Genomic DNA, 72,089 nt, shown 5'->3' with positions numbered 1-72,089 from the left:
AATTAGTGGGTCTCCCAGATTACATATCCTCCCTACTTTATAAATCACAAGGGCATTATGATTAGGAAAGTTTGCTAATTTTCCATATGTGGATTAGATAAAATTTGCTAAACTGATTGTGATCAGAATAGCTTTGTATTGCTAACCAAAATGAAGATGACTAAATCAGTTATTTGACACTGTAGGGTAGTAAGAACTTCATCAGTAAGTTAATTCAATGATGAAACATAGAGTCACAGCTATGATTTGTGGACTTCTCTCTCATCATTTTTTTTTAATCAAAATTATATTTGTATTCCATAAGGCCTTTGGCACCTCTTCTGTTCTTCATGATCTATTGAAAATCACTCATATATCATTTTTAAATATAAATCTAATAAATCACTCATATATAAAAAATCACCATAGGTTGGCCATAACATTTGCTGACTCTTTCCATGTCCTTGAGCATAGTTTGTCAAGGCCTGGCTATTACTGTATTCCCTACCTATTTTAGGTTTCAACTTCTTATTGCTAGTATTTTTCCTATCCTTTCCTTTTCTAAGATCATTTACCTTAGCTGAAAAAACAGAAGAAAAATAAGAATCATATGATTTGGTTTTCTCTCAGTTATCATTATGTATTATTATCATTTATTATTATCCCATCAATTCCAAGCAGTGATATTATACTTTTTTTTGGATTCTATTCTTTTCCAGAAATTTAGCTTTTAAAAAGGTTTTTTAGTTGACTTTAGTTTTCCTTTGCTTTATCTAACCCCTGGAACTATTTTATAGGATACCATCTATTTACGTTCACTCTCTCTTATCTGAGCTTCCTCTCATTCTCTACATATTTTTTTAATCCAAGTAGATAATGAATTCCCTAAATATCTACATTGGTCTCTTTAGATCACTTCCTCTTTTTCCTCCTCATCAAAATTGTTCATCTCTGTGTCTTCAGAATTTCATTCTTGATTGTTTCCAAGGCTTCCTTGATCAACTCTTTCAATAGAATTTTAGACCATGGTATCTTACCCATCTTTTCTCTGGAACATTTGAAATTGATTCTTCTGATCATTAAGTACATGTCTGGCAGTGCTCAATTTTTTCTTTCTCTACCTTAAATTCTGAAACAAAGTTGTCATTTTTGCCACAGAAACCAGGTCATCCTTGTTAGACAAATTTGAACTATGAATAACACTTTCCTTCATTGTTCTGCTCACATTTTGAAGGAAAAGATTATCATTAACATTTTGTTAAATTGAATTGAATCATTACCTATAAAATAATCAGCTAAACTGCTCTTCCTACTATATCATATCTTTCTGAATCAATAGTATAATGTTTCTCGAATTCCCTGACTTTTTTTCTAATTCCATTTCCCCTAATTTTCTAATTATCTGTGTGATACTTCAGTGCCAATATTACTTGTTTCTGTCTCCATTGAAAAATGGATTCAAGGTCCTTCATCAACCCAGTTCTAGCTTGGACCCTTCCTGATTTATCAATATCATTCTTAAACTCTAGCCCCAGAACTGGGCACAATACTCAATATGAATTCTGATGAGACCTTCCTTATTCCTAGAAGCTATACCCCCTCTTAATTCAGCCCGAGATCGCATTAGCTTTTTTTGGCATCTCAAGTGTATTTCTGACTCATTGAGTTTGCTATGCTCTTTTCTTTGGCAGAAAAACTATTATCTCATCATGTATTACCCATCTTCTATTTGTGAAATTGATTTTTTTTGTGTTCAAGCATAATTTTTTGTATTTATCTGTATTGGATTTCCTCTTATTAGTTTCATTCCAATTTTTTACCCCTTCAGGAGCCTCTTAGATCCTGATTTTGTCATCCAATATGTTAGCTAACCTCAGATTTATGTCATCTGCATGCCTTTGTTAAAATCATTGAGAGAAATTTTAATTTAGCACAGAGATAAGTATAGAACCCTGAGGTACACCATTGGAGAACTTCTGCCATGATGACATTACTGTAGTCCAGGGACTGGGAACCTCTGAAGCTGCCAAGAAATTGCAGACTAGATTCAAAATTCAATAAATTTAGGAAAATTTTAGGGGTGAATTAATTAAAAGCTTGACTAAATATAGCCCATGAATGTTGTTATAAATATTCAGATGGTCCTTGGCAGAATAAAGGTTTCCTACCCTTCAACCTCTCTTTTAGGAGAGGGATGAAGCATCACTTTGAGCTTAGGCAGTAATTATCTGCCCATTGCAGAAAGACACTCTACTGGAAGCAAGATTCTTAGTCCTTTGTTTTTTCTTGCTAATAGTTTTTGAATCCTAATATTTTGTAGGAATTACTTTTCCTTTCGTCAAGGGCACATTGGAGATAGTTTGCTTTCAAAGAGTACTTCCACTTCTGAATGAATAACAAATAAAAATTATCCTACAATATTAGTATTCCCTATTATACTTGCAAATTTGGGGGTCTAATCTTAAGTTATCTTTCTGAAAATTAAATGCTGTCTACTTTGTTCTTTGTGGATGCCCCACATTCCTTTTGGGGGAGAAAGGAGGATTCTGAATTTAGGAGAGAAGTTCAGTCATATATATGTATATATATATATATATATACATATATATGTATATATGTTAAAATGTAAATGTATGATCTTAGGTGACTTTAAAAGTACAATAGAATTTTATGGATGTTACCTTTAAAATGCAGGTGCATTTTTTTGAAATTATTAATGAGAAATATTGTAAATGAATATATCCCCAAAAGAAAAATATAACCCAGTTTTCCTAACTCCTAGTCCAGTTCCTTCAGCCTTGTTGAAATCCATCTTCTTTCCAGGGTAAGAGATTCCAAATACAAAGGCAGTAGTCCTTAGTCTCATGAGTCAAGACAAGCAGCTGTCAGATAAGTGTGGTTCTTTTTTTCTTCCAGAACCTCTTTGGCCCCAAGTTAATTTTCCTGCATACACTGTTCCCCTAGGAAGTTTAAACAATTTATTAGGAGAAACCTTAAGTAGGGAAAAAAGTCCTAGAGATGAAGGACCAACTCTGTCCCCACTTTAGTGCCTCTCCCCTAGACTACTCATCTCATGGGGGCAGATTGTATAGAAAGAAAGAACCCCTAACCTTAGGGGGATGCATTTCAGATGTCCCTGGGATAGTCAAGTGCCTTCTCCCTTCCCTGAACTGTCCTGCTCACTGACTTCATCACATGACCTCCCATATTTTCATCAGAGTCTTCATAAATAATTCCTGAGTTCTGGGTCTCAGGAAAGTATGAGAAGCCCTTGAGGGAAAAATTGGAGGGGGGGGGGAGAAAAGACTCTTGGGATCTATAAAGTAGAAGCATCAGTATGAAGATACTGAGCTCCAACAAGGAGAGAAGCACTGAGTCCCTTCCTTTACCTCTCCACACACTGACACCAAGCTGAGAAGGGAAAGACCCTTTCTAGTTCAATGCTAGGTCTCATCAGTGGAAGGAACCCTTAGGAATTTCTGCAGTCACTGATCCCTCAGTGATGGTGTTCCCATCCATATTCCCATTATCACCAGGTTCTTCTGCTTGACCAGCACTCTACCATCAAATCACCAGACATCCTACACCCTTTCTTCCTTAAAGGAGTATAAAAAGTGTCCTTTATATATGACCACCCTCTTCCTTAGTTATAGCTATACTTCTGTCAAAATCTGCCCTGTCCCCTACAGAAGCAATACTCGTTTCTTTGCCAAGATAAGAGAGAAGGTGAATTTTATTTGAAATGCTTCACCTGTAAATAACTAGTATCTCCCAAATCTCTTCTATAGTAAATGTTACTTGTGTTTAACTTGCCTTTGTGTAATGTACTTTAATATACAAGGAAAAGGAAAAATGGTTCTGAAAGACCAGAAACAGTGAGGGAAATCTGGTACCAAAAGGTCAAGCTATAGAGAGAAGAAATCTTTATTCTGCCAGTCAGAGTTTCAAGTTACCATCATTGAGGAGACAAGATGGGGTGTTGTGTTCCATTTTATTTGTATCCACCACACTTTCTTCTCCTGCCTTCCTTATGGGCACTTCATTTGCCTCACCCTGTTTGAAGTCATAATCCTCTTTGTTTTTTCCTCTTCATTGTCTTTGTTTCACTTTGACTCCATTAAAGCTACCATAAAGGAGAAAGATCTGGGGAAATCAGAGAAAATTACTCCTAACCACAGGCAAGAATATTTTCCTCTCTTGCGGTGACTGCTTGGATTATTTAGCAGGAAAGAAGTGATCTGAGGCTTAGTAGGAATGAGGTCATGCTTAGATAAATTTAATACAGATTATTATAATATTACAGTAACTTGTTTGTATAGTGCTCTCTGTTTTACAACATTCTTTTGTTACCATCCAGAAATCTTTAGTGGCTCCCTATAACCTCTATGCTAAAATACAAAGTAATCAATCTGACATTTAAAGCCTTCCTCAGTATGACTGTCACATACTTTTCAAATCTTATTTTATAACTGTCTTTCACAATCTTTCTACTTTAATCATGCCATTTTTACTAGATATTTTCTTTAAACAGTATTTTTAAATCACTTAACATCCCAGTTCTCAGTTTCCTTATCTGTTCAAATAAGGCAATAGGACTAGATGCCCTCTAAAATCCCTTCCAGCTCTTAAAATTGTTGTGATTCTGAAATATATGCTCTAGCACAATAATGATAAAATTGGTAGCTAATAGCCCTTCTCCTTAATGTTGTCTGGAAGAATATCTTTAATGGAATGTCTTTAATGAATCTTTCAGTGACCATTGAATAGGTATGAGTCAGATATCATCTACTTTGAAATTCAACTTCAAAGGAATGAACTAGATTTCTTTTTTAAAAAAAAATTCAGCAGTTACTGGTTATCTAGGAACATCTGGAGTCATTTTTTCCCACTGTTTAAAAGAAATAAGTTAGGTGTCACCTTACTACCATTCTTTAAAGCATCAGATATTGCTAACTCCCAGGAGGATGAGTTGATTCTTCTAGAACCAATTGCCTAACACAAGGTGATAAATCCCCTTCTGAATCAGCCCAATTTTCTTCATACTTACTTCCTTATCTTCAACTCAAGGTTCATGGCTTCATTTTACTACTCCAGAACTTTCTAATAGCTTTTCTACCATTGATTATACATGTTTGTAATAAAGAACAAAGACAAGGCACAAGACTCTATCCACACATTTACAGTCTCTTCCTAGTTAGCCCATGTTATCTAATAGCAAAGTCTAACAAAGCATGGTCAGAAACTGTGAAATGAAGGCTAAATGATAAACTATCAATAAAGACAGAATAAGATATTCAAAAGCTGCATGGTTTCATAGAGAGAACTCTGAACCTAGAAACAGGAGATGTGGGTTCCAATCTCAAACTCTCATACCTCCTACTTGTGTGATCTGAGACAAATTAATCCTCATGAACCTCAATTTCACATGTGTAAAATGGTGATAATAATATTTTCACTACCTATCTCACAAATGATATCGGAAAGGAAATTTATAGACCTTGACATATGACAAATTGGTACACTATTATCAGGATCATTTTATTTTGACTTTGCTTCTGTGTCCCCCAGGCATGGGGACATAGTCTTCATCTGCTAGACTTGTGAACTATGCAGCCTAGAGACTCAGTTAGCTGCCTACCTATCTTGCTCTTCTTACCTAAGGGTCACTGAATTGGGCTGAGAGCCATTGTTACCTCTCTGCCCCACTTTGAACAATGTGGCATTGATACCACACAGTAATTATCATTTGTGGTTTTAAAATTGGCTTCTTTTCCTGTATTTTCCAGGGCCAGGCAAAGAAGAATGTATCTATTGTGTCAACAATTTTAAAATCCAAGAGAAGAAATGTGTCCCAGGCTGCAACGAAGGCTTTTATTATGCCAAGGTGCCAGGTTTCCTGCAGAAAGTGTGTGCAAGGTACATAATCCTTTCTTGGAAGTTCTTGAGACCAAATAAGATTGTGGTTCGTTATGTGACAATGAAGCAACTTATATGAATCACCAAAATCTGTATAGTTGATGACTGTGTCCCCATAGGAGAGAGGTTTATATAATAAATAAGCTTTTTGTGTCCACTATCTTATTTCATCTCCATTACTAACCTTTCAAGGCAAAGATCATTCATTTAAGGACAAAGCCAAGATCTGAATCCATGTGTTCAGAATTCTTTATACTATATCACAGATAAATACAAGAATGGCTTCTTCAAAATTATATGATTTATATTGTTACTATCAGTGAAAATAATCACAAAAATGATCACAGGTAGTATTTGTATAGCACTTTGTGTTTGCAAAGCTCTTTACATGAGCTTTCACGTTAAATCTTAAAAAAGAAAAAAGACTCTGGTCCAGTAGGTACAATTACTGACCCCATTTTACAGATGAGAAAACTAAGAACAAAAGAGGTTAGGTTAGGTTAAGTGACTTGCCCAAGGGTTTTTCAACTAATAGGTACTGGAGGCACAATTTAAACTTCCTTACTCCAAGTCCATCATTCCATCCATTTTTCTGCTTTGCCCTTTCCATAAGGCATATTTGTCCCTACTCATATATGTTTTTCCAGTGCCAGTGAGAGAATGTTGCTGTATCCTTCAATTCTGAATCTGCACATAGGTTCCATGAGTAATCTGGCATAAACCTGCAGTCATAATCCAAGGACATGAGCACTCATTTTGAAATAAGATCAGGAGTATTGTCATGAGGAAAAGTGTTGAGTCCCAGGATGTAGCCATATTCCAAAGAAGCAACTAAGTTGTATAATTATATCCTTTCTTCCCCAATTCCCCATAGTCCATCCTTAAGGGTACGATTGGTTCACTTTCCTGCTTCCTTTGTAGCTATTATGTAAAGTTATGGGGGGAAATGGCTCATCATTCTGCAAACAGAGCTTCCTAGACCTGTGATATAAAATTCTGATAGAAATGAGGGAGCCATTAAATCAAAACATAAGGATCCCTATGGACCACATCTTAACTACATATTAATATGATTTATGTTTTATTGTATTTTTTATTTGCTTTGTTAAATATTTCCCAGTTACATTTTAACCTGATCCAGGCTGCAGTCTGGAGTGTTGTAAAAGCCTGGTTTGTGTATTTGACACCTCTGACCCAGACCATGTCTCTCAGTGTACTGACTGACCCTAATTGGTCAATCAAACTATCTTACTTTTGCATTTAGATCTCCATGACCTGACACAGTGCCTGGCACAACAAAGCTGCTTAATGAATGTTGAATTGATTGAACAATGCTTCTGGAAATTGACAGCTAGATTTATAAAAATACTACCTCTTCTTAAATTCTAGAAAATGCAACAAATTTTAGCTATTCTAAGCAATATATCTTACTGTGATTTAATAGTTATTATGGGCACCCTCTGTTGAACACAATATTGGTTTAATATCTTCAGTGGTCCTTTACCTCAGTTCAATTATAAAGGCATTCCTTTGACTTTTATAAACTTAGTGCTATGATAATCAAGAAATATTTTAGACTGATTTTTCTTTTCTTTTTTAGCATATTTTTTCTTTTTCTTTTTTTTTTCCTCAGTTAACATATAAAAACAGATTTTGATATTCATTTTTAAATTTAGAACTCCAAATTCTTTCCTTTTTCCCCATCACCCCCCACATTGAGACTGATTTGTTTTTCTAATAAGTATCTGTAGAATAAGACAGAAGTTTTTCCTTCCTTTCCCAGGAGACTTGTATTTTTTTCTAAAGTACAACTGGTTTCCCATTCTAGATAGATTTCATTGATGCTTATGTTAGCCTTCAAGGAAATCTAACTCTTGACAAACCCTGATCCATCATTATTACTGAGGATGTCCACAGAAGATTCCCCCCTCCACCACTGCTGGGGGGCTTGGTGTAGAAAGTTGTCTTTTGATAACTACTTCAATTCTTTTCCCCTTATGCTTTTTTAAATGTGATTTAACTAATGAGAGGAAAAATGAGTCATATACATTTCTATGATCTTATGAAAGACCCAATTTTGGTGGTGATCATTTTACAAATATACTGATGTGTGTGCCCCTGCATCTTGAGTTAGCTTGCAGGGCTAATTTACTCAGCTTCAGCTTTCCTTGCTAAGTCTTGATCTGGCCCCTGAACTCTTCTCTGAAGCAAACTCTACTTTTAACCAACCAGATGGCTCTTGTATAATTAAACTAAATATCCCTAACCCAGGGAAAGCTTGGAATTGAATGATAATAATCTCTTCTATTAATAATGCATCCTCAGTCCCAAAGGATGAAAGTCATTCTTGCTCTTTCTATAAGTTCAGCGACTTGGTGTGAACACTCTACAAAAGACAGTGAGAAGAGCCACTAGTTTAGAGTCCTAGCACCTTCAAGTTCTGCCTCTGTTACTGACTACATATGTGTCCATAGGCAAATCATTTCATTTCTATGAGCTTCATTTTCCTCCTCCATAAAATGGGAGAGTTGAATAAAAAGAGTTCTTTTCACTCTTTAAATGTATGATCCTATTAGTCACAAAAACACTTGGGATGGAAGGTAGCTGTTACTGAATCAGCTGTGAGAGGCAGTGTGATATAATGAATAAAGAAATGTCCTGGGAGATCAAAAAACCTGGGCTTAAGTTCTGTCTCTGAAACATATTGGTTTTGTGACCCTGGCTAAATAACTTGAGCTCTTAGCATCTTAGGCAACTTACTACTTTGTAAATAAGGTACACGCTTGCATCAGGAAAGAAAATCCTTAAAGCAGAACCCTTACAGCAATCAAATCACAAGTCCACCATCTGTGCCATCCTAATCTCAGCCATGATTCAATGTAGTAACTGCAGATAAAGATAACATACTCATATACTGGCCTGTCATGTTACTTTAGAAATTGTACTACTAATAAAATGTTGGAGTTAGTATGATGTTTCTTGGAATATAATATACATAACCTTACATATATTTTATATGTACATATTATATAAAATCTGCATAAAGTTTTAAGGTTTAGAAAGCACTTCCCTTACAATAACTCTGTGAGACAAATAATATAAGAAAGATCCCAAAATAAAAGCATTTTATTTTATTTTTTTATTTTAATTTTAATTTTTTAAAAATTTTTCAACATTCATCCAATTGCAAATTTATAAGTTACACATTTTTCTGCCACCCTCCCTTCCTTCTCCTCTCCCCTTGGCTGCAAACAATCTGGTAAAAGTATGTACATGTACATTTGTGTTTGACATATTTATATATTAGTCATCTTGTGTAAAAGGAATTAAGACTAAGGGGAAAGAAAGAAAACCCTAAATAGAAAGGAAAAACATAAGGGAAGTTTTAAAAAAAATGAACATCAGATACTTTAAGATTCTGTGGGGGTTTTTGCCCCTCTGTATATGGATGATCATAAAAGCATTTAAGAAAACTTTAATGGAACTTAATTTAGGAGACTATATTGGTGAGATATCTAAGTATAATGACAATATATTTTTATAGACTATTAATTGGCCATTTAGCATAGTGGTCCAATAAATACTTGCCCAAGGATCCTTTGTTCCTATATCATGAATAATTTGTATTATCTTACTGGGGAAAATTGCATTTTTGAAAACTAGGGATTTTGGTAAATGGAAAACTATAAAATCCGTGTACAATTTTAAATAAAAAGGATGATCCTATTTCATAGATGAGGAAACCGGGGTATCAGGAAGTTAACTGACTTATCCGTGGTCATACATAATATCCAAGAGTTGAAGACAGGATTCAAACCCAAGACTATTATTCTGTCTTGCCTTTTTCAAGCCCCTACTATCTGCCAGATATTGTAAGAAGCATTGGACACCAAGAAGTTTAATTATAGCTAATCTCATTAGTTTAAAAATGCTGCCAACTTTAAGGGTTCCCCTTGGCCATACACATAGATTAAGAGGCAACCATTTGAGATAGATCCCAAAGGACAAACAATGCCCAGGGAAGTAGATTTACCTCTTCTGTAGTTCTCTCTTCTCTACTTCCCAGAACTTTTCCTAATCCAACCCAGCATTTGTCATTGGTATTCCTTTAAAATGTATCAACTTACTATTGAAGTGGATTTTTCCAGGAACACAAGATACCAATATTATTCTACATATAGTAGGTTCTCAGAGAATACTTATTCTGAGCTGATGTGGAAAATTAAAGCCAAGATATGAATCCACTAGTAACAATATAAATTAACCATTCCTTACTTAAGTTACTATTCAGGAAACATGCTGATTTGTTGGACCCTTAAGACTTTTAAAACATTCCCTTCTGTCAATAAATAAATCTGGCACAGACAACTTATATCATTCAGCCTTCTCAACATCCTATATGAAATTCTACCACCATAGCCAATTGAGTCTTTGGCTAACATTAATAAGAAAAGTGATGCAGTGACTTGGAAAACTATGAAGGCCTGTTCCCTTAGGACTAGACTAAGAAAATCAATTCTATTGGTTCAAGCCATACAATTGCAGCTATTTAGTTTAAAATACACATATAACAAAACCATTAAAGCTCTTATGGGTGACTGTTCTCTTATCAGAACAGAGATTCTAACAGGAATATTTGTCAGTGAGGCATAACCAAGTGCTTGTAGAACTCTATTACAAGTCTTTGTCAAGTATCTTTATGTATGGGACAGACCAAGACAGGAGAAAACACAGAGAGGGGGGCCTTGCCATACCCTAAACATATTTACCCTTAAGCAGGAGAGCTCTACTTTGAGTATAATCAATAGCTTACCATTTTCCTGTTTCCTTGAATTAGCTCTTTTAGCTTGGAACCTCTGTATCTGTTGTTTATAATATTTGCCCTTCATTTTCAAAGAGGACCATGACATCAGAGAGATGATGCCATGGCAAGCACATGAATTGTATTTGAGTGGGGGGGTGCTGTGCTAAGTCACCAGCCTCAGTTTCTCCTCCAGAGCCATCGGGGTTCAGTGGTCAGATATGAAGGTGATTTGCCCAAGGTCATATAACTAGACAGTGTCAGAGGCTGGATTTGAACTACTGTCCTCCTGATTCCAAGGCCAGTGCTCTATCCACTGCACCATCTGGTCAGCTTCACCATGAGAGACCTGGAGCACTCAGCAGCAGTTGAGGGACTTGGAAGTATTTGAATACATTTCCCAAGTGAGTTAATGAGTTTGTTTACTCCAACAGGTGTGAAGAAAATTGCTTACATTGTGAAGGGTCCAGCAAGAATTGTGTCAAGTGTAAAACGGGTTTCATGCTGGTTGGAAACACGTGTATAGCAAATGATACCTGCAGCAATGGTCAGTAACCCTAATATAATGGAACTGAACGGCATCGTTTCCTACTGACTGTCCAAAGTTACAGAACAACAGAGGGAGGCATATTCAACATGAGAGTTGTATCCTTAAGGTTGCATATTATTAAATCTTGAGAAGGACTGTATCTATATTACATTATTTAAGAAAAAAAAAGAAAAAAGAAGAAAAATTCCCCTCTCCTGTCAATTTTCTTAATATTGAATTGACTTTGTTAGGAATTTTCCAGGTGATTCCTTAGAATTTGAAAACACATGAGAGAACCTTGAGATTACTCAACCTTTATTTTGCAGGTGAAGATGCCCTAGTATAAAAAAAAGTAAGAGGACTTACTCAAGGTCACATAGGTAGCAAAATGAGACTAGAATTTAGGTCTTCTGAGGACTGATTCCACTCTATACTTTGTCAAACCATTTGAAGACAACCTTGCTTTCTGCAGTATCATCTCACATACCAATCAGAATCACTGGCTTGACAGCAGAGGTCCAATATATTATTAGTGTTTTCATGGAATGTTTTTTTAATGTCTTGCACTGTTTCTATCATTCCAGAAATAAGATGACCATAGGCATAATTAGAATCAAAGTAATCCTTTTATTGCCATTGATGAAGGAAAACATGATCATGAGATTCAGAGTAAAAAGACAGGCACCTCAGCCCATGTTATACATAAGCAAATTGAAGCCCAAAGAGGCAGTTACTTACTTGAGATCATACAAGATAGTAAGTTGGCAGAACCAGTTTCAAACTCAGTATTCAATCTACTTAATAAGCTAGCTCTAAGTGATAAAGGGTGGCCTGAGACTGGGGGAAGGGAAGCACCTATCAATTTATTAAGTTTACAGTTAGCAAAAGGCAAAGAAATTTTTTAATTGGGAATCTAGAATTTTAACTCTTCTTTAAAGGGTAGAAAGATCCCTGTTAAATTATCTTCAAATTTAGTGATTTTTGGATAGTACCTAAAAATAATGAAAAATGCTATTCTTCATGATAGGGTTTGCTTTTCCACACATTCCTTTTGGCATGTTAATGCAAATTCCTCATGATAAATTTTCTCTTTATTTTTTTTCCATGAACATGGGAACATGAAACAGCTGCCGAAATGTTTTGTGAAATGGTGAAATCGAATAATCTCTGTGAGCGGAAGCTCTTCACACAGCTTTGCTGTCGGACATGTCTTCTGGCTGGATAGGGTGATTCAGTGCCTGCACCCAAGGAAGAGCACATCCTGCAAGTCCAGTTTGGCCCAACCTTTAGTACAAAGTATTTTTCAGTTTGGGGAGACTTTTCATTTAGTGCTGTTGAGGATGACTTTTTTTTAATGTTTGATAGTTTTAATCTCACCATGATCTTTTTTCTTCAGCATTGTCCCTTTTTTAACACAAGATGGAAATTTTTTATTGTTGTGGAAGTCTCAAAGGACAATTTTTGAAATGGTGATATTAATTCTTTTAAACACGGGGTCCCCTGAGCCATAATGGATATATAACTTGTGTACCTTGGCCATATTAGCCAGATCCTCTTAACAGACTCAAAATGGAAGCACTGCGAATTTAAAGATTCCAGGCTCAAGACTCTTAGCAGCATGTGGGAACAGGGGTTAAATGAATCTCCAAAACCAAAGCAGGAAGGGAAGAAAGCTAATATAAAAGGTGTTTCTCCCCTCCTGGTGCTATTGGATGGCATCACTGTAAATCTGTATAGGATAGTTAAAACAATAGAATACATTTGTGTTCTAGCCACAGTGAATAATTGGCTGAGTCACAAACGTGAATGTCAAGTAAAATAATCAAATTGGCCATTTACTGAGACTAAATATGTTGTACTTTTGGCCATGTGTTTTATGATCTCTGGAGATAGTGTCTATTTCTACTTACTAAAGATAATTCTGAAACTACTATTAATGGATTACTTATTCAAATCCAAAAGCCAAATCCGAACTCTACTACTGAGATCAGTTTACCACATTATTCATAGCTGCAGATCTTCTATCAATAGGGTTTATTTAAATTTTTAAATCTCAGTAAAGCCTGCTTATTTGTATTAATAAACTCTGATAAAATCTTCCAGAGGATGACAGCAAAAGTATCTTAGGCATTCCAACGAATAAGCCAAGAAAAACCCTAATTATACTGAACAATTTTTGTCAAGCAAATCAAAACCCATTCAGTGAATTTTTAAGAGAATCATTTATTGTTTTGTGGAATTGCTTTTAAAATATATTTGGTGACATTTATTTTAAGTAACTTATGCAATTGTGGGCTTTTTTCCCAGTAGATGTGTTTTTAAGGCAAATGGACACATTTCTGTGTGTACTGTGGCCTTTATGGACAAAGAATGACTTATTCTTCCGTGAAACATTTGTGGATATCATTTTTTAAGCTATGTGTTCTAATTTTTACCAATGTTAATTATTTTGAAAATTGTTTCATATTTTTGCAGTGAGATGCACAGATCTGCTTGATCATTTCATTTTAGTATGGAAATAACAGGATTTTGCCTTAAATTTTCCTTGAACATTTTTTTGCCATTGCCCTACTCTCTTCTTCCATCTCTAATGTCCTGGCCTTTTCCTCTATGAGCAAGAGAGAACCATAAGCTACATGGATCAGCAACCAAAAAAAAAAAAAAAACAACCCCAAAACAAGGAATAAAATTTTAAGCATTAAGTTAATAAAAAAAATTAATATCCCATAATAAAAGAGCCTGTATTTCTTTCTAATTCACCAAAGTAAAATTTTTAAAAGTTATTGACCACTGTGTGAAATGGAAATATATCATAAATTTTATGTGATGTCCTGTTTTATTTGTCTACATGCAAAGTTTGTATCTAAGAAATCCTGAATTGGGAAAGTTAAGAAGTCTAGTTCTAAAGTATCACTTATGAAAAAGGAAGGATAAAGATTAAGAGAGAAAGCAAACAAGAGATAGGAAGCTTAATAGTAATCTGTTTTTAACCTCTGTGAAAATAATCAGAGGCATGGGTTGAGTTATGACTCAGAATGAGAAAAACGTCAGAATATAGCACACTTCAGACTTGGGGGGTGAAAACCCAAAAGATCTTACAAGAAAGAAGTTCTTCTTCAAGTTTGAGGTAAAGAATGTTGAAGGAAAACTAATTTCACTTCCAGTGCCAACTATCTGATTTAGTTCATGTTTTGGAGATACTTTCTCAGCACTCACTTGCAATTGTTGGATCAGATCTCCCCTAGACCCTGAAGGGATATCTTTCTAATGCTATGGCTCATTAGCCCTCACTATTTTATTTTTCCATTTATTATCACTTGATATCCATTAGTCAGACAGTTTAGCTTTTAGGAAAAAAAAGATATTTACTAAGGTGGTATGGTAAGAACAGTTAGTACATATATCTCTCTGTGATCTACTCTCTAACAAATTAATGAGAATGCAAGAGAAAGAGGGTTTAACCTTAAAGAGCAACTTAAGAGGTAATTTACAACTAATACTAGAATTTCTTTTGTTGAAGTCTTCAAGATAACTTCCTTAGATATGGTGTAGTTATTTTGCCAGGCTCCTTGAAGAGCCTTGAATCTCCTTTCTTCATCAGATACAGATGCTACCATCAGTCATTACTGTCCCTGGTACATACTGTTAACATACTGATGAAAAAGTTCAAATCCTTCAGTCCTCCAAAGATCATAAAATTCTCCTCTCACCAAGGTTTGGGTAGTCAGGAGGTAGAAGGAAAAGCAATAGACACTAAGACTGAGGCTAAGACTTTCCTCTTCATACTCTTTTCAAGTAATTGCTTCTTAAAGTCTTGAATATAAGAATTTATTCCATCCTACCAGGCCTTCTAATCATCGAGTTCCAATATGGTCTGATATATATTATGGATGACACATACAGAGTAGCCAAGTTTCGTCAACCAGTCTCAACACATTTCCTGTGTAACATCACTCCTTTTTATTTAGTGGCTAAAATTTTTTCCATACTTAATCTAAAATCTATAATTGATTCCATAGACTTCTGTGACTTTATTCACACTTAATTCATAATGCTGACTAAATGATAACATTACTCAGTGACAGACATCAGAGTGTAGCATCTCATCACTTCGTGAGGGCTGAGAATTAATGGACTCAACCAATCTCCAACCTTAGACTGATGATTATTGTATCTGTGCTCCTTTAGTTGTCATCAGGCCACTTTGAAAATATGAGGTAATTCAATTACAGTTCAATCGCAAATCTGACAGTAGAGGAACATGAACATGATTTTTAATCCATTTATATAGTTCAGCATATATCATTAGCTTCTAAAAATCTTATAACTTAAGTGTGTGACGATGTATAGCCTAAGAATAACCAGTATTATTGAGGGAACAAATAACATCTTCACTGTCTTCATAGAGATCTATGAAGAGTTTCCAATTCAACAATTCAGTTCTATTTATTAAGTGCCAACTAAGTGAAAGTGATTAACACCCAGGATAAAAGAAGAAGAGAGAGAAATGGGCAAAGGGGAAGGAGGAGAAAAAGATTATCCTAGGGTTTTCCACTTGAATGAACATAGTGGTACTTTCAACAGAAATACAGTTTGTTGGGAGGTGGGTTTCAGAGGGCTAACCCACCTATCACTTGTGTGGGTCACTTATATAGCTCTATAAATATAGGAGAGTATAGACTGAAAAATCAGTTCATTATTGAGAAAATATTTCTTAGGAAGAATTTTAAAAGATATGTGTGTGTGTGTGTGTGTGTGTGTGTGTGTGTGTGTGTGTGTGTGTCTACTGTTTATATGTCCCAAATGCTGAGCTATGGGCCCTGTATTTCTGGTCAGCTTCACCCATAAAAATAATTTTGAACTCAGGTACTCCTGACTCCAGGGCCAGTGCTCTATCCACTGCGCCACCTAGCTGCTAGCTGTTTCGATTACATTAAATTAAAAAGCTTTTGCACAGATAAAAATAATTTTGAAAGAACCAAAGGACAATGGTGGAAATGATGTAAGTGATGACTAGGCAGAGAATCAATAAGTAAAGTAATTTTGTAGTAGCTGAAGGAGCCTTTCTCCATGCCTAGTCCTGGCCTCCCTCTTCACTAGAAAACAACAATCTGTGATAAATGATTATGGTTTCATAATCTAACAACTAAGCCATTCACACTGAGAATCATTCAAAAGGCAAGACAAAATGCTTTCTTCAGTGACAGAAAAGCAAGTTAAAAAACAGTGGCATCATGAGCTAACCCAAGTCCTGAGTTTCCCAACTATTGGACTTTGACTCTTCCAGAAGCCATGATTTGAAAAGCAAGTAACACTTGTTAGCTTTCAAACAGAACATTGAGTCTAAACATTGAACTACATCTAAGAACTTCTATTAGAAGTAGATTTTTCACTTGGTTTGGGGAAGGCAAGATTGGTGGATACATAGACTATTGTTTAAGTTTATTTGACTTTATTCATTTTATTTTTGGAATAAGTAAAGTATGATATACAGTCAAGTCATACTTTTACTCTACTCTATCCACTATGCTATGCTATGTGATTGAGGTCCATGGAAATGAAACAGGGAAAGGAAAAGGATAGATGTTTTCTGGTTGACATGGTAGATAAATCCACATTGACCCCACCCCTGAACTAATGAAAGAACCAGAAAGAAAACAAATAGAGGGAGTCAGGCTATGCAGCTCACCTGCCCTCTGAAAAATAAAGAGAGCTTGACCTTTCCTTCTGAACACCTTTTGATTTTGGGTGGAATACATAAACAACCATTAGACTAAGCACAAGCTTATCAGTGCCAGATTTTCATAAAAAGGGTCTTCTAACTGAGCAAGAGCACCCCCTCGTGGCTAAAAATACAAATACAGTGCATTCTGGTACTATAATTAAAATTAGCTATTTTTTTCTAGCTTTAAAACCAGAAGTCAGTAATTATGTATTGATTTGAAGTCAGAGGATAGGGGGTTTTAAAGGAATATGACAGCTCATTCAACAGGCATTTCACTTTCACTACAATTATCGATTATGTGCAAAATATATGTTAGTCAATGGAGGACAAAAACAAAAATGACAGTTTTTGTCCTTAAGGAGATTAACTACTTTAAGGGCATGATGTAGATAAAATGTGTTCACATATAAGTATAATGCAAGGTATAGAGTGATTGTAAAAAAGGAAACATCTAAACAAAGATTTTTTAAAAAAAATTTGAAGAGAGAATACTTAACCTTAAATAATCCATCTGAAAAAGTATTGACCCACTATTTGGACTTGTAAGATCAACAATGAAAGAGCTAGACCATAAATCCAAGTTAGTATACTGCTCTGATTTATCACCTCAGTCTTTATATTTATGTAGCATATATTTTTCATATGTACCTGTCTCTTCTAGACAGTGTAAGCTCCTTGCAAACAGAAATTGTTTCATGCTTCATTCTTTGTACTTAGATTTGTATCACATAGTCAGCATTTAATAAATGTTTGTAGGGAAGAGTTGCCCTATGTGTAGCAGAAATGGGTTCCACTTGTGCAGAGAGGACCACACCTGCTGCTGTGTGGCTGGAAGAGAAGCAAAACAGACATCTCTAGCTTCTTCTCCTCTCTGTCATACTTTAAGGGAGATTTTCATTACTGCTAAGAGGAAAAGGAGGTTAGGGTTAGAGCCCACTCTCTGCTCTTCTCAGGGAGAGAGGGGTACCGGTTTAGAATTCTATTTACTTTCTTAAATAATATTAGTTTAGGAGATATGACCCAGTTTGTGCTGGCAGCTAATCACTGTGCTTTTTCTAGGGAATAGGAGGACCCAAAGCTCTATATCCTAAACTTTACTCCACCTTCCCACTAAATATCAATTTCACAATGAACAGACATAGAGAATAGTCATAGGAAAACAGAAATCAGAGAGTTATATGTAGGAGAATAAATATCCATTAATACAGACTAAAGCTTTCCCATTGGGAGTGAGACAACTCATTTCAACTAAGAATGTCCTTGATCTCATCCAAAGGGAAACTCCCTGCATTCTCTAGAGTTGCAAGCTGGAAATAAGGTCATGACAGAAACTTCCAGCTACTCTCATGTTTTCCTCAAGTCTTTTTCTTCAGCACCTTGAAATGGGATTGGCCAAGGGTCCCAAAGCAATTCAAAGCTTTAAGAATTACAAAGAAAACTCGAAATTTGATGAGTTCTTGCACTGAAGAGTCCCAAAATGGACTCAAAAAGGGACTGGGATAGAACTGAAGCTTTCTCAGTTCTCATCAACTCCACCCAAGTCCTCACGCACAGCAAAGCATTCATCTCTAAAAATAAGGAGAAAGTTCCAAACCCATGGGCTTTAGAGCGAGGATTGCATACTAATTGACTGGAAAGGATTTCACCTCATACAGACAAAGCCTTAACGAGAGTATATATTATGTTTATGATTATGTTTGTCCTTTGCTCTTGAAGAAGATCTCTATATCAGGGAAGTGGTTCCATCACAAGAATTGAATCTGAGTGGGTGGGGGAGGTGCTAAGTCACCAGCCTCACTTTCTCCTCCAAAGTCATCTAGGTCCAGTGACTAGATATGAATGAGGATGACTGGAGATGGCCCTGGATGTGAGACAATCAGGACTAAGTGATTTGCCCAAGATTACACAGCTAGTATGTGTCTGAGGTTGAATTTAAACTCAGGTCTTTCTAACTTCAGGCCAGTGCTCTACCCACTGTGCCATCTAGCTACTTGTTCTTCAAATTTGACAAATATTTATTGAGCACCAAATTATATGCAGGGAAGGACAGAGATCAGGCTATGGAGATACAAGGACAGAAACAAAGAACAGTCTTTGCTCTGGTTGTCAGTAATATAGTTAGAAAAATAAATACTCTGTGGAACAATTTATTTCAAAAGAACAAAGGATCACAGTATCACAGAGCTAGAGAGTGGGAAGGCCATTTAATCCACATATCTTATTTTACAAATGAAGAAATGAACCTAGAGAAGTTGTAACTTGCTGAAGGCAATAAGAGTAATAAGCCTGAAAAATCAGATTGGGATCCATATCCTCTAATTTTGGCACCTGTTTCTCAAAAGGTGTGAGGAAGGGGTAAAGAATAAAGAAAAGATAGAGGATAAGCAAGCAAGGACACAAATGCATCAAATGTATTTTTTCAGTTTGTCTTCTCTTGAGTCTGAATCAAAAACTTTAAGTTTCTGCTTCCTATCTAATGTAGAGAGTTCAATACCACATTCCTTTATATATTTAGCACATATTCATATTTTTGTTATTTCATGTTTTCTCACACCTCACTAAAACCATCACAATACAAATCTTCATTGTTCACAGTAGAACACCACCACCAAACACCAAAGGAAGTTCACCTTTTTTTTTTTTTGCACAGGGTGCCTCTCAATTCACTGCCCCCACCATTGAAATTTAAACTGAAGTCACCCACTTATTCCAGCTTCATTCTGAAGTCACTTCACAAAGAAGTTTTTCACTTTGTTCAAAAAAATTCTATACGGGGACATTATCTTTGCCAGCAGAGTAGTTAAGAAATGGAAATCCAAAGAGGAAATTCTTTCCAAAGCTATTTTATTTTTGCCAAAGTTGAAGAAAACCATCTGTGAGGCAGTGTTCATTTGCCATGGAAGGAAAAAAGTGTACATATTTTTTATAAATAAATAACATACTGTTCAGCTTTTCTTTTCTTTTTTCTTTTCTTTTCTTTTTTTTTTTTAAAGAAATGAGAAGGCTATCTGATAGAGTAACCCCACCATCTGGTGTTCTCTGGAATTGTGTGTGCTTTTTTTTTTTAATTTCCTGGCTTTTTTTCTTTTTGTTTGTTTGTTTTTCCTTTTTTAAGGGTTTTTTTTGGTTTGATTCAGTACATCATACAAACCCTCTTTATTCTCTCATTTGAACCCCCCACTGTATACAATTTAAAAAACAGGTAAATAACATACTGGTGTTACTGATGTTACACATACAACTTTACTCTTTTATCAGTTTCCAGTTTGTTGGGGCAAATAAAGTAGGAGGTCATGTGAAAAGGGGCTAATCATACTGTCCTTTGTTCTCAAAGAAGACCATGACATCAGGGAAGTGATGCCATGACAAACACATGAATTGGATTCAAGTTGAGGGGGTGCTGTGCTAAGTCACCAGCCTCACTTTCTCCTCCAGAGCCATCTGCATCCAGTGACCAGATATGAATCAGGATGACTAGAAATGACTCTGGATTCGAGGCAATCAGGGTTAAGTGACTTGCCCAAGGTCACACAGCTAGTAAGTATCAAGTGTCTGAAGCTGAGTCAAGCTCCCATCCTCCTGACTCTAATCTCTATCCACTCTAATGCTCTTTCCACTTCACCACCTACCTGCCCAAGTCAAACTACCATCACCCTGACTTTCCAACCTTGATGGAGACAGTCCAGACCCTGAATATAAGACAGAAACATGATTGAATATAAGAATCATGGGAATAGAAGTATCCCCTAAGTGTTCCATTTGGGAAACGGGGATCATTTACCTCAATCAAATCACCATCAACTGCTGACCAACTGCCATTTATAGACAAACACCGGAGCCAGGACAGTAACAGCAGGCCCTAGACCACCAACCCTACTTCTAGGGTCAACACTTTGTTGTATTTATATTTGTTTGGATTAAGAACTTCATTCATTCAGATAAATGTTTTAAAAGGTATTATCCACAATTTAGTATTTTTATTTTTTAATCCCAAATGCCTTAGTGTTGAATGGACTTTGCAGTCAGAGGACCTGGGCTTTAGATATTAATGGCACCATTTAATAATGGGATCTTGGGCAAGCATTTAACCTGTTTCTTCATTTGTAAGGTGAGAAGGTTGGAGATGATCAGTGGTGTTGAACTACCTACCTCAGTGCTTGCTTACAATACCGGGCTCCTGGAATGGGGATGAGTTCTAAGAGAAATTTCCCAGTGGACACAGTGGTCCTGAGCCTGGTAGCACAAGGGACTCCCTAAGAAAATGCACAGAAGTCCAGCATGGAAATCTCAGCTAAGGTGGGGATAGGGACAGGGAATAAGATTAATCTTTCAGAAAGCTCCTTTGGACCACAAGTGTGCTTTTGGTGGGGGGGGGGGGGACAGAAGAGGAAGAAGAGCTAGAAACAGACAGCAAGAGACAGAGAATCAGAGGGAGAGTGACAAAGACATAAATATATAGATAAAGAGACAGAGAAAGTCAAAGAGAAGTAGGAAACAGGGGAGGGAAAAAAGAAGGAAAGAGATAAATAGAAACAGAGGGGTGATAGAGAGAGGAGAAAATGGAAGAGAAATAATATATTCATGGGGACATTCTAAGAAAGGTACTTTATAAATTTCAAAACACCATATAAATGTGAGTTGTTGTTTAATGATAGAGCACTCTGCTTTCTCATTGTACACAGACAGCTGACTCAGGGATAACTCACATCAAGAGCAAAGATTAAAATTAGTAAGAGTCAAGAAGAAAGAAGAATGAGAAAAAAGATATAGCACATATTTGAAACAGCTCAATCCTGAACTGTGTAAACAAGTAATCAGCAATGAGTAATGTAAAGTGGATATCAGAAATGACATCAACATCGATTACAATATTTTACATAGAAATTTAATTGCTATAAATCTATTGCCAAAACAAGAAGACCAAAATATCCTCAGTCAGCAAACATGTGACTTAGTTGTCCAGTAGAAGGATACAGCAAAGACTATACCAGTTTATAATATAAACTTGCTTATATCTGATGAAGAAAGATAATAAAGTATCATGAATAGTATTTTCTTACAAAACAGAGAAATAGTAGAGGGTAAGAGCAGTTTATTGAAACCTTAATCACCAAGAATAGTCACCCCAAGAATTTTTAAGAATGTAAACAGGTCAACAAATAGAATTAAAAAATGGAAAAGATAGTTATAACAAACTTTTAACTAAGGATGGAAAACCTTTTAACTTGAATCTTAATATTAAAGTCCAAATATGATTTTAGAAAAAGTAGAAATGGAACACACACAGACACAGACACACACAGACACAGACACACACACACACACACACACACACACACACACACACACACACAAACAGAATAAGATTTTCACCTGGCCCTGAAAGACTTAGACAATAAAAGAGGGTTGGTATTCTAGGCAGAAAGATTAGTGTGAGCAAAGCATACAGTATGTTCAAATTTAAGAAGAAATTCAACAAATATTTACTAAATGCTTGTTAGGACCAAGACCTCAGGCCTGGGAAACAGTAAGTAGTGATGCTTGTTTAAACAAAGATGTTTAAGTAAGGCAATAATGAAAGACAGCTGGTCATTAGCACTGACTGAGCATAATGTCTATGACTCAGGTCACAAGGGGTTAAACACATTTTATGTACTGGGATAAAAGGGAAGGCACCAAGGTACAGTTTGGGAGATTTATAGGCAAAAGGAAGTTTTGAGAAATGGTATTCTGTTACCAGATTCAAACTGTGAGAGCTATAATATGGGAGCAAGGGTGATAAAGATTAAGTGAGGAAGGTTATGTTTCTAGCAGTATTTCTCAGACATGCCCTGTGAAAATGAAAAACCTTTCAACATTACTGGATTGTCAACAAGACAGTTTGGGACAGTCCTTTTTGTTGATCCTGTCCTTTGGTAGCAAGAAAGTGTCACAAGAGGTGATCATAGGCAATTGTTATCAATAAAGGAATTTCAATGGTCTAAGGAGGTTTGTCCTCTATCATGGAAGAGTGGGTGTAACATATCATTTAGTTGGCCAGTTTAGACAACTGAAACTAATAGAGATCCCTTTGTTCACCTCATCTTTCTGTATTAAATCCTCCACAAATTGCCTATCACAAGTACAAAGCATTGTCTTAGAAAGATTAATTTGGCAATATGTGTAGGATTTACTGAAGGGAGGAATGACTAAAGACAGGGACAACTTTTAGGAGGTTGTTCTAATAGTACTGTCAAGATGTGACAAGGGTGCAGTACGGGCTTATAGTGCTAAAAATGAAAAGGACAAATGAAAGAAGTACCGGAGGAAGAAAGAATGAACAGATTTACTGTTTGGTTAGATTTGTCAAGAGAGGGAGCAGGTCATATAAGCTATAGTTCTCAAGTTCTAGGGATTCAGAGTTGATAGAATTGATGACACTGACAGACCTCTACTCTGATCATTTCTCAAGTGTGTGAGCAATGTCATTAAAATTCTTGTTCAGAGGAAATAGAAAATATTCAAAGTTTGTTTCCAAAATAATCAAAATTAATACATCATGTTTATTGTGGTGTATATTGTTTTCACTCCTGTGTCAAGTCAACAAATGTGTTTATTTTCATTGACATGAATACTCCCTGGAACTGCCTATAACCCCTCCATGTCTCATTCATGTTCCCCCATAAAGTTTCTGCTGGAGGTACGGCTAATATGATGGGGAACTCCTAGACTTCTTGACATTGGATGGACACCAAAATAGCTTATATCTATCAGTTGAACATCCTTCATTCTCCACATGATGGACCCATTTCTTTCATGATATACTTTTTATATCTTATTCCAATACAATTCTTCTTCGGTAATATGCTGCAACCTCCCACACTGACCATTGCCCTTTGAGTGACTTAACTTTAATTCTTTAGAAACTATAGTATTCCATGACCTTCTGCCTGAAATATTACTGGAAGAATCCTGTCAAAAAGATGTGTCTTTGTATATAGGAGAAGTTTGGATTCATTAAAAGCGCTGTGTAATTTCCCAAATGCTCCTTTCTTCCACTCAATTCTATGCTGTTGATCATCTGTATTATTTGTCCATACTATATGTTTTAACAAATTATCCCTTTTGATAATCATTAAACTTCATATCATGGTCTGGAAAATAAATATTTTTCATTCATGTGATTTTTTTCCCTGAAAAGATGGATAGAAAAACTTGAATTATCATGAGTCTCACTCAAAAGGCTCTTTAGTGTTCTGTGGGTTGATGCAATCAATACAATGTCCGCATAAACTAGAGTCACTGGGAAATTTCATCATCTTTAGGAAACATCTTTTTAATAAATGTTAGCTACATTGAATTGAATTTTGCTTTTGATCTTTATATTTTCATTAAAAATGTCAAAAATCAACAGCAGATACTTTGGCAAATAATGTCCCCATGTTATGCCTTACTTGTTATTAATAAATATAAAATTATCAAATAAACTTTGTTTTTATATCTTTCCAATAATGTTAAATAGCCTTGATCAAACTTAGAAAATGTCTTTTAAGAAAGTATTCTACTTAAAAAATAAAATTTTTCTTATAGTTATTAAACAGCACATTGGGGACTTTCATTTGACATCTTTTGGTCAATTGTGTAACTGTAAAGATATAATCTGCCTATTCCCTTCTCATACATTCATCAAGGATGCCCTAAACACATGTTTAGCTTATTCTCAAAAAGATTCTAAAGAGAGAAAAAAGTAGTTTTATGAATTGGAAGTTATGAATATATACTTAATTGCCTTCCTTGAAGTAACATAAGGTCTAGAATTTTTTTGCAAGCATTTTGTATCCTTCCATCTTTCAGATATCTTGAGAACTAATTCTTCAACAGCCTCAAACTACTTTTCTCCATCCATTGGCCTCTCCTGTATACTTCATCTAGAACATTAACATTCTATTACCTCAGGTAAATTTCTAATTGCAAGTTAATAAGGACAGGCTGTTTTTCAACTAGTTACAAGTGTTTAAGAAGGGATATGACCTTGGGGAAACTAAGTAGGAATATTATATTGATTAGGCCTCTTTTCTTGACTCTACCCTGAAGCATGATATCAAAAACTATAGGGGAAAAAGGTGACTTATTCTATCTTTAAATGTCCATGTACACACACACACACACACACACACACACACACACACACACACACACACATTCATATCCATTTATCTGATATATATGAACATTTGAATCACCACTCACTTAATTATGTATAAATCACCATATAAGAAGCTTAAAAAAAAGTTACCTTTCTAATGAATTCTTGTTTTTTGAAAATCAGCTCCTATCTGGTGTTCTTTAAGGTCATGTTTGATTTTTGACCTGTACCTTTGAATTTTACCAGGGAAGGGAACAACCCTTACCAATACAGATTAACAACTGTTCTATAATTTATAGTTGTAGAGCATGTCTCCTAGGACACTGAGAGGCTAAAGCTTGTCCAGGGTCCCAAAAACAATGTGTATCATAAGCAGAATTTGCCTTCCTTTAGGGACTATAATATTTTGCAGATTGAAATCCTAGGGAGTAGAAACTCTGGAGTTTTTATTTATACTAATCCTTACCATTTTTCCATCAACTGTGGACTTGGTTTATTTTGGATAAAGGAGAAAAGATTTTTTCCTCCTTCCTGGCTTTCCTGTGTTATTTGAAACATGTCAAACAAACCTCACAATGACAGAAATTTTAGAGCAAAAAATTTATTTTGCATTTCTTAAATTTAAGATTATTATCAGTGAAGAACTTCTGACTATATAGTACTTTAGACTCTGGTTTTCGATTTCTTAAAACTATTTACAATCTATTCACCCATTTCTTAACAGGTAAACATCATTGTAGTTTGTCCCACTCACCCACTTTCACCATCTTCCACAATTACTTTCCCCTCTTCTAATTTTCCAGACATTTCCTCTATTTTACCCATTCTCCTTTTCCCTTCTGCTTTCCCTTCTGTTCTTTTACCTTCCCTTCCCTGTTTTCTTCTCTTCCCTCTTCTCCCTCTCTCATACCCTTTATTCCTTTCTGCTCTCCTTCCTTCCCTTCCTTTAATTTTCTTTGCTTTCCCTTCTCTTCTTTTACTATCCTAGTTCCTATTTTTTATACCCTCAGCTACTTTATTGATCTTGTCATATTCCTTATAACTTCTTGTTTATTTCCCAGTATATAGGTACTACTCAATAAAAATTAAATAATCCCATTAAACAGGAATTATTTTCTGAAGCAGAAATCATTTGGCAAATTATAAAGATCTTTAAAGACTTTTACATTTTCTTTTTTTGTTTGTTTTTGCAAGGCAATGGGGTTAAGTGGCTTGCCAGAGGTCACACAGCTAGGTAATTAGTAAGTGTCTGAGTCTGGATTTGAACTAGATCCTCCTGACTCTAGAGCCAGTGCTCTATCCACTGCCCTACATTTTCTTTAAACACACAACTTTAGTCATTTAATCCAGCTTCAGATTGAGAGCATTCTGTGTGAAAGACATTGGGACACACAAATATTAAAATGGATCTGTGATCTCACCAATTTAGAAGTTCCCCTCCAAAAATGCAGAATGCAACCTATCCATATCTTCCTATCCTGTGAGATTCTTGTTCACATCTAAACAGAAAGTTCAAAATGAAAGATCTTGCCAATATGCTAGAGATCTTCCTCACCTTCTTCTAACATTGCAAGGATATCAGTGGAGTACTCAGACTGTCTATTTGTCATTCCTTGCCCTAGTCCATCTTCCCTTCCAATCATAGAAATGCTTAATATTACAGTTTACTCCTGTTTGTCTCCAAAGTTCCTCATTGGATTTTATGTTGCAGCCAGATCATAATGATTGCCCTCTGTTGGATATTCATTTTTAATATTTTTGAGACCACTATATTCCATATCTTAGTGACAAACAATAGCAAGAGAATATTGATGTTAAAAAAGACCTTTCCTCACATGGAAAACTTGGGTCATCAGTGTAATGTTACCATTTTCTAAGGCAATCTAGCCTTCTTTCATCCTCCTATTTAACTTTATCCATCTGTAATGCCATTCCAAATATACTACATTCTGATGAACAAATTATAATACATGTCATAATCTGCAATAAATATTCTTCTTCCACTTGATCTTTCATTTATGGATGACCAGGACAAATTCTTTTAAATGATACAGACTTCAGGGGGTTCTATCATGTTCTGAGGTTTAATGAAATCTTCATTGACACAATGTTATCTGCAAAGAGAAGCATGGAAGATTTCACTATCCATGAGAAATCCCTTTTCAGCTTGGGCTCTGTACTGAATCTCATAAATCATAATGGCAGATAAATTTAGGAATAACAATCCCTTTGCTCAGCTTCAGTTCCTGTAATTCCTTTCATGCTTCTCTAGAGCCCATGTAATGATGCCATATGCCAATTCATCCTTGCTCTATATTTGTATAGTGTCCCCAAAGCTTCAGTGCAGTTTTAAGTTTTTTAGAAAATGATTATGAGAAGATTGTGACATATGATAATATTTATCCTTCTTATGACATAATCAGTTAGGAACTTTAGAGAAGAATAGCAATACACGATATTAAGAAATTTTATAATTGGAAGGAAAATGGATGGAAAAATATGGTTAGGACAAGTATTAAACAATCTAAGTGCTCAACTGATACCCTTAAGATATTAATATTTAAAACCAGACTAAGTCTTTTGAGATTCTCTCCATAGCTTCTTTTTTATGCCTTCCCTAATGTTTATAATTGGTAAATCCTTGAATAAGAATTTTTTAAATTACACACTTCAAGGAATCTTAAATAACTTTTGTTTGTGTATGGGACATACTTTTTCAAAATAACCTGTAAGATGGTATTTTACTCTATTAAATATATTTTTTACTTTTTTATTTATTTTTTATTTTTTGCAAGGCAAATGGGGTTAAGTGGCTTGCTCAAGGCCACACAGCTAGGTAATTATTAAGTGTCTGAGGCCGGATTTGAGCTCAGGTACTACTGACTCCAGGGCTGGTACTCTATCCACTGCACCACCTAGCCACCCCAAATCAAATATATTTTTACTGATATTTTATTTCCCCAATTACATATTATGAAAGCCCTTCAATATTCATCAATTTGCATATTTATGTTACACAATTTTCCTCCACCCTCCCTTCTCCCCCCCCAGCAGCAAACAGTCTAGTAAATGTTGTACATACACAATTGTGTTTAACATATTTACATATTTCATTTTGTTTATGAGGAATTAGGATTAAGGGGAAAATAAAGAAAAACATGGGAAAGGAAGGAAAAACATATGAGAAATTTTTAAATGGTAAACATAGTGTTCATTCAGAATCTTTCATTTTTGGGGTTTGGTTTGGTTTTTCATCTAGATGTGGATGATGTTGTCCATAACAGGTCCTCTAGGGTTGTCCTAACTCTCTGAACTGTTGAGAGGAGCTGCATTCATCTTAGTTGATCAACTCACAATGTTATTTTTAAAGTGGAAAATGTTCTCTTGTTTCTTACTCTGCATAAATTTGTGTAATTCTTTTTAATTGATATTTTATTTTATTTTCCCAATTACATGATATGAAAGGTTTTTCAACATTTATCCATATGGATATGCATATTTTTAAGTTACGTAATTTCCTTCCACCTTCCCTTCCCACCCCCCTCTCTTCAATAGTGAACAATGCGATGAATATTGTACATAGACCTTTGTGTTTAACATGTTTATAGATTAGTTTTTTTTTTGTATGAGGAATTAGGATCAAGGGAAAAGAAAGAAAATCATGAGAAAGCACAAGATCATACAGCTTCAGACTCTATAGATTTTTTTGTTTTGCTTTGTTTTGTTTTTCTTCCTCTGGATGTGGATAGGATTGTCCCAGGTCCCTGAACTGCTGAGAGAAGCTGCATCTATCAAGGTTGGTCAACTCATAATGTTGTTGTTAATGTGTATATTGTACTCTTGGTTCAAATCCCTTTGCTCAGCATCAGTTCCTGTAATTCCTTTCATGCTTCTCTAGAGTCCGACCATTCATGGTTTCTTACGGAACAATGGTATATTATAACATTCAATACCATAACTTGTTCAGTCATTCCCCATTTGATGGGTATACCCTCAATTTCTAATTCTTTGACACCACAAAAAGAACTGCTACAAGTATTTTGGGCCATGTGGGACTTTTGCAATTTTTTATGATTTCTTCTGGATATAGGCCTATTATTGATTTTTCTGGGTCAAAGGGTATAATCAGTTTTAATGCTCTTTGGGTATAGTTCCATATTGGTAATAGAATACGGAATTGTAACAACAGTGTATCAGTGTCCCAAACCTCCCATAATCTCTATAACATTAGGTCATTTTCCCTTTTTGTCATCTTAGTCAGTCTGATAGAGGTGAGGTGATACCCCATAATTGTTTTTAATTTGCTCTTCTCTAATCAATAATGATTTAGAGCATTCTTTCTTATGATTATATATAGTTTTAATTTCTTCATTTGAAAACTGCTGGTTCATATCCTTTGACCATTTATCAACTGAGGAATGACTTATAACTTTATAAATCTGATTCAATTCTCTATTTATTTCAGAAAGAAGACTTTATCAGAACCCCTAGCTGTGAAAATTGTTTCTCAGCTTTCTATTCTAATCTTGGCAACATTGGTATTATAAGTGCAAAAACATTTTAATATAGTCAAAATTATCCTTTTGCAATTTATATTGTACTCTATTTCTTATTTGGGCATAAATGTCTCCCCTTTCCATAGATTGGATAGAGTATTTCTTGATGTTTATTGGTTTATGATATTGACCTTTATGTCTAAATCCTGTACCCATTTTGCCCTTATTTTGGTATGAAGTGTGAGATGTGGGTCCTTCCCTAGTTTTTGTCATACAATTTTCCAGTTTTCCCAATAGCTTTTGTCAAGTAGTAACATCCCAGAAGCTAATGTCTTTGAGTTTGTCAAACAATAGATTACTATAGTCATTTACCAATGTTTCTTTTGTTTCTATCCTAATCCATTGATCCATTTCTCTATATCTTAACCAGTATCAGGCAGCTTTGACGACTGATACTTTAGAGTATAATTTTAGATCTGGGAGAGCTAGGTCCCCTTCCTTTACATTTTTTTTATCAGTTCCCTTGATATTCTTGACCTTTTTGTCAAGCTTGTTAAAATAGCTATTTGGTAGTTTGAATGATACAGTTAATTTTACTTTTCAGTGAGTTGTATTCCCTTTTCAGTGAGTTAATTTGACATTTAGATGAGTTGCATTCCTTTTCCTGTTGGTTGATTTTTTTTTAATTCTTTTCCTGACTATTTTTACTTTTAAAGAAGGTGATTTCTTTGGTTGATTTTTCATAACTTTCCTGCATGGCTTTCATTTCTTTTGTCGATTTTTCATCTACCTCTCTTCTTTGGTTTTTAAAATCTTTTTTAAGCTCTTCTGTGAGGTGTGAATTTGCAGCCAATTCATAAAGTCTTTAGAGACTTCCCATGTAGATAATTTGTCACTTTTTGTTCTGAAAAGGTGTTTTTGTCAGCTCTATCTGAATAGTAGCTTCCAATGGTTAGCATTGGGGGAGGGCGTTGTTCATTTTGATTGTTGACCTCTGATCCTGGAGTATAGGGAGTGTGGTTCCAAGTTTTTTGTGCAGGGGCTGGGGTCTGATCCCTGGATTATCAATTGTCAAGATGTTGCCTCTGTAGCCCAGGCTTCCTTTATGTCTAGTCTCTGCCTATGCTGTGGTTTGTTCCCAGTCTAGTTCTGTTTGTTGCCCCAGTGTTCCCAGGGTTTAGACTCTGGGAATGGAACCCTCCCTGCTGGAATGCTGCTAACTACCAGAACCTGGACTGCACTGTTTCTAGAAGTCTCCTGCTGACTTTCCCACTCTCCTACCTAGCTGGGTTTTTATTTTCTCTTTTCCCTGAAAAGACATATCTTCACTGAAAATCCTCCACTATGGCTACAATTGAAAATTTGTTTCAGTTTTGGGGGGTGGATTTTCTGGATTTGAACACAGGTCCTTCTGATTTTAGGACTAGATCTCTATCCACCGTACCACTTAGATGCAAGGAAGAGGCTAGAAAAGATATCCTAAAAATTGTCTGCTTACCCAACCCTAGTGTGATTACTATGGCAGGCAGGGAATCCCACAATGAGGTCAAGATACAAAAAAATCTCAGTTCAAAAGAAATATGACATATGTAAATTTAGAGTACCCACCCCAAGTGTTCATATAGAGTATTTGTGCCCAACCTGTGGAAGAACATTCTGAGCTTATATTGGTCTGATCAGCCACAGTCAGACATTGTAATTTGTCTCAAACATAGTGATGTCATTTTGGTCTTCTTCAATAATGAAGGACAAGAACCAACCAACCTACCAACTATTAATCATACCTATGCTAAATGCTGGGAATATAAACAGAACTAGAGATATTACCAGACCTCAGGAATCTCACATTCTAATGGAGGAACACAACACAACACATAAAAGGGAACTGAGAAGCAGGAGGAGTGGGGAAAAAGACACCCAGAATTGGAACATGATAGAAAAAAAATTTTTTTAAGACACAATGACAATAAGTATTAAACTCCCTCTTTGCTGCCCCCAGGATAACTTTACATTGCAATAAATAGTGCATTTTTAGTAGTGGGCAACAAGGGGGGGAAGGAGAAAGGCTTTTCCCCTTCCCCCCATCATTTCACCCTCTGAGGCCCTTCTTCCCCCTCCCCCCAGATACTAATCTGACAGGCATACATGACAGGAAAGGCATATGCATGTTCTGGCAACCTCTGGCACTCCTTGAATGTTCCTCTTCCCTCTTCTCCAAGGGTAGACTCTTGAGGCTTCCAGAGGGGAGGTCTGGCCTTTGCTGAGACAAAATGCTATAAAAGGGATACAGCACAAACATGAAGCCAGGAGGAGGTCTCTGGTGGCCCTGTGAAGGCATCTCCAAGCAGTCTGGCCTTCCACCATCACCTACTAGGTTGCTACCACAGTTCAACTGCCATCCATAGCAAGACAGGAAGATGCAGCTACCCCAGTGGTGGGGGATGTTCAGAACTGCACACAACCCTCAGTCTTCCCTCTTCAGATTCCCTCTTGGTCAAGGTCAACTCCAGTGAGGTTCCCTTTGGACAGCCATGGGGCTCCTACATACCTGCATACCTGCATACTTTCCTCCTTCCCTTCCCAGAGGGAACAGTGACTCTGAAATGGAAGCATTCCCTTTTTGAATCCATCTGACTGGTCTTACCTTTCCCAGGCCAGATGAGGGAGGTGGTGAGGAGCAGGCCTACCTCTAACCCTGCAGAACCTGCCTGCCTCTTTCTGCCTCAGCAGCCAGGAACATGGTTTCAGGGCCAGAGCACCTGCCCCACAGACCCTCAATATCCACTCTTGCCATTCAGAATGCATTTCATAAATATTCACATGATAGAGAAAATATTAAAGAAATGAGTTATCAGTGCAACCTGGAAAGGGATGAAGACAAATTTGTCCTCTTTAAATCTGGAATGATCCAGCCAATCATAAAGTAAGGCCTCAAGGGCAGAGAGTACTTCTATTGTGAACCAATTATAAAATATTTAAGATGTGATCCAAAGTTCATTGTTACTTATGATTATTTTCTTATTCCCCAATAATATCCTCCTCAAAAATACTTTTGATTCATATATGATACCTCTCAAAGATTCTATGTGGTGGGAGAGTAGGCAGTCCAGGAAATAAAGACACTAGGAATGTGAATGTTAAAATTGATATAGATTCTGTCCTCGAGAAATTTATAGTAGGGATAGGAAGAGAGTGAGAGAGAGAGAGAGAGAGAGAGAGAGTCAGAGACAGAGCGACAGAGACCTAGAGTCAGAGAGATACATATATATGTATATCTGTGTATATGTGTAAAGATATATGTATATTCATGTATGTACATATGTATGTATATGTATATACTATAATTCAAGGTAGAAAATGATTAAGTTGATAGAGGAGATTTAACAGTGTGCATGGGAGATTTGAGGAAAGTGGAAGTATTTCTGGATTGCAGGAATTACAGAAAGCATCATGAATTAGAGAGCCTTTGAAGGAAGATTAGAAATGAAGGAGACCCTAAAAAAAAGTCTCCGGGTCCAGATGGGTTTACAAGTGAATTATACCAAACATTTAAAGAAAAATTAATTTCTATTCTACCTAAACTATTTTTAAAAATAGTTCTGCCAAATTCATTTTATGACACCAACATGGTGCTGATACCTAAATCAGGAAGAACCAAAACAGACAAAGAAAATTATAGTCCAATCTCCCTAATGAATATTAAAGCAAAAATAAAATTTTAGCAATGAGACTACAGCAAGTTATTCCTAGGATAATATACTATGATCAGACAGGATTTATACCAAGTAGGCAGGGATGGTTGAATATTGGAAAAACACTCAACATAACAGATATCAATAGCAAAACCAACATCTCAACAGATGCTGAAAAAGCCTTCAATTAAAAAATAACACCCATTCCTATTAGAAACACTAGAAAGTTTAAGAATAAAAGGAGTTTTCCTTAAAATAATAAATAGCATCTATTTAAAACAACAAATGTTATATTTAATGGGAATAAACTTGAAGCATTTCCAATAAAACCAGGGGTGAAACAAGGATGCCCATTATTACCATTACTATTCAACACAGTATTAGAAATGCAAGTTTTAGCAATAAGAGAAGAAAAAGAAATTGAAGGAATAAGAATTATCAATGAGGAAGCAAAACTTTCACTTTTTTGCAGATGGTATAATGGTATATTTAGAGAATCTGAGAAAATCATATTAAAAAACTCCTTGAAACAATTAGCAAATTCAGCAAAGTAGCAGGATATAAAATAACCCCACATAAATCATCAGCATTTCTATATATGAACAACAAAGCCCAAGAGCAAGAGATAGAAAGAGAAATTCCATTTAAAGTAACTATAGACAACATTAAATACTTGGGAATCTACCTCCCAAGACAAACCCAGAAACTTATGAACACAATTATAAAGCACTTCACACCCAATAAAGTCAGATCTAAATAATTGGGAAAATGTCAATTGCTCATGGTTAGGTAGAGCTAATATAAAAAAATGGCAACTCTACTCAAATTAAATTATTTGTTCAGTGCCATACCAATTAAACTACCAAATAACTATTTTACCAAGCTAGAAAAAAATGATAAACAAAATTTATCTGGAGCAGCAAAAGGTCAAGAATAGTAAGGGAACTGATGGAAAAAATAAAAAACCCTGTACTATAAAGTGGCAGTCATCAAAACTGCCTGGTTAAAAACAAAACCACCTGGTACTGCATAAGAAAAAGAGTAATGGGTCAGTGGATTAGGTTAGGTTAAAAAAAAATCACTTGACAAACCCAAAGACATCAGTTTCTGGGATAAGAACTCACTTTTTGACAAAAATTGTTGGGAAAATTGAAAAATAGTATGGTAAAATCTAGGCAGAGACCCACATATCTCACACGTTATACCAACATAAGGTTAAAATGGGTACAGGATTAGGAGCAACACCATAGATAAATTAATAGATCAAGATCTATCAGATCTATGGAAAGGGGATAAATTATGACCAAACACAAAATAGAGTACATTATAAACTGTAAAATTAATAATTTTGACTATATTAAATTAAAAAGGTTTTGCACTAATAAAATCAATGCCGCCAGATTTAGAAGGAAAGCAGAAAGCTGGGAAACAGTCTTCACAAGTAGGAGTTCTGATAAAGGTCTCATTTCTAAAATATACAGAGAATTGAATCAAATTTATAAGGTTTCAAGTTATTCCACAATTGATAAATGGTCAAAGGATAGGGATAGCTAGTTTTAAAAGGAAGAAATTGAAGTTATATATAATCATATGAAAAAAAAATGTTCCAGATCATTCTTAATTAGAGAAAAGCATCACCTCATACCTATCAGATTGGCTAAAATGAGAAAAAGGGGAAATGGTCCATGTTGGAGAGTGGGAGGATTGGGACATTGATACATTGCTGGTGGAGTTGTGAACTCCTCCAAATATTATGAAGAGCAATATGTAACTATGCTCAAAGAGCAATAAAACTGTTCATTCCCAGGGGTGGCTAGGTGGCGTAGTGGATAAAGCACTGGCCTTGGAGTCAGGAGTACCTGGGTTCAAATCCAGTCTCAGACATTTAATAATTACCTAGCTGTGTGGCCTTGGGCAAGCCACTTAACCCCATTTGCCTTGCAAAAACCTAAAAGAAACAACTGTTCATTCCCTTTGACCCAGCTATTCCAATTCTAGGTCTATATCCAGAAGAAATCATAAAAAATGGGAAAAGTCCCACATATTCCAAAATATTCATAGCAGCTTTTTTTGTAGTGGCAAAGAATTGGAAATTGAGGGGATGACCATCAAATGGAGAATGGCTAAACAAGTTATGGTACATGGATACTATGGATATTAATTGTTCTATAAGAAACCATAAATGGTCAGATTCCAGAGAAGCAAGGAATGAATTACAGGATCTGATGCTGAGCAAAGGGAGTAGGACCAACAGAACAATGTACACATCAATAACATTGTGAGATGACCAGCCTTGACAGAAACAACTCTTAGGAATTCAGAAAGCTAGGATAACCATATTAGACCAGCTATGGACAATGCTATCCCCATCCAGAGGAAGAAAAACAAAACAAAACAAAATACTCAAAAAACCTTCAGAATCTGATGATTACTTTATAAAAATTATCTCTCATCTACCTCTTTCCCTTAAACCTAATTCCTCATACTGAAAATGGCTAATCTATAATCATGTTTATCAAAAATATATATATATATATATATATATATATATATATATATATATATATGTGCAATATTATCCTGACTGCTGCTGAGGAGAGAAGGGTGGGAAGGAAATTTTTAACTTAAAAATATACATATACATATAGATGAATGTAGAAAAACTTTGGAAAAATAAAATACCAATAAAAAAAGAAGTGAAGGAGAATCTGCATTGGGAATAGTGTATGAAAAGGCACAGGAAGATCATGCAAGCAAAATGAAATTAATAAAGATCTCTTCTTGCTCAATGCTGAGTAATAATAGCTAAAACATTGGCTAGAAGAATCAATGATAATCTAAAATGATGGATCTAGTAGGAGGAAATTTAGAAGGGATAGAGCACTGGAGAGAATATTTGGCTTGTAGAGGAAGATCAGAGTTCAAATCTAGTTTCAGACACTTACTAACTTCCCTCAAGTTAGAATAGAGATAATAATGACATTCACCTACCAAGGTTGTGAGGATCAAATGATATTGTAATGCACTTAGTGGTATCTGACCTATAGAAGGTATGATATAAATGCTATCTATTACTAATATACCATGTGAATCCAAAAAATTAGTAACACTTGGGAGATAGTATAGCTAGACAACATATAAAAAGGCACAAAAGTTATAGTGGCTTACATAATCAACATAAGCTAACAGTGTAATATGACAGCCAAAAAAGTAAATGTGTTTTTCCCATAAGCTTAAAACATTCCAGTCTGATTTCATATTGTCTTTGAAAATGGGCTTTGGAACAATCTATTTGTTTATCATCTGAGCAATGGTCTTGTCAAATTCAGAGATGCAGCACTAGATGTTGAGAAAACAGGTAGTTTTTTTTGTGGCCAGTGTAACCTTATGGCTACATTAATAGAAATATAATGTTCAGAATAAATTGGGCAATAGTCTCTCACCATACTCTGCTCTGGACAGATTATATTTCTAAAATATTATTCTTCGTAGTAGGTAAAATATTTTTGCAAGAACATTGACAATTTGAAGTGTATCCAAAGGAAGGTGGTCTGGATGGTGAAGGAACTGGAAAATCTGCCTGCTTTAACTTAGATAAGCTGAAGGAACTAGGGTGTTTAGCTTGCCAAAGAGAAGTGTTGTAGAATCAGAGGGAAAATCATCACTGTTTTCAAGTTTTAGATGAACTGATGTGTGGAAGAAAGATTGTATTTGTTTTTCTTGGCTCTAGAATGAAGAATAATGAAATGGAATTTGAAGAGATTTGATTTTTTGACTTGCTTAAAAGGAAAGTTTTCCTAACAATTAGAGTTATCCAAAAGTGAAATAAAATACATTAGAAAGTAATGAATTCCCTGTGATTGAGGGCCTTTAATCAACTGATACATTAACAAGTATTCATTAAGTGCAAACTATGTACCAAATAATGAACTAAGTGCTGGAGATACTAAGGGGGAAAAAAAAGAAACTTTTTCTGACATCAAGGAGATGGCAATATATTATGGAAATCAAAATTTTCACAAATTATTATAATATGTATATCCATGTGGGTTATCTAGAAATGGCTCACAGGTTGGTATTAATAGATATCTCTAGACTCTCTTCTGTCCTCTTTCAAGGGAGTCTTTGATTCTTGCCAGGAGGAAAGAGACTGGGGCCATCAGATTGACCATTCTGCTTTCCTCTGAGAGGGGTTCCCAGGTTAGAATTGTAACTGCTCCTCTAAATATTGTTTGCCTAGGGGAAATAAATTGAACCTAGGTTCAAGCTGAGCTCTTGATCTCTATCTCTTAATGCGGAAGAATTGCCCCAAGCTAATAGTGCAAGACTTGACTCCCTCCCCACCAAATGTCAATTTTACAATGAGCACACATAAAAGAGCAAATAAATCTATTTGTACAAGCCAAGAGCAGACAAAAATCAGAAAAATTATACAAATGAGAATTCACTAGAAAATACACAAAGTAAATGAGTTCTCTCAATGGAAATAAGTCATCTCATCTCAATTAGTACAACCCCCAGAACTTATCAAAGGGGAATTCCCCAAAGTCTCTAGTGTGAAAAGCTGGGAATGGGGAATGATTGAAACACAAACTTCTCTACATGTTACAATCTTTTTCTCCCTCCATGAACTTCTCCCTGAAGAAAATATGGAGCTGTGTATCTTCTTTCTTGAATCCATAAGACTAAGGATTCCTCTCCTCTCAAGAGGGTTAGCGGGTTTGCTAGGATACTAATGGTTCTTAAAGAATGAAAAATGCCATATTTCCCCATGTATAAAATGCACTCTTTTTCAAATAATTCGGGATCTGAAAACTGGGAGTATCTTATACAATGGTTGTAGAGTTTGTTTTTTTTTTACTTTCATTTCCTGCCTTTTTGTGCTTGTTGTCTTTGCACTCATTGTTTCACAATTGTTACTGGTATATTAGGTTACGTTTCACTGCATTCTGCCCAGAAATAGCTCAGAAAAGATTTTCATAGATGTCTGAATTGAAGTTTTCAAAGTGATCCAGTTTGATAAAGTGAATGCAATTGTACCGCTGAACGTCAGTTTGGTCCTCCTCCAACTGCAATTCAACAGGGGCTATGGGAAGAAGAAACCCTAGTGAAACTACCATGGCAGAAGAAGGCCATGAGAGGCAAGGCAGCAAAATGGCCTGATTTAGAGAGGGAATTGAAGTTATGGACTGAAGAGCAAAGGGCAATTGGAATTCCTGGGTCCACAAAGATGGTAAAAGAAGTGACTGATTTCAAAGGAGGACAAAATTTGTGCTTCATATTCATGAAATGGAATGAACTAGCCTGTGTCCACATGCACCAGACTTGCCCAAAAGTTGCCTGAAAACTATGAGCAGAAAGTCCTTGAATTTAATGATAAATAAAACTTGAATTCAACAACTTTATGTAATATAATTTTTTTCAAATTTTGGGCCCCTAAATGAAGATGCGTCTTGTACATGGGAGTGTCTTATACATAGGGAAATATGGTAGTACTTGCACTAGAGTTTTAAAATTTTAAAAAGAAACAACATAATATATTTCATATCTAAACATCATGAGAATAACTGATAGAATTTTTAAAAAATTGGATCTGGAGGCTCTTTGGTCCCACCATTATATATGGACTCATTACTTTTTATTGTAAATCCTGGAATTTGTATAGTAAAGGCACCTGTATGGCACCATTTGACTCATAATCTGACGTGTCAAAAAGTTCTGGCCCAAAATAAAGGACATAAGTATGTAGTGTATACACTGGGACAGTGGGTGGGGAATCTTTTCCACAATGGAGTTTGAAGATGTTTCTCTGAGCTAAAGGGGGGGGAAAGGGATCACAGAAGCAAGAAATTAAAGCCTCAAATTGTAATTAAACTATAATTAAAATAGAAATTAAAGACTTGGAGCTATAATCTAAGCTAATGGTAAGAAATCAAAGTTAAAACCACAGATTAAGCTTAATTGCTATATGCTAGCAAGAGGTAAAAATAGTGGTTAAAATGAACTAAATGCTGCTCTAAGAATGTAACAAGAAAATTAAAACTATCTTTAGAGATTCTTAAAGTGTTAAGATATCATGGGTCCTTGAGATTTTATATGCTATATCCTGTTTTACATTACAAATGGACGTTTGGGTTGCTTTTCTACCTTCTTGAGATGAACCTTTTTTCCTCATTTGTAACTCAGTCTGTTAGTGCTAAATCAAAGATACATACTTAGATTGTTCTTGAACATAAAAGAGTCATTCCCTGATAGATACATGCCAAATGACAAATGCTGGATGAGCTATGGGCAAGCAGGCACAGCACTTCATTGCTGGGCTGTGAATTGATTTAAGTATTTTGGAAAGCAATCTGTGGTTAGGCCTCAGAGTTATTAAATTGTCATACACTTTGATCCAACTAAATCACTGCTGGACCTATGTTCTGAAAGAAATCAAAGAAGTAGGAAAGTATATATATGGACAAAAATATTTTTCACAAAAATTTTTATAGTAGCCCAAATCTGAAACTAAAGGTATGTTTGTCTATTGGGGAATGGCTAAAAATATCGTTACATACAAGTAATGGAATTAATATTACATTAACATTATAATGTGCCATAAGAAAAAACAAAATAGACTTCTGGGAAAAATTCTATGAATTTACGTCAATGAGCAGAATTATAAAATTTGTACAATGTTACAGCAATACTTTAAGGAAAAATAACTGAAAGACTTTAAAAATCTGATCAGTAGAATGACACACCATGATTCTAGATAAAGCATTTACTTCCCTCCACTGAAGTTAATAATGAAGAGATGACCAATGTGAAATTTGTTTTGCTGGACTATACCTGTTCAAGATTCAAGTTTCTTTTTTCATTGTTGTTCAGTGAAGGGTGGGACACTGAGAGAGACAAATTAGAAATGCATGTACAATTTTTAAAAAAGAAAATAAATAGGGACAGCTTAGTGGTTCAGGGGTTAGAGCATCAGCCCTGGAGTCAGGACTCCAGGAGTTCAAATCTGGCCTCAGATACTTAATAATTACCTAATTGTGTGACCTTGGGCAAGTCAACAAACCCCACTGCCTTGCCAAAAAACAAAAAAGAAAAAATAAACAAAAACCTCCAGATTATGTCTGATGCTGTCATATTGTCAATATAGAATACTTTCCTTGCAATTGCATAAGTTAATAAAACATTGATTCTAATTCATAGGACTATAAACAATATAGAGATTTTTTTCTCCCTTAACATCCTTCATGACTTAGTAGATGATTTAAATGAAATGTTGTAGCACCCAAATCTATTACCTGATGGCCAAATTTATGGTAATAACAAAAAAAATGGTCTTTGGACAGTGGACTGGATATCTTTTCCATTGTATTGTTCAATGATCTCATTACCATTGAAGAGCCATTTCACAGCCATCCAACATTTTTCTTTAGTTTTTTTTTTTTTTGCAAGGCAAATGGGGTTAAGTGGCTTGCCCAAGGCCACACAGCTAGGTAATTATTAAGTGTCTGAGACCGGATTTGATCCCAGGTACTCCTGACTCCAAGGTCGGTGCTTTATCCACTATGCCACCTAGCCGCCCCATCCAACATTTTTCTAGCACAAAAGATTTTAGAATAGGAAGGAGCATTAAATATAATTTAATTCAACTATGGTGCTCTATTTTTTCTGATATGGTTTGAATTATTACCACCCAAATATAGATTAACAGGTGTCATCCAAAATAAAGGACTAGAAATAATATTCCTAGTGTATTTACTAGGAGCAAAGTTATATATCTAGCAATAGATTTTAAATATATAAACATCTATACATATATAGATATAGATACTTTCTTTTTTAATACATTCTTTCATACAACACTTTTTTTTCAACACTCAAATGTCTCTTCAAAGTTCATACTACCCCCACCCCCACAATGATCAATGGCTGGTTATAACTTCCTACTTTTGAATTATTCAGAAAGAACGTATGCTTTAACTTTGATAGAAGATATCAACATTACTGTTGCATATATTTAACTACCAATTTTGTGGCAGCTTGGAGTTATCTTTATTTACATTGTTGCTACTTTGATAGTATGATACCAACTTTGGTAAAGTGTCTGTCAGAAATAAGCATTCAAGCAATACTTACAGAGAGCACAACTACAATGGGATGGCCACGCTGACTGAATGTCAAAAATATGCATGCCAAAAAAGATTGTTTTATGGAGAACTCATACAAGGCAAGAGCTCACAGTGGGGCCAGAAGAAGCAATAGAGGGACACTGAAGGTCTCTTGAAAACTTTGGAATTGATTGTTCAGAATGGGAAACATTGGCACAGCAATAGTGTGCCTCTAAGAGCAAGGTAGAATGGAAACAGCTCAAAGGAAATGTGAGATGCATAAGTTTACAATACCCCACATGGACTATTTGTGCCCAGCCAGTGGGTAGAACGTCCTGATCTCTACTGTTCAGATCAGTCACAATTTTGATCTTCCGTAAGGAAGGACAAAAATCAATCAATGATACCAACATTGTTCTGTTGCATATTTTTGACTATCAGTTTTGTTACCTTTTGGACTTATATTGATTTACATTGTTTCTTTCAAAGTCTGATTGAAACATCCTTCTTTTGGAATATACTGAAAGGATGTGTGCTTCAATTTGATTGTATGATACTACTAACCTTGTCTTGTTTCTTGTACTTGGCCCCCAGTTTTGTTACCTCGAGACTATTTGTATTTCTATTGTGACTCTACAGTTCTTTTGTCTTTCTTAATTCTGCATTATCACTTCTAAGAAATCCCATATTCCTGTAAAGTTTTCATATTCATCATTCCTTTTGATGTAATGAATTCCATTACATTTACATCTCAATTAATTGAGTCATTCCCCGATCCTTGGTGCAGTTTTACGAAAAACAAATATTTCTATTAATATTTTGTATACAAATAAATATCAATAAATATTTTGTATGAGTCTTTTCTTATTATCAACAAATTAATTGGAGTAGCAGAATCTTTTCTTACTGTGTGTGATAAAAATACACTAGGGAAAAACTTCAGAAACTAATCTGAGCAAAAGAAAGTTTTTATTTGCTTTTCTCGGGAGAAGGGCAGACTCATGATCTTCACCCAAAGGACAGTCAAACAAGATCTTATAGGTCCTAACATAGGTCCCCTCCCTAACCAACTTCTCCTTTAACCCATTGGCTGAGTCTCCACAGGTACAATCTTATTTGTGGAAAAGCTACCCCAAGGACAGATACAGAGAAAAGAATGTAATGTGTTTGTAATACTTTCCCCACCAGATGGTGAGGTAACTTGGAACCTTCATCACTATCTTAATGAAGTAATGTCTGCGGTTAGACTGTCCTCCCGGTTTGCAAAAATAATCTTATAAAGCAGGTAACTCATGAGCTTCTCTTTTGGAATGCAAGGTCTGTCTAGGAATAGCCTAATAATATTAATAATAAATTATAATAATTTGTTTTTTCTTAATATTTCCCAACTCTGAGAGGACTTCATAAGAATATTAACTAGTCATATTCCTCGCATTACTTCAACGCTTTCCATAATCAGAAGCATCAGCTCTCTATAAAAGAAACAATCTGTCCTCCCTTAAAAAGCAAATATTTAGCTCAACTTTTTTGAGTCAATGGGATCAAGTGGCTTGGCCAAGGCCACACAGCTAGGCAATTATTAAATATCTGCGGTCGCATCTGAACTTAGGTCCTCCTGACTCCAGGGCCGGTGCTCTGTCCGCTGAACCACCTCGCCACCGCTTAACTCCGCTTTTGCAGAGTTCCTTCAGGCAAGTCTCTAAGACCCAAGCTAGAGGCCTACAACTGAGTAAAGCAGGGGCTTTAAAGCCGGAGCTCCGGGAGCCGGACGGAGCTTCCGGCGGAAGTTGCGGCGGAAGGCAGACTGGAGTTCCGGTCCCGTCAGTCGGCGCTGGTTGGCTTTGGTCTGTGCAGGTCACGGCCCGGCGAGGGCCCTGGTTGGCGCTCCTTGGCCGCGAGGGCTGCTGGGTGACCCTTTGAGGCCGGAAGGAGCCGCCTCCGGAGTGCCTTGTGCCTTGTGGCGACAAGATGGTGAAGCTCACGGCGGAGCTGATCGAGCAGGCGGCTCAGTACACCAACGCCGTGCGGGACCGGGAGCTGGACCTTCGAGGTGAGGCTGGGGCCCGGCGCGGAAGGGAGCTGCGCCCCCTCGGGCCCGGGGCCCGGAGCGCGTGGCGGCCTCTCCAGACCCTGGCGGCTCTGCTGTTCAGGCTCCGCGCTCCGAGCAGGCCGGCGCGGGGAGGCGAGGCCGCGTGCTCGAGGGTCCGTCCGCTCGGCCCTCCCTCGGGCAGGATGGGCGCGCAGAGAAGGGGAACTGGAAAAAGCGCCCTCCGCCGCCGCGCGTCTCTAGCGACCTCCCGCCAACCCTCCCCCCGCGTCATCTCTCGGTGACCCCGTGCCGAGGGCCCCCGCTGCGTTGTTTCCCGCCCGTTTTCATTTTGTGACTCTTGATCCACTTCCACCCCGACCCCCTCCCTCAATGAGACTCAGATGGGTTTCCTTCTTCGGACCAGCCGCTGCCTTCATGCTTCATCCTTCCGTTCTGGGGATGCTCGGATGTTTCCATTCTTAGCCTCCCCGCCCACAAGCTCTCTGTTCAGATGATGTCTAGAAGTTTTTCATTTCGGTATATCTCTCCTTTATTACCCTTCATTACAAAATCAAAAGGGCAGACTTCACTTAGTTCTGATGTTAAAGCTGATTTCCACATAAGAACCACCTTCTGTCTTTGGTGGGATCCCTACTGTATCTTAGTTGAACTAAATTTAACTAAAGTGTCGAACTAGGACCATTGCGTTTCCATGCTTGCTACCTCTGTAATCTTGAGCACATCACTTCGTCTCTCAGCATCTCAGTTTTCTCATTTGTAAAATGAAAGGGTTGGACTAGATTACTTCAACACGAAGGGATTTTAAGGTTAGAATGAAATTCTATCATGGTGTGAAAGTACATGAAATATGAGAGAGCTTTCACAGAAGGAAAGCATCACTTTGGAACATGTTATTGACACTAGGATGGGGAAGGTAACACCTTTCATCTTTCGCATATTTATTTAGCCTTTGGAAATCCAAGCGTCTTAATTTGATAATTTTATGTTGAATCGGTGAGCAGTTTAAAAAAAATTCCTTTTTATAGTCAAATCAAATGTAGATCCAGACACACTTGAAGTTTCATTTTTTCAAAGAAAACTCCCTGACAAGCTAACTCTTTTGTTTTCGAATATCATTTCTATTTAGTTTAGTGATACTTTTTTTGTATACTTCTTAGCAAACCCACAATCACTCCTAACAAAGTATCATTTCCCCAAAACTAGATTAACAGAACAGAGAATTGTGCGTTTTAATTTAGTTGGTTTTGGAGCTGCTTCTATTCAGTGACCAAATTTTACTTCCTTTTAGTACTTGTTTTCTTTATTTACATTGATGTCTGTCTGCCTTCTTCACTTATCACCTGTTATAAATCAAATCATTTTTCTCTGAAATCTTCCTAATTGTCATTCCTTATAGCACAAATGAACACACTGTTATTCAAATACACTGTAAATTATTCATTCCCCAGTGGTTGGGACACTTTGGTTTGAATTTTTTATTGTCATGATTTATGCTACAAACAGTTTTGTATATTTGAGTCCTTTTCTCATATCTTTGATATTTAGTGTTAGTTTCAAAATATTTTATTAAAGTAAGCACAATTCAGTAATTTTTTTTGACAATTCCAAAGCCTGCTCATAACTCCACCAGCATTATTAGCAAATATAGCACTATTTTATGTTGTTATTTAAATGTTCCCTGATATATGTCATCTTTAAAAATAGGTTAATATTCTAATATGAATGGAAATTAGATTTCTTTTGTGTCTTCAAAACTTCGTAAATACTCATCACTTAACAACTACCTATTGGATGAAGAATTTCTGGTGTTCTCATGGTATAAATTTACTTCTAAAATAGATAAACATCACCTAATTTAATATACTGACACTGTTAACTTAAGCTATGGTACCCATTGACTGCCTCACCATTTTCTAATTTCTTTACCATTTCCAGGATACAAAATTCCTGTAATTGAAAACTTGGGGGCCACCCTGGATCAGTTTGATGCTATTGATTTTTCTGATAATGAGATCAGAAAGTTGGATGGTTTTCCCTTATTGAAGCGACTGAAAACATTATTGGTGAATAACAATAGAATATGGTAAGTGTTATTTTTTCTCTGAGTTAAATGTTTACTATAATGTATGGTAAACAATTCCATATATAGAATTTCAAGTATGCTGAAATTTTTTAAAGCTGAAAAGTTAGCTTTTATTCTTTCACGGAAATTCAGATAATTCACAACAATGCTTTAATTCTAATTTCTATTTCATTTATCTAAAATGCACATTACAAAGGATCTATATCCAAATGAGGAAATTTACTTCTGACAGAGTTTAGTTAGTAACTTTTTATTGCCCCCTCTGAGGTTTATTGTTGGGTATTTTCTCAATATATGCAGGTTTTAATTCTGAAATGGGAGTCATTAACCTGTACAGTATAATTTACTACCTCACTCAATTGTCTCTTTATTGATTAAATCTGGTACTGAAAAGTACCAGATTATATCTTGAATTTATAGTTCAGTCTACTGTTTTGAAACAAAATGGTAGCCAAAAGAAATTGTTAAATGATCATATTTGCATGAAATTTGGTATGTGCAAAGTTTATGGAGCTAAGACTTAAAGACTTTTCTGCCTTTAAAATATTGATTCATGGGTTAATTATTCTGGAGTAGGGAGATCCCGAGTTCAAATGTCACCTCAGATACTTGATACTTACTAGTTGTGAGACCTTGGGCAAGTCATTTAACCCCATTGCCCCACAAAAATAAAATAAACTAGTACTTCATCTCAAGTGAGTTCTACAGTTTTTGACTTTCTTATATTTGAACAGAAACAGCTGTTGTAGAAAGGGCTGCCTCAGAGAATTGAGTTCTTTATCACTATTGATTGAATGATAACTACTCAGTTTCTGTTGAGGATATTCCTAATCAGTGTATGAGATGGTCTATCCAGATGATGTTTAAGGTATCCTTCAATTCTGAGTTTCTGTGATTCTGTGAATTGATAGCATAAGAAAAATAAATCTTGCTCATTTTTAGGTTTCTTTAGGGCTTTAGTAAAAAAGGTTTTCCTTACTTGATTCAATTATTGATTTTATTGTAATAATTTTTATTCTTTTTATTCTCTTCTAGCCGAATAGGTGAGGGTCTTGACCAGGCCCTACCTAGCCTGAGAGAACTTATTCTTACCAACAACAGTATTGTGGAATTGGTAAGTTAAACCTTTATTTTTAGATTATTTTGGAGACTTGCTTTTCTTTCTACCCCAGTACTTAATTACACCTAGGGAATACAAAACCAAGTATAAAACATTGTATCTGTCATCTAATAGTTTATCGTTAACTTAAAATAGATCATCTGCTTATTAATAACCCCTGGTAGTAAGTTGGGAATGAAGGATAAACAGGAAAAATGGAGAGAAAGTACTCTCTTTTTTAAAAAGAACCAGGAATTAGGGGGGCAAGAGCCACTCTTCTCCATTGTTCTCGTTCTCAACTCTAATCAAGTATCACCTTTCATTATAGTTTAATTACCATGTATAACTGTGTTAAACATTTTTCCATATTAGTCCTTTGAAAGAAGAATCTGAACAAAAGGGTAAAGGACTATGAGAGGGGGGAAAATAAAGCATAAAATAAATTTTAAAAATGCAAAATATACATTGATCTGCCTTTAGATTTCATAATTCTTTTTCTGAATGTGGAGATTTTCCATCACAAGGAGGAACAGCTCTCTTTTTCATTGCCACTGCTCATATAGTGTCATTTGCTAAATAACATTGATAACAGGATCAAGAAAATGGCTGTGATATGCCTCATCATAAGAAACTGGTTGCCAGCCAGTTGGCAACCCTACTTGGAATTGTGTGGAGAATATGAGGCAATTAATTTAAAGAACAACTCTCTGTGGTGGTGGTTGTAAGGCTATGTGACCCTTTACTTTTTGCACATGCATAAGAGCATCTAGCTTATAGTTGAAACTAAAACTTTTTGATGAACTGTGTTTCCAGCTTTTAATGCAAGTCTTCTGAAGTTGAGTACAGTTTGATATAGAAGCAGCACTGGATTATTGCAAGGCTCAAATGAGATCATGTAAATTATAGTGTACTATATGATACCATTTGTATAACGTTAAAATTTGCAAAGCATTTTGAATAAGTTTCCTCATTTGATCTTGACAATACCTTTGTGTCCATATTATATCTCAGGTAGAATGTAAACTTGAGAAAAGAAACTGCTTTGTCTTCACATTCTTTGCACATAGCAAATTTTATGAATGTTTATTGAATTGAACTTTGTGGGGTTCAGGGACTTTAAAATCTCCCATTTTAAAGAGAAGAAACCTGGAACTCAACTAAGTTACTGACTCTTGTGTATCTAGTACCTATCAGAGCCTGTGATTCACTCTATAGTCAGTACTAAAGCCACATCAGCCTGCTTTATGTAGAATGGAACTTAGTACTGCTTTTATTGAAAATGAACCATTAGCATCAACTCTTTAGACTCCCAGTGCAATGATGAAGTGAAATCTATATAGGTAAATCTTAGATGTACTCTAAATCAGTTTTGAATTATGAATTACAGATCTTTCATTTTTATAGCCCATATTTTCCCTTACTGAACTTTATTTTCTATTCTGTGAATTGTTCTCACACTAATATAGACTTAGTAGCTTTTTTAAAGGAGGGTTGCTAAAGAAAAACATTGTGAATTTGTCATTGAAGCAATAGCTCAAATTACTGAGATAAGTCATAACAAATGACTTTTATTGTTTTTCAGGGTGACCTGGATCCTTTGGCAACTCTCAAATCACTGACTTATCTGAGGTACAGAATCATTTCTGTTTTAATGGTTTAGTTTAGTGCAGCCCTACAAAAATAACAAACCTAATACTTATCCAACCTACCAGGACCTAGAATCATCTAATTGAAGATCATCTAATTCTGACTTCCTCCTTCCCAAACCCCTAGTTTTACAGTTTTACAGTACAAAAGAGACTGAATGAATTGACTTAAGATCATATCAGCTAACTGTTGGTTGTTAATTATGGGCTTTCTAGTTGTGCCAAGTTCAGCTTTGCCTTCAAAACCCTTGAAATTCAATACTGGGAAATAAAGAATTTTGATTCAAATTTGTTCAATGAACCTAGTATTGGTCCCTATTTATGGAGTTGGTTTTTCTCTGCCATCAGGTAATATGATTCTATTACATTGAACTATTATGTGAAGAATGACTTTGGAAATTGTTCATTTTAAAAATTCATTCAATAGACTTTCTTAATATAGTCTTCCCTTGAATGCTATTGCTTTGGATATTAGAGAAAATACTGTTTTCCTTTTGCTTGTAGTATTTTGAGAAATCCTGTAACAAATAAGAAACATTATCGACTGTATGTAATCCATAAAGTCCCACAAGTCAGAGTATTGGATTTCCAGAAAGTAAAACTAAAAGTAAGTATTTGTATTTTTTCAGTTCAAAATGCAAAGAAGAGTCCTTTTGGGTTTTAGTGGATGTTGTACTTGTATTTGCTATTTTAGTGAATTTTTTATTTGAATCAGAACCATGGGAGATTAGCCTAATAACTAAGCAAACACATTTTATACATTTTCATTTGTAGCAAAGTTTGCTATTTATTTCTGTGCATCTGTTAAAACCAGATATAAAACTAAGTTTTATATCTGGTGAAATTATCTGTCATCCTTTTTATGAAGGAATTACCATGGGTAAACAATGACCATCACAAAAGATAAATATTTCATTAGGGAATATCCTTCCCAGTAAGGGGGGAGATGGCCACTCCTTCAAGGACGAGCACCAATGAAAGCAAATAAGAGTATCTCCTTTTGATTTCAAACTTGAGATGGCCACTCCTTCAAGGACAAGCACCAATGAAAGCAAATAGAGTGTCTCCTTTTGATTTCAAACTTGATTTGCAAAATTTGGTTTTTTTTACATTGAATCTTTTTACCACTCTAAAATTTTTTCAGGGAGATTTTCTTCCATATTTTCTGAGGAATACATCAAAATGCATGTGGTGTTCCTGTTTACATTAACTCTATATGTGGTATCGCTGTAGGAGCGTCAGGAGGCAGAGAAAATGTTCAAGGGCAAACGGGGTGCACAGCTTGCAAAGGATATTGCCAGGAGAACCAAAACGTAAGACACGGATACACAACTTAAATGGAATTCTCCTTCAGAAACACAACCTGTTAAGCAGTTTGCAGCCTACAAAACAAAAATGAAATAACAGTTAACAGTGATCTTTGTGGTGTTCTATAAGTGCTCTTGGTTCATGATTTGACTGGTTGACTCCTTGCAATATGACAAATTTTTTTCCAAATTAGTAAAGCAGACATAATAGCATTTCATCTGCTTTCTCTATAGGAAAGTAAACTGTACAGGTGTTACTGAAGGAGAGAATTCTTGTATCAGTTTGTTAACAAAGATAAGATACTACACTGGTTGAATTACTTTCAAAACTTTGAAAGTAAAAGAGAAGCACTTTCTTTTGTTCTGGATTTAACTCTTCCCTCCTTTTTCTTTTTAAGTTTTAATCCAGGTGCTGGTTTGCCAACTGATAAAAAGAAAGGTGGACCATCTCCAGGAGATGTTGAAGCAATTAAGGTAATATATTTTAGGGGAACATTATTGCAAGATTTCCAAGATAGACCTGCAGTAGATTAGATAGGAGGTTTTATAAGGTTTATTAACTCTTTGATGTTCCAAGTTGAGGACATTATCAAATCTTCCATAATTGTTAGACTTGGTTCTATTTTTACAAGGAGAAGCTAAGCTAGCCATGAAATTACTTTTATTACCCCCATAGTCCATTTTTTGACTTGAAAGCCTTATCTTGACTTTGTACAGGCTAGGATTTGCCATTTTCTAGCCTGTTGGCTACCTTTTTTATGGAGGGTCTTTTTTTGCAGTTAACAGCTTTAATCTGTTCCTTAAGAAAACAACTGATTGCTTTGGCCTGAAAAGCCTTTTTTTTTTAATTTCAGAACTTTATTCCAATGATATCAAACTCTAGGTCTGCAAATTTCAGAATGCAGCTTAGACCAAATTAAAATGTAATGAAGAATGTTTAACAAAATAAAAATACAATAGAATATAGATGTTAATTTGAGGTTTTCTAAGTCAATGTGTGACTTGTAGGGATGTATCTAATAGCCATATGTATGATTAATAAATGACAAGATTAATTTACTCTGATACATTGTTTCTTCATAAATTGGCCACAGTGTACATCAGTTTTGAGTAACATACTTTTTGAACAAAATACCACCTTTCCTTTTCTCATTTAAGTACCTGTAAAGTACTCTTGTTTAAAACACTTGATTTTAACTTCCAACTTAGAAAATTACAATCATATCAAAGGGGGTAGGGACATGGCTATCTGAAAAATCTGCATAAAATTTTTTGGCCCTCCTTTAGTACCAGAGAAGAGGTTTAAAGAATTTTGATATCAAAATATTTATTTAGCAGTTGCTGTGATTTGCTGTAGAACTATGTATTTTCAAGATTTTAAAGAAAATTTAAATTTTTTTTTTTCCAGAATGCCATTGCTAATGCATCTACTCTGGCTGAAGTAGAGCGACTGAAGGGATTGTTACAGTCTGGTCAGATACCTGGCAGAGAACGTAAATCAGGTTATTAAAGTCCATTTTCTCATAAAGATTAATTGATAAAAGAAAATTATAAACAGTATGATACAATGTTAATATCTGTTTAAAACTTAAAATTCTATTGCTCAAGTAGAAAAAGAAAGGACTGGTATGAAGGGATTCTAGAGATAACTTTAAGATTATAGGAAAGTGTGATTCAGTTAATCATTTAATGATTATTAAGCAAGTTTTGTGACTTTGAATTCTCTTGAAATCTTATACTTGATCAAAAGGCACATAAAGGAACAGTGAGGTAGGGATAATGATGAATTTCAGAGGCATCATTCTCCACTATTTGCTTTTTTTAGAATTGTACATTGGCTAGCTATCTTAACTTTTTCCCTTCATGTGCTGGGTTCCAAAAGAGCTAGTACCCTGATTCCACTACAGTAGTAGTACAAACAAGACCACCATGAAAAAATTACCAACGTAGTTCTCTAGTTTAGCTAGACAGAGAGTTAATTTGTTTAAAGACAATGCCCCCAAATCTGTTGTGGGTTGCTGGACAGACTCAAGTTTTCATTTGGTCTCAATATTTTGGATTAGCTTGAGCTTATGGTGTACTAATACTAATTACTAATAAGTATGGCCACTTTGTTAAAAAGTTTGTTTGAAACATTCCAAATCGCTGCCTCTACAAAGTGATTATTATACATGCCATTTTTTCATACTGTTATATAGGAATGTGACATATATAAGAAAATGGGATGCTTTCACTGGCAAAAGAATCTGCTAAAATTGATAATGACTTATTCCTTCTAGGACCCACAGATGATGGTGAAGAAGAGATGGAAGAAGACACAGTTGCTAATGGATCTTGAATTTTGTGTTTAGTTTTGGAGTATATATATATAGGATGTCACCTCCTTAAAACCAAGAGGTTTTTGTTTGTTTGAGGGCTTTGGGGCGGGGGGGATTGTCATGGAATAGATTCCTTGCAGCAAAAATAGAATTCAGAAGCATTACTGAAATGCTTGAAAAATGCCAATGTAAATTTTTAATGTACATTTTTGAAGTTGAATAAACTTTTTTCTATGGTTATAAAAATAAATAATCCCTTTATTGTGCCACTTTCAAGCTCTCATTTTTATGGTACTATATTTCATGCAAAGAAGTATTGCTACCCATAAATAGATTAAGGTGTTGGGTTTTTGTTTTGGTTTCTCAAGTGGTGGACAGGTTCATAAAGCATAAAGCTGAAATTGGGTTTTTCAAAATTTGAAAATGCTAAGTTAAAGTCCAGAAACATTACTCAGTTGTAATTCTATTAAGTTTTCATTTTAGATAATTTTGTTAGTGAACAGAGGTGACAGAACCTGCATTAAGCACCCTTAATTATATTCTAAATTTGCCCATTGTTTATAAGGAATAAAATATAGTTTTTATATTTATAATTTATAGGATTTCTGATTACAAACAAGACAAAAAAAGATTCCTTCTTTCATGGCATCACCTCACCTGATATAAGTGAAGCCTAGCTACCACAGAACTCTCACTAAAATAGCAAATCAAAATATGTTGTCTGTTGTTTCAATAAAAAGGTTGAACAACCTTTTTAAAATTTATTTATTTTTGAATTTTACAATTTTTCCCCAAAACTCACTTCCTTCACCCCACCCCACAGAAGGCAGTCTGTTAATTTTTTTCTCTTTAGCAATTTGTTTTTTCTTTATTTAATATTTATTTTCATTTTGTTCAAATATTGTTTTTATAGATTAATAAAATATTCTTGTTTAAGAGTAAACAAAATACCCCTTCCCCAAAAAAATTATAGACTCAATTCAATTGTGCAATAAAGGGGCAAGAAAACAATTAAAATTAAAAAATAATAGAAATAATTGTAGGTATGGGCAGGTGGCGCAGTGGACGGAGCACCAGCCCTGGAGCCAGGAGCACCCAAGCTCATATCTGGCCCCATACACCCAACAATCACCCAGCTGTGTGACATGCAAGCCACCCCAACCCCACTGCCATGCAAAAACCAAAAGAAAAAAAAGACCCAAAATAAAATCAATCTGTTAATTTTTAGTACAATATTACTTTTAAATGTTTTTATTGAAACAACAGACTATATTTTGATTTACCTTTTTAGTGAGAGCTCTGTCTGCTAGTGGCATTTTAAACAGCCCTGTTCTGGAGTAAAGGACAAAGCAACAGCAGTCCTAACCTATGACAGTAACCTAGATTGAAGGGATCATTCTGCTAATACATAGTTTTCATGTTAGCTCTGCCTCAGGGATTGGAGAATACCAAGTTAGGGCATGGTAAGGAGACAGAAAGGGATGTGAAGGCCTAGACCCCATCCCCAATTTAAGAAAATCTTAACCTTTGAGACCTAGAAGCCTAGTACAAGTTTTTGGTGGAGAAGGATAGAGAATAGAATTATGATGAGGATACATCTGGGAAGTGGAAGCTGTAGACTTGGTATTATTGTTTATGTTGAACTGGGTGGAGGTCTTTTGCTTTATACCTCCTGAAATCATGAATCATCTTCCCCAATCCCACTCTAAGGCAATCATCAGAAACTATACCTAGGATGAGACTGATCAGGAAGATATTTTAGCATGAAAAATTACGGGGATAGTGAATGTGGTCCAAGTAGAGTAGATTGACATTTCCTTTCCAGTGCAATGGCAGTGTTAGTTTGATTTTTCACATCTTGTTTCCAAATTAGTAATAAACTCCGCACTACCCCGGCCTTTTCCTTTGTCAATGGACTGCTCATTTGTACCACTCACTATCTTAGTGTTTTTTCCCTGGCCACCACTGTTCCATATTTGTCTTCCCTTTTCCAACCTGGTTAGCAAGAATCTTACTTTTGTTTATATCCCCAGCAGTTAGCACAAGATTGGTCATACATAATCTCATGTTCATTCTTTCTCTACCTGGAGGTAAGCCGAGTTTCCAGCTCCTGGGGTTAGATGGAATCGAACGCAATTAATATTTTGCAATTAACAATAATTGAATCAGATTTCAGGCTTTTTCCCAATTAATTTATTCAGGGACCGGTTCCTGTGGGTCTATCAGGCCAGTATCTGAAGGACTTGGCTGATATAGTTAATTCTCCGCGTTGTTGAGGTTCGACACGTTTGATTCAATTCATGGCTTGAGCTGCGGTTCTCGGGCTCGAGTGCCTGCCCCTTCCGACCCGATGGAGCCTCGCGTCCATTACCAAGAACTTGAACTCTTCTCCCTTTTCCCGGCTCCGCCCTCCCCCCCTTGTCAGCCCCGCCCTCTCCTCCCCCATTCATTTGCATGTATTTCTCCAGTCCTCGGAGCCCTCCCTCTGTCCTCCGATTGGCTGCCCTCGGTTGACGCTTCGGCGCCGTATTGGTCAGGGGGCGGGGACTCCGGCTCCGGCCGGCGAATGGCGTGTTTGCACGAGCCGGTCTGCGCCCCGGATCCTCCGACCTCCAAAGGAGCAGCGGCGGCCTGGGACATGGAGCCGGACGAGGAGCAGCGGCTGCTGGCCAAGCCGGCCTTGGAGCAGGAGGGCCTGCGCCTGCTGCAGAACACGGGTGAGCCCGCCGGGGCCGGGCCGAGAGCGAGCGAGCCGGCGGAGCGGCCTGCGCCTCTGCGCTCTGCCCGCCGGCGCGCGAGGCCCGCCCCACCCCGAGCCCCGGACCGTTGGGCCGGGCCGCGGCCCGGGCGCCCCCTCCCCGCCGGGGCCCCACGCCGCCCCCTTGAGCGCCCGGGCCCCGAGGGGCGGCTCCGCGGAGAGCTCGGCCCCGTGGCCCGGCGGTCGGGTCGGAGGGGGCGGCGCGGCCCCGCGCCCGGAGGTGAGCTCGGGGAAAGGCGCCGCCGGCCCCGACCCCCGGGAAGCCGAGGGGCTGAACCTCGAGGGGCTGCAGTGGTGGGGCGCCCCGCCCCAAAGTCTGAAAGTTTGGGAAGCTTGGGGCCGCCCCCCGATCCCCAGGCGCTTGGCGGCGAGCGCCCCGAGGACCCCGTTTGGTCCCCTTGACCCACACTTGCACCGCGGCCGGGACTCCGGGTTGTTTGCCTGAGTCACGGCCTCCCGCCCCCGGGCTCCCTCCCCAGGCCATCTGGGACAGGCCCCACTCGCAATGTGGCTAATAACTTTTTTCCCCCTTTTTCTAGTGGGCTGGCTGCTCTCCAACTACGGCTGGTACCTTCTTTTCACCTTGGTTGTTCTCTACCTGATCTTCCAAAAGCTCTTCGGAAACTTCAGAGCCTTGGGGCAGCGAAGCGAGGATGCGTCTGTCGTGTCTAGTGTAGGTCTGTAGAAGTGACGCCCCGAACGCCTAGTTTTTGCACTTAACTAACACTTAAATATCATCTAATCGACGATATTAAGATGGTGGTAGCTTTCAAAAGAATGACTTTTAGATACATTTTGCTGAATAGACTGTTTATCCTTCATAATTGAATGACCCTTCCTTGAGATTGCACTGTGGTAGTATGTTTTACATAGGTTACAGCTTTTCATGGTTTTGAATTTTTTATAATCAGCATTTTATAGGACTGATTAAAAATGAAGTTTCTAAAATTTCTCAAAAGGGTGGTTCTCAACTGTCACCCTGATCAAGTCACTTAAATTCATTCAGTCTCAGTTTCCTCATTTGGAAAATGGTGATAATAGTGGCACCTACTTCATAATGTTGTGAGGATCAAATGAGATAAAACATGAATTTGCAACTTTTTTAAGTATTATATAAATGTTACTTGTTTAATAAATAATAAGTGTTTTGTAACTGTTTCTTTAAAGTATTTCACTAAAAAGGGTGGTTCTATGTCCTCTAAATCTATTTATAGATGTATCAAAATTTAACAAATTTTGCTTTTTAAGTCTGTAAGTCAGCTTCCAAATTTAGAAGCCCTACGAATTTTCTTGGCTCTTAAGGAAGGGAAAAAAACAAAAGCAACCAGTTGGCATTGGTGTCAGCATCAGCATCCAATTTCCAGTCAAAAGCCCAAACGATAGTCTCCAGAAGAATCTAGGAAGATTGAATTCAAATGACATTTTATCAAGCACCTGCTGGGTCTTTAAAAAGTCTCAGATGGAAGCAAAGACTGTCTTTAGATGTTGGCTGAAGTCTAGACGTTCAGTAGGGATTCCTTATCTCCACCTTCTAAATCTGCCAAAATTTAGATCAAGAGCCGGGGCATTTTAGGTGGCATAGTGGGTAAAGCACCAGCCCTGGAGTCAGGAGTACCTGGGTTCAAATCCGGTCTCAGACACTTAATAATTACCTAGCTGTGTGGCCTTGGGCAAGCCACTTAACCCCGTTTGCCTTGCAAAAAAAACCTAAAAAAAAAAGAGCCCTAGGTTAATTCTTATCTATTGTAGGTTTGCATTACTGGCTCATTGCTACAAACTACCATTTTTCAAATTGTCATGCTTATGAATTAAATTAATTTGTATTCAATCTCAAAAGAAATTATAACTAGGTTTATTAGATATTTTTGTTTATCTCGGGATATATGCAGTACTAGGATCTAATTCTGAGCTGTCAATTTGTGAACCATAGAGGATCAGTTTGGTTATTTTAAAGTCACAGCCTTGTTTGTTTGTTTTTTATTAAAGCTAATATTAAGCGGCTTTATTCACCTAACTTGGCACTGAGTAAATTTTGACTGCTTTCCCCAAAATAAAGAACTAAATATGTCATTTAAAAAATAAAATTTTAATGTTTTTTTGCTTTCCCTTTTGATGATGAATTTAAAAAAAATATGTAAGGCTATGGGGTTGAGTGACTTGTCCAAGACACACAGTTTTGCAATTATTAAGTGTCTGAGGCCGGCTTTGAACTCAGGTTCTCCTGCCTCCAGGGCTGGTACCCTATCCTTGTACAACCTAGCTGCCCCAATTATGAATTTTTTTAAAAGGCAGACTTTCATAGATTACCAGAGGAGTCTATTACTTAAAAACAGAAATTCCTGCTCTATAACAATCTTTACATAATTCCTGACTTGAATGTCTCTTGTAGGTCTAAAATCCACACCCTCCTCTTAAGAGTCCTTCAATTTTATTCAGATGACATGTCCAGGAAGTTTTCCTGAGTGACCTGTCTCCCATCTCCATACCTCTGTGTTACAGTTGAAAAAACTGAGGTCCAGAAAGTGACTTATCCAAGGTCCCCACAGGTGAAAGTAGAATTGAATAAGAATTAAGATAAGAACCAGCACTCCAACTCTTAGCTCCAAATCAAGAACTTTTTTTCATTGAATCACAGTGCTTCACCATTGAGCTGCTAAATATTAACACTAAAATATCTTTTAAAATATAAATATTAATAAAACTAAATACAAACTAGAACTATGTGGATAGGGAGTGGGAAGTGCTTTTTTATTTTTACATTTTCTTGCTATTCAAGGCAGTTTTTTGTAATTCTTTTGCTGTCTTGATTTTCTAGAACCTGATGTTGTTGTTAAACAACAGGAAGCTTTAGCAGCTGCTCGTTTGAGAATGCAAGAAGAATTAAATACACAAGCTGAAAAGTATAAAGAAAAATTAAAACAGGTATGAAAAGTTGAAACTAATAGGTTTTTTAAAAACTTATTTCATATTTATGTGTATATTGGCAGTTACATGGGAGAAGTAATTTTTCATATTTTTTATTTGTTCCTGGAATCTGGAATATTTTCATATAATACTTATCCTTTTTCAAAACATATTTCCACCTTAAAGAAGTAGATGCTCATTCTGGGTAGTGGGAATCATGTAGCAGGCCACATAACCAAATGATCATTGCATGTTTCTTATTATTTTAAAATGTTTGGATGCTGTTTCAAGAATGTGAACTTTTTACACATTGACTTTACCTTTGATAAGTAAATTCCTTTAGACTGTTTTCAGCAATATACCTTGATTGGGTTGAGAGTCGAGCACTACAGTTTGTCTTGCCTAATATCACTTGTTACCCATTCTTCATATGGTGGGTAGTTTAGCAGCAAAGAATATTTCTATTATATGTTAGACTATGTAAGCTTCAAAGGGCTAACTGAACGCAAATACCACATGAATAGCAAAAACTTTGTAGAAGAGTTGTTCTTTCATTGAACAACTGTTTTTTTTTAAAAAACTATTTTGTTTTTATATTATCCACTTTTACTATCATTTCCTTTTTCCCATCCCTTCCAAAAAAACCATCCTTTACAACAAAAGGAAAAAAAAAGGTTAACAACACTAGCATTTTGCAAAAGTCTGTAGTGTCTTCAAAGAAGACCCTCACTTTAAAGAAGATTAGGAACAGAAGTGTCTTTTTTTCATCTTTTCTTTAGGGCCAATCCTCTTAGCAAAATTCTCAGCTTCCAGTTTTCTTTTTGTTGTTCTTTCCTTTTATATTGTTATGGTCATGGATTCTGCTCAGTGAAATTTGTATCAGATCATGAAAACCTTTTCATGCTTCTCTGTTTATTATATTCATCATTTCTAAGATCACAGTGAATGATATTTCATTATTCTCATGTACCACAATTCATTTGACTATTAGTCAACAAGCATCTGTTTTATTTCAAGTTCTTTGCTACTACAGAAAATGCTACTGTGAATATTTTGTATTTTGGGTCCTTTGTTCTTAGTGATGCAAACTCTGGGACAACTGGTATGGAAATTTTGTTCTCTGTTTTCAAGTAATCCCAATACTGCATTATTATGCTTAACTTTTCAAAATCTCTGCAACATAGAATTTCTATCTTTGTCATTTTTGCCAATTTTCTGGGTGTGAGATGAAACCTCAGAGTTGAATTATCAAGGGATATACTGGAATAAAATAAAGTTGATAAAGGTTATTTAATACTTTCCGATGTTAAAATATATTAAAAAGTAATATTATAAAAACTAACATTCATAAAAAAGACAGATGCATCAGTGGAGTAGAACAGATATCCAATTAATTTAATATAAAAGATTAATATTTGATAAATTCATAGAAATTAAAAATTCAGACATAGTGATCTCTCGAGTATGTGTGGAGATGAGGATCAAAGGTCTGTCATAGGTACAAGACAATTCAAACTTGAATGCTGTAATAACCAAAAAATTACCCCAAACTTGAAAACAAAGTACCAAGCAAAAGAATCCACAGATTACCTCCAGATATTTAAAAAAAAATTACTTATCCTGTAAACTCCAAAATGTATAATTAAATTCTAACAGTTTAATGATGCACAATAACTTAAAAGAGCCAGGAGAAAGTTCTTAAAACATAAGGAAAGGAAATTTGAATGATAAAAGACTCATATATATATATATATATATATATATATATATATATATATATATATATATATATATATATGTATGTATATCAGAAACAAAAGAAAGGAATGAAATAACCTAAAAAAGCAAAGGAGTTCAAGAGGTAGTAGTGAAATAGGTAGTAGTGAGGTTCAAGAGGTAGGTAGTGAAATAACTCTAAAACCTGAATCTAATTATCACTGAAAAAATTTCAGTGAAAGAGAAGTATTAACCATTTCTATGAAAACTAAAATACAAGAAAGGTAAATAAATCCAAATATCCAGGAAAGTAATGAAATAAAATACCCCATCTTTAAAGACTATTAAAGGGAAAAAACTGAACCAAAAAAGCAAATGCAGGAATTTAAATTTTTTTTTTTAAGGCAGTGAGGTTAAGTGCCTTGCCTAAGATCACACAACTAGGTAATTATTAATTATCTTAGGCCGGATTTGTACTCAGGTACCCCTGACTCCAGGGTAGGGTACTACTGCTCCACCTAGCTGCCCCCAAATATGGGGATTTTAAAAAAATGTAAAAAATTCATTATTTAACAGTTGTCCTTTAAAAACTATTTAAAAATATGGAATAAAAATACACATTTTTCTTAAATGTATGGAAATAACTTTTTCTGTTTAACAGTTATTAGGGACAATGTAGACATTTCTGTTTACTGTCTGCTGTACTATTCAGCTACCCTACAGCAGAGACAAGAGTGAAAGGAGAGAGAAAATATAGTATATGGTAGTGGAGAAATATGAATGGAAGGAGTTGCGATCAGCAATGGCAATGGTGAAACAATATGGAAGTAGCTTTTGTGATGGACTTATCATAAAGAATGTGATCCACCCATGACAGAGCTGGAGATGTTGGAAAACAGACTGAAGCACATTTTATTATTATTATTATTATTATTATTATTATTATTATTATTATTATCATCATCATTGGGGGTTGCAGGGAAAATGGGGCTGGGTGGCTTGCCTGGGGCCACACAGCTGGATGATTGTTGGGTGTCTGAGGCCGGATTTGGACCCTACTATTATTATTGTTGTTGTTGTTGTTATTACTATTATTACTATTATTATTATTACTATTTTATTTTATTTTGGGTATTTTTTTTGTTTTGGGGGGTTTTTGCAGAGCAATGGGGTTGGGGTGGCTTGCCTGGGGTCATACAGCTGGGTGATTGTTGGGTGTCTGGGGCCGGATTTGGGCTCGGGTGCTTTTGATTTTAATTTTTTTTTCCTCTTAAGTTATAAAATGCAAAATGAATTATTGTATTAAAAATTCAATGTAGCATGGTTGGCAAATATGAAAGGAGGATTTTCAACAGAGGAAAAAATTGTTAATAGCCTAAAATTACTCAACTCCATTAAGTCAAAGAGATACAAATTAAAACTACTTGGACCTATCACCATACAAACATCATACTGGTAAAAATTATTAAAAGCAAATGATGTTAACCACACTTTAAAGAAAAAAGTTAATTCTGAGTTGGTAGAATTACAAATTTGTGGATTCTTTTTAGAGGGTAGTTTCACAGTAAAAATCAGCAAAAATAATCATATCCCAATAGTAGGGTATTGGTTAAATAACTTGTGATTAGCAAATGTGAGGAATATTAATATAGAAAGAGATCCATGATAAAATGCAAAGAGAAAAACAAACTAGAAGAAAAGACAACATACTCTGATCATATTAAAAGAAAAGGGAACTGATAACATTTCTACTTAGTGTTTGAAAAATTATACTAATAAAATTGTGAATAATATTTCTCTTTGCTAATGTTTAATATTTCATAATAAGACACTTTATAAAACAAAAGCTGTTAGAAGAAATAAGTATCAAATTCGGCACTTAGATTAAAAAAATTAGCGACAAGTACTGTATCTGCTTGAAAATAGTTTATTAAAAAAACACTTTTAATATGTAGCAAGTTCAATATGAGTTCAGAGTATGATATAGCAGCCACAACTGCTGATATGATCTTTATTAGAATAGTAGAACCAGAATGAGGGCGGCAGTAGTTTGACTGTATACTTCTCAGTTAATATATGACGTATTGATCACACTCTGTCTGGGTACTTCATTTCAGAAGGGAAAGTGACATGAATTCATACAAGTAAGGATACTTGAAATGTTAAAGAAATTTGAAATCTTGGTTAGTTGGAAATGGTTAAAGGAGCTAAGTATACTTGAAGAGAAATTTAGTGGGAGCTAAAGGTTTTAAAGATTTTCATGTGGAAGAGCCTGTTAATTTGTTTTGTATGACCCCAGAAGGGTGGAGGACAGGGATCAGTACCTCGAAATTGTAGGACATAGTGTGGTACGGTGAAAATGAATGGTGTGTGTAAGTTGGGACCAAGGTTCAAATTCTGACTTTGTAATTTATTTCCCTTTGATCATGTAATTTCTGTAGTTAGTTTTCTCATCTAAAAAATGGAGTAGATTAAAATTAGACTCTGAGATCTTTATCATTTCTCTATCCGTGATCCTATGAGGTAGACTTGAAACCCAGCAGAAGAAGAATAGTTCCTAAAATATCAATTTAGATCTATCCAGAAATGGATCAAAAGTGGTGGTTTCTTTGTCACTGAAAATGTTCAAAAGAAACAGGGTAGTAGTTTTGGAAATTCATACTTTGGGTAGAAGTTGGTCTAGGTTACTTATTCAGAATCCCAGCAGTACCCTTCAAAAAAGTTAAAATATGAACTACTTGCCACCTATGACTAATTGGGCCTTTTTCAAAAGGAAAATGGAAATAATTGTGAAGTTCAAAGATGTTCTGGGGTTTATAGTGCATAGACTACTACTATATTGAAAAGACAGAAAATCTTCCTATCTATCTATAGTATATGTCATACCATGCACATATATGTGTGTGTGTGTACACATATGTGTGTGTGTGTGTGTGTATAGGATGTATTAAAATAAAAAAAACATTATGGAATAAAACTATGTTTTCCATTTAAAATGCACAGTTCATCTAACATTTTGAGCAGAGTTTTACAAATATTTCACAGTGAATTGTAGACTATATTGCTATCCAGCTTCTTTTATAGGTTATCTAGAAAAATTATAGAAAGTCACTTTACCTAACCTAGTCTGAACCAATGTCTAATTAGTCTAGGTAAGTATTAAGGTGATATTTGTATGACTTCAAAATCTGTGGATTTGAGTATCCAGAGAAATTATATAATTTAAAAGTATATGAAGCTAAATATGCTTCTTTCCAGTTTTAAAAATATTCTCATTGAAAAAAAAGACCAGACTTGCATGAATTGCTGTTATAACAAATTATTCATTGATTGAATGAATTTTAGTTCTAGTTTAATAACTAAAGGTATCCATATTTATTTAACTTGTTCAATTATAAAATGATCCACTTAATGACATCTCATTTAACTTGGATAAGTTTTTTGTTGTGGCTGGAAATTAATCACTTCTTTAAAACGTTTAGTATGCCTTTTTTAGAAATAAAGTTTAATCAAATAAGAATGATCTCTTTGTATAAAACAGTTGTTTTCTAACAGATGATTTAAATCAAAAACATGCTTTAAGAATTCCAGGTACTTAGTATGGAATGGTGGGAAAGACCATGGAATTTAGAATCAGAGGATGTGGGTTCACATCCCTCTCTGCTACTTACTACTTGTATGACCTAGTTATAAAATGGAGTGGTTAGAAGAATTGGTCTAGGCTAGCTCCATATCCATGTCTAGATCATAGATGCAGAGAAAAAAGGGGCCACAGAGGCTACTACTGATTTTATAAATCAGACCCAGGAAGGCCAAGGTCAGTCTTTTCTGTTTCTTTAAATATAAGACATTTTGCTCTCCTGGTTTTTTCAGCTAAAAGTGTAGCTCAGCTTCCTTGCCAGATGCTTTTGTGACACTTATTTTGCACACTTGGATATATAGAAAAAATTGTGTGCAAAAGTGAATGATTTGGTTTTCTGTCTCAGAAATTCAGCAGGCTTCACTTTTTAAATTGTTTTCAAAACTGAAGAAAAGGAATATGAAGCAATTTTATGAGAAGGGTTTGAGATATAAAAGACTTAAGTGTTTTTAGGATAATGTTTTGAGAATTATATGCATGTGCAAATATATACACATAGCATGTATATGTTTAATGATTACCATATTTAATCCTTAGCTTGAAGAGGAGAAAAGAAGACAGAAGATAGAGATGTGGGAAAGCATGCAAGAAGGAAAAAGCTATAAAGGAAATTCTAAAAAGTGGTCAGAGGTAACAAGCTTTATTTTACATTTTCACATTATTAGTGAATTTTTAAAAAAATTTTTTTTTTTACTTTGGGCGGCTAGGTGGTATAGTGGATAAAGCACTGGCCTTGGAGTCAGGAGTACCTGGGTTCAAATCTGGTCTCAGACACTTAATAATTACCTAGCTGTGTGGCCTTGGGCAAGCCACTTAACCCCGTTTGCCTTGCAAAAACCTTAAGAAAAAATTATTTTACTTTTTCCAATTAATATGCAAAAATACTTTTCAACATTCATCCCTTTGCAAGTTTATGAGCTCCACATTTCATCCCCCCCCCACTTGGTGAACAATCTGGTAAAAGTTGCACATGTACAATTGTGTTTAACATATTTCCATATTAGTCATGTTATGAAAGAAGAAATAGAAGAGGAAAAAATACCATGAGAAAGAAAGAACATAAAAGAAGTTTTTAAAAGTGAACATAGTATGCTTTGCTCTGCATTCAGACTCCACAGTTTTTTCCTAGGGTTGTGGATGGCATCTTCCATAGCAGTTCTCAGGATTGTCCTTGATCACTGAACTGCTGAGAAGAGATGCATCAATCATGGTTGATCTAATTACAGTGTTGTTGTTAATGTGTACAGTGCTCTGTTCACTCAGCATTAGTTCATGCAAACCTCTCTATGCTTCTTTAAAGGTTGACCATTTGTGATTTCTTACAGAACAATAGTGTTCTATAACATTCATGTACCACAATTTATTCAGCCATTTCCGAAGTGCTGGGCAATTCTTTGCCACTACAAAAAGAGCTGTTATATGAGTAATTTTACACTATGTGGGTCTTTTCCCTTTTTTATGATCTCTTTGGGATATAGACCTCGTCTTGCTTTTGCTGGATCAAAGGGTAAGCACTTTATTGTCCTTTGGGCATAACTTCAAATTGTTTTCCAGATTGGTTGGATCAGTTCACAACTCTACCAACAATGCATTACTGTCTCAGTTTTCCCACAACCTCTCCAACATTGATCATTTTCTTTTTTTGGGCATCTTAACCAGTCAAGTAAATTACTTTTAAAATAAAAATTGAAAAATATTATAAAAAATTATAAAAAGTATTATATTATTTGTTTTATATATCAACAGCAAAACCCTGAACCTGGTCCTTCTGGTTCTTCAACTATACCAAAGCCTAAACCTGACAGAAAACCTTTGAGGGGAAGCAGTAAGTAACAACTAAATTGTTTGGTTTATAACTTTAAAAAAAAAGCAATTATTTAGCTTTTGGATACATTTAATAAAGGAAACAGATTGATTATCCTTAAAATGAATTTTTAGGGTTCATAAACTCTCAAAGAATTGGTCTGAAGGAATAATCATTTACTATTACACTCAAAAATTACAATTTCATTTTTCAGACTCTGAAACCAATGAGTTAGAAACTAAGAAGTGAGGTTAAAATTCATGGTAATTACCCCTTTTTGTACTCAATCATAGTAAATAGCCTGAGAAGCTCAAATGAGTGTTTTGGGGAGAAAATTTAAATTCTTACATGTTTGTGGATAAGGTGCTGCAAGAAATTTACAAATAAGGAAACTGAGTCCCAGAGAAACTTAAGTGGCTTGCCCAAGGTCATACAGATATCAGAGACAGAATCAAAATCTTGAGACCTTCTACTGTACCCCAGTGTCATAAAATTTTAAACTCAACGCATTATATGGTTCTGCTGTCATTTTTATTTTTCACCCATTTTGATATGAAATCATATTCCAATTTATATTCTCTATTTTATGTTTTTTATGGTTTTTGTTATTGCTGCTCATTGAAAGTAAGTTCAGGGGGCAGCTAAGTGGTGCTGTGAGTAGAGCACCCACCCACCCTGGAATCAGGAGGACCTGAGTTCAAATCCAGCCTCAGACACTTAAAAATTAGCTAGTTCTGTCACCTTGGGCAAGTCACTTAATCCCCCAAAAAGCCTTCCAAAAAAAAAAAGTTCAGAGGAGAGAAATAAATTTTGGTAAGTGAGAAGTCGATAATCAGCTAAATAGGATTTCTAGGCCATTGCTTATAACAACAATGTCTAACTTCAGGCCAGGAATGAACTACATCTAAGAAGTGCTCTAATTTGCTAATCCTAAGAAATCTAACAAGAACTTTAAAGTGAAAAAGGAAAAAGAAATCTGCTTTTAACTGCTTATATGTGTAAACAAGTTAGATTCCAAAGAGAGTGTAGGAACACCTTATGGTTGAGAAAAAGAATAGCAGTTGAGACACTCAGTGTCTCAGAAGAAAATCTGAGAAAAGAGATAATAACAGTAATAAAACTCTGTGGCATATGATAGGCATTTATACAAATATACACTGTAAGTAACAGGATAAATTAGCGATTCTAACACTTGGAGGCAAAATTGATCTCAGCGAGATCTCATAGAGATTTGATGCAGTCTATTACTTAGATCCATTCTTCCAGAATTCAGAAGAAATAATGGGGGGGGGGGGTAATCATTGAATATTAAGACAATATACTTGAATAATAAAACCTAGCAAATGGAGGTAGGAGGGATGCATTTTTAGAGATCATTTGATTAGATTCCTAGAAACAGAAACAGAAGTGATATTGCCATTAGAGTATACTAAAAATCATCTGGAAAAAAGGAAGTGGTGAAGTGGTTCAGGAATTAGATGATAACCTGGAATAGACAAATAACATAATAATTATGACTTCAATTATCCAGGTATTTACTGAAGCATTCTCTCTACTCAAAGCAGAACTATTAATTTTTAAGTTGCCTTAGCATGATAAATTCCTCCTTCATGATAGCTTATATTATGTCTAATCCCTTCATGTTACAGATTAGGAAACTGACATTGTGCTCATTATCACACAAATAGTAAGTAGAAGAGAAATCCCATTTCTCTTTCTACTGTGCAACTCCAAAAAGAAAAAAAAATCTATTCTAGATTTCACTCTTAATGGCAGGGAAGAACTGGTTGTTGTGGTGGAAATGATAGGGGCATAAGGTGGAAGCAAGGGAAGATAACAGGGTTTGAAAACAAATCCTCAGCATACTCCCAAATCAGAAGTGCTAAAACAATGAATTAGAGAAATTAAAAATATCATAAAGATTTTTTAAGCTAGAGTATGGAAAAGGGCTATATCTCTTGCTAGGGAGTGGATAAGATGGTGATAATTGATAACAGAAATAGTAGAGTTGTTAAATTTTTACTTTACTTATATTATGTACCAAGAATGATCTTCAGACTGGAAAGAACAAAGTGGCTAACACACGATAAGTAAGAAGATAGTAAGAGCACCAAGTAGTCTTTTTGATGAGTTCAATCCACCTGCCATGAATTTAACTATGTTAAGACTACTGAATGAATTGGTTGATGTAATTATTAAGCCACTGTCACTGATCTCTGAAAGACTGCATAAAAGAGTAAACTTATAACTAAAGAAATGAAGATATTGTCCTATTTTTCAGAATCTAGATCAGAATTTACTCTAGGCTATGAACTAAGTTTGGGTTCCTGGTTAAATTTTAGAATGTTTTATTAAAGAGATGGTTAACAGTATAGTAGGAATAGGAAAACCTAGATTTTTAACTAGGTGTTTGACAATCTTTCATTCTTTTGAGAAAAAATAAGAAAAATGTGTGCTACTAACATTTTGTGAATTAAGACTTAATGGCTTGTCCAGGTTCATTTCTTTATTTTTTTGTTTTAGTGGATTTTTTTTGCAAGGCAAAGGGATTAAGTGACTTGCCCAAGGTCACACAGCTAGGTAATTATTAAGTGTCTGAGGTCAGATTTGAACTCATTTTTTAGAGCCGGTGCTCTATCCATTGTGCAACCTAGATGCCCCCTGAATATTCATAGGTAGTATATTTAATCATATTTACAAATGGCACCAAGCTGAGAATGGAACAGATGACCTAGTATACTGAAAGAAAGTCAACATTCAAAAAACACCCCAAAACTTGACAGACTGAAATTGAGTCAAATGTAATAAGAAAAAATGTAAGTGGAATCAAATAAAGTTTTATACTAGGTTCAAAAATTCGACTTCACATAAGGGAGACAGTCTGTCTGAAAAAGTCCTAGAGATACTTAGGGATACAAATTCAATATGTGTCAATAGTGTGATTGTGGCAACCAAGTTACCTAATACAATCTTAGGCTACATTAAAACAGTCATTACTTTTAAAGAAGTAATTCCAGTGTCTTCAGCTTTGGTCAATCTCATATAAAGTACTGTGTTCAGTTCTGAGTACCATATTTTAGAAAGGACATTGAAGCTGGAGGTTTCTTAGAGGAAGTTGATGGCAAAGTCCAAGCTATATAAGGACTGACTGAAGGTTCATATGTTTACCCTGAAGAAAAGGGCTTTCCTGTGGAAGAGAGATTAAACTTCCTTGGTTTTGGCCAAAGAAACTAAAACTACTAACAGAATTATGTCAAAGGGAAGTGAGCTGTTTCTGGAGGGTAGTGACTTTCCTCTCATGATCACTTAGGGATGTTTTTCAATCATGAATTGGACCAGGTGATGACTGAGGTCTCTTCTGACTCTGAAATTACATTATTTCTATGATGCTGTAAATGAGTCAGTCTTGGTTGTTTAGAGGTATCACTTCAGTCTATTCACAATTCACTTTGACCATTCGTCTAACACCCCCCCCCCCAAAAAAAAATTGCCCTTGGTTATGAATGATTTAGGGAAAGGAAAGTCTTTTCACTACTAAAAATTTTGTATGTGTGTTTTCCATATTATAGTTTTGCTGATTTTCGAAGAGAACTACATATTGGTAATTCTGGTAATAATTTTCTTTGTCATTCTAGATTATAACCCTTTGACTGGAGAAGGAGGTGGAACATGTTCATGGAGACCAGGACGTAGAGGACCCTCATCTGGTGGATGAGGTTAAAAGTCTTGCTTCTGTCTCTTGACATTAGCAAGAATAATTTTAGCCCACTGTTCAGCTGCCTAGCGTATGCTTTTCACAGTGACGACTTAAGAGGAAGTGACGTTTAGTTCAGTTACTATAAAATGTAGATTCATTTAAAGGTCAGAGGCAATAAAAGTTATAAATAATGCCAATAGGATAGGATTTAGGGAGTATTGTACATGGCATTGTTTTATTTTAACACATTTAAAAATTATTTAAAATCATTTCTTGTTGGCTGATTGCAGGTGGAATATAGTTTTTCAGGTGGTAATTAATAATCTTTATAGAAAGGCCTCATCATGATATTTTAATCATTTGACGTCCATGACTGTAGATGAAGTCTCTGTGACAGGCTGCGCAGAATGATGTCTTCCTTATAAATGGTGAATTCACCAGTGAGGATTACTGATGATAGATAGTTGGTGGTGTTTTTTTTCTATATATTCATTTTTATGCACAGAAATTTGTAAAATACTGTAAATATTAAAAATGCAACGCGCCTTTCTCAGCATCTTTTTATTTAACTAGACATGGTCCATTGGAAAACTCTGGAATCAGATGACTTGGGTTCACATTCTATCCTCTGACATTTACTAAATGAAGGGGTCAAAAGTCCTTTCCAGCTCTAGAACTGTCATTTTTATAAATGCTCTTATCTTCATATTTTGATTCCTCATATCTACTATACTTCACCAGACCCAGGACACATAACATTTGTAGACCTTTGTTTTTTGTCTAAGCTTTTCTCCTGCCTTGTTTTTAGAACCAAAGCCAGCATATTTTGAGCATAATTGTGAATTTCTAGAGTATTTCCTTTTTTTATGTTTGGGTTATAGTACTTTTTGGTCAATTATTAAAGATACCTGTGAAGGAATAGGGAAATGGTTATCTTTAAAGTAGCAATACTTTAAAGTAGCAATTATACTTTAAAGCAATACTTTAAAGTATAATTAAATTATAATTTTAAATTATTGTAAGAAAGTAAATTTAAAAAGCATATGTAAATTATACTTAAATACTTACCTGGATACATAATTGGAATATGTATCCCTCATACCAGGGAAGGTCATTTTTATCCATTCATCCTGATAGATTTTTCTGTCAATCCTCTGTAGTGAATGTGCTAATGCACTAGAGGCCTTCCCCTGGTCCAGGGAGGTAACTTGAACTCTGTTAACACTGAATTCTTGTTGAATGAATGAAGAATATTTATTAATTAACAATTATTAGTTGCCAACAATTGGGTATACAAATAGAAAAGCTGGACAATCCCTGACCTCAAGAAACTTGCATTCTAATGGGGAAGATAGCCCCTAGAGGGGAATTTAGGTTTAAAGAGTAATCTAGATGGTTGGCATGCCACCTATTCTATACATGCACAATGCATACATGCACACATAGGTATCTTTCCTCTCATGTCTTTTGCACCCAAGTAGTCTTATTCAGCTTGCTTAAACCTCTTGCTCATTTGACTTGTCTAAAATTTTGATACTTTTAAAAATTGTTGAGGTATTCAGTAATTCACAGCCCATGGATAAAGTATCACTGAGAGAATATTAGTACTAAAATAAGATGGACTGGATATGATTTGGGCTTCTTGACAACATTGCACAGTTCCCTTAATGTAATTAACTGAGTTCTAAAACCCTCTTCCTACATTGCCAGCAGAGCCAGTGCGGAAGAAGGATGGCCTTGGATCCAGGGACACCTGATTTCACATCTTGCCCCTGCTACATTGCTGATATATGACCCCAGCCAATCACTTAACCTCTCGGTGTCCTGAGTAACCCTCTTGTCAGTCTGCATTGGTAAAAGGAGTTTCTTCATTTGGAAGTTCCCTCACCATGAAATCAGATCAGAGATCCAGTTTCTGTCTCCTATTCCATATCTCTGTTGCCAAAGAATGCACTAGCTAGCACATGTTTTTTGCCAGTTAATGGACTAACTTCTGTATGGGGAAAGGATAATTCTTGCCTGGAGCTGAAGTTCAAGTTGGAAGGAGAGAGAAAGTGTACTATCTGTAAAAAAACTGAAGAAGAAAACCAACTGTTAGCATAGGGCTTTAAAGGCCAGGGCAGCCATTCTGGGACTGGGAAGCATAAAGGCTCTTACCTGCTTCCCAGATCTTCATTTTTAAAAAATGACTGCAGCTTGCAGTGACATGACAATAAATTCATGCTTAGGGTTTACCAAACTCTAGTCACAACTCAAGCTTAGAAAGCTCTGTGAACCATAAGACTTTTGCTTGTAAGGTGGTGTCAGCATCTGACAGTTCCAGTGGTATATGCTGACTCCCATGTTGACAGACCTGCCTGGACATTTGCAGTAGTAAAGGGGACTCTACATCATCTCAGGATAAAGTATATCCTCTTTTTTCTTACACATCAACAATCAACCATGATGGATTCAGGGGGTAGATTGCAGGTAAGATGCCAAGATTAGATAGAATATAGGTAACTATAGAGGGAAGAGGATATCCATAGATGTAGGCCACCAGACTAAGTGATGGGGAGGGAGCACTGTGCTTGGCAACTCTTAGGAATGTCTGACAATGTAGAGGCCATGGGGATTTAGCCAGAACTGATCCCTTGTAATTGGGGAATCCCTGGGGGGCTCAGTATTGACCAGCTCCTTATCAGTCACTTTGGCTGCTCATAGAATCTAGTGAAAGATAAACTGTCAGTCAACCCTCCTTTCTCCTAAGTAAGTAATCAATGATCATAGAAACAGCAGTGGTCTGGGGTTAAGGTAGAAAGAATGCTTTGGTGGGAACTAGAATTCATAAAGAAGTGTTTCCATGGATCCAAGTGCAGCCCTCAAGCCACCTGTGTTAGTGCTGAGTATCTGATCCAGTAAATATGAAGTACCTACTATGAACTTAGTGCTAACTGGGAACACATGGTGAATAAAAAGACAGTGCCTTCCTTACAGAAACTTGCAGTATAAAAAGGTCTGGCTCTCTTTACATGATTTAATCCTTTGTCATATTTGCTTGATATTTTTATGCCACTTGAATCTTTATATGTGAATATTTATATAAATTATTGTGAAAATAATCAGGTTAAAAAGATGGATTTTTGTTTGAAGGGATAGCTTGGGGAAGTCGTTGAACATCTTTAATTTTCCAAATGCAGTTGAGTTAGCTTTTTTTCCTTCAGGAAGACTAAAACATTGTCCATCTTTGGCACCCATCCAAGTATAAGTCCATAGGCACGTCTGATTGTCTGTCTTAGGGCAATATACATTCTTAAACCAGTTAATTTTCCCAAGGTGGCTTGATCACTTGAGTGCCCATATATCTCATTAACCTTGTAACATTCTAGGGCTTAATGCAAATACTGATGCAAATCCAGACTGAAGTTCTGTGACCCATTAAACAGGAACAGTTGTAAATGAAAGGTTTGTACTGAATGAGACACATTCATTGGAGATATTGAGCTTCAGAGCATGATGGAAGTAGTGGGGCTATAATTTTATGGATGTACAGCTGAGAACTAAACCTGATCCCCCAATATCTTGGGAGATAGGATTTTAAAGTTGATGCAAAGTAGAAAAACAGTCTAGCCCATGAAGAAAGGCAAGGATAGTAACAGGTGAATACTATTTCTTCCTCAATTTGCTGGTGTCATGGTCCAAGTTGAATGAATTACATGC

At 35.8% G+C, this 72,089-nt stretch overlaps 3 protein-coding genes across 6 annotated transcripts in view; all 3 read left to right on the top strand.

The window, feature by feature from the left end:
• Positions 1 to 13,960, top strand: part of PCSK6 (proprotein convertase subtilisin/kexin type 6) — a 280,328-nt gene extending 266,368 nt beyond the window's left edge. For all 4 annotated transcript variants that reach the window (XM_074234241.1, XM_074234240.1, XM_074234239.1 and 1 more), the window contains 3 exons: positions 5,766 to 5,895; positions 11,131 to 11,243; positions 12,353 to 13,960. In XM_074234241.1, the coding sequence (XP_074090342.1) occupies positions 5,766 to 5,895; positions 11,131 to 11,243; positions 12,353 to 12,450 (341 nt within the window). In that variant the 3' untranslated portion in view covers positions 12,451 to 13,960. The remainder of the gene's footprint in view (positions 1 to 5,765; positions 5,896 to 11,130; positions 11,244 to 12,352) is intronic.
• Positions 13,961 to 43,279: 29,319 nt separating this feature from the next.
• SNRPA1 (small nuclear ribonucleoprotein polypeptide A') lies at positions 43,280 to 53,136 on the top strand. Its single transcript, XM_074234236.1, has 9 exons — positions 43,280 to 43,418; positions 45,354 to 45,501; positions 46,537 to 46,615; positions 48,183 to 48,229; positions 48,751 to 48,853; positions 49,480 to 49,559; positions 49,952 to 50,027; positions 50,962 to 51,055; positions 51,833 to 53,136. Exons 1-9 carry the CDS (start codon positions 43,337 to 43,339, stop codon positions 51,889 to 51,891), a joined length of 768 nt encoding a protein of 255 aa, XP_074090337.1. The 5' UTR covers positions 43,280 to 43,336; the 3' UTR covers positions 51,892 to 53,136.
• Positions 53,137 to 54,455: 1,319 nt separating this feature from the next.
• Positions 54,456 to 68,940, top strand: SELENOS (selenoprotein S). Its single transcript, XM_074234237.1, has 6 exons — positions 54,456 to 54,588; positions 55,169 to 55,306; positions 57,445 to 57,551; positions 63,427 to 63,519; positions 64,636 to 64,714; positions 68,329 to 68,940. The coding sequence occupies exons 1-6, from the start codon at positions 54,510 to 54,512 to the stop codon at positions 68,406 to 68,408; spliced, it is 576 nt and encodes a 191-aa protein (XP_074090338.1). The 5' UTR covers positions 54,456 to 54,509; the 3' UTR covers positions 68,409 to 68,940.
• The last annotated feature ends 3,149 nt before the right edge of the window (positions 68,941 to 72,089 follow it).

The sequence above is a fragment of the Macrotis lagotis genome, chromosome 4 (genome assembly GCF_037893015.1).
Source record: "Macrotis lagotis isolate mMagLag1 chromosome 4, bilby.v1.9.chrom.fasta, whole genome shotgun sequence".
NCBI classification, from domain to species: domain Eukaryota; kingdom Metazoa; phylum Chordata; class Mammalia; order Peramelemorphia; family Peramelidae; genus Macrotis; species Macrotis lagotis.
The sequence above is the reverse complement of the archived record's forward strand: the minus strand, read 5'-3'. Positions and strand labels throughout refer to the sequence as shown.

Coding starts and splice junctions, on each gene's coding strand:
- SNRPA1 (XM_074234236.1), top strand. CDS start 43,337: ATGGTGAAGCTCACGGCGGAGCTGATCGAGCAGGCGGCTCAGTACACC. Junction 46,616..48,182: donor ACAACAGTATTGTGGAATTG/GTAAGTTAAACC, acceptor ATTGTTTTTCAG/GGTGACCTGGATCCTTTGGC. Junction 51,056..51,832: donor TGGCAGAGAACGTAAATCAG/GTTATTAAAGTC, acceptor TATTCCTTCTAG/GACCCACAGATGATGGTGAA.
- SELENOS (XM_074234237.1), top strand. CDS start 54,510: ATGGAGCCGGACGAGGAGCAGCGGCTGCTGGCCAAGCCGGCCTTGGAG. Junction 54,589..55,168: donor GCGCCTGCTGCAGAACACGG/GTGAGCCCGCCG, acceptor CCCTTTTTCTAG/TGGGCTGGCTGCTCTCCAAC. Junction 55,307..57,444: donor GTCTGTCGTGTCTAGTGTAG/GTCTGTAGAAGT, acceptor TTGATTTTCTAG/AACCTGATGTTGTTGTTAAA.